Raw genomic sequence first — 66,571 nt, forward strand, 5'->3', positions numbered from 1 at the left:
ACAGTACACAACGTACAAAAACTTTAATATAATCAGAGAATATTAATGTTGGGCCCTAGAGAATTATATTCCGTTGCAGGGAATCGAAACCGGGTCTCTCGGATTAGTATTAGAGGCCTCTGTGCAATGCCCATTCGGGGCAAATGCTGCGATCATAGAAGGCCAGGAGACGAGATCCCTATCCTTGTTCTTGACGAAGATCTCTTTAGCACGATCAATAGGTCGTAGGCCCTTGTACATGTTAAGGAAAGGGTATTTTCCAGCACTATTCCATCTCAACCGCCGCCGCAGCAAGCACAATGACTGGCCCACGTGCCGCGAGCCGGGCCGTGGGATGCGGTGCATCCGACGGCTGTTGTTACTTGCTTTCCGCGCATTTCTCTTTCGCGCTTTCCTTGGTAGCTTCTCCCGACACGGGCGTTTATCGTCTTCCTGGGGCGCCTTCCCGGAAGAAAATGTGATCCGTTCGAGGCGCGCGAGCTATGCCGCTCCATCCCCGGTAAGGATCTTTGGCGGAGGCTAGGGTTTTGGATCGAGAGGGTTTGATCCGGCGAGAGAGAGAGAGATGAAGCTGCTCAACAAGATCTTCCACAAGAAAAACGATCGAAGCCCCGTGTCGTCGCCGGATGGAGGCGGCAGCGGCAGCAGTGGCAGCAGCAGTGGCCCGGCCATGGCGAAATATTTCTCCAGGAGCTCGGTCATGTCTCCAAGAACGAAATCGGTGGATGCCGCCAAGGTGCTGCGCGTGCTGGGCGCCGAGAACAGGGATCAGGAGGCGCAGATCATCAAGCAGATGGAAATGCGAGCCGAGGTGGATCCCGACTCCACGGATGTGTCGTTCGAGGAGGTGGAGGATCACAGGCACCCCGAGAGCTTTGCGAGGCCCACGACCCCGGGCTTCTTCTCCGAGCACAGGAGGTCTTTGGATTCCTTCGGCGACACCTCGTCGTTCGAGAGCCGATCCATGTCTCCGACACCATCTTCGCGGCTAAGTCCTGCCAACGATCCGTGGTGTCGATCTCCTCAAAGTCCTCTCAGTGGTAACGGGTATAGCTTAGCGCTAGCAGCGGCAGCAGCAGTCACTCCTGGGAACACCATGACAGATTCTTCTCGTGTTCCACACCCTCTTCCATCGCGATCGCCACCTCCCGCAGCAGCAGTGTGTCCTCGTGCTGGGAATAGTTTGCGAACCGCGGCGCCAGCTCCGTTGCCTCTCCCGAGGAAATCACTGGGATGCGCTCTGGATTTCTCGCATCGAAAGAGTTCCGAGAGGTCACCGCGCTTCTCACAGTCTCCACAGTCTCCCCGCTGGTCTCCTCTCCACTCGCCACAGAGATCTCCTTCCCGGCTGCTAAAGTGTCAAAAGCTCCAGGAACTGGGACGTGGATCTTTCGCGACGGTGTACGAGGGATTCATGTAAGGTTTTTCGTTCTTCTTTCTATCGTTGGTGGCTCGTTTTTAGCCTGATCTTTTCAGGGAGGATGGGAGCTTCTGTGCTATCAAAGTTGTGCACGACTCAATCATGACCGAAGAGACCACGAAGGTGAAAAGTCGTCTGCTCTTGTGCTAACATAAATGTTTTCGTTTCTTCAGGAGGTCCAACTTCTTAGTCAGCTGAATCACCCCAACATTGTGAGGTACCTAGGAGCTTGCATTGTGAGCATCTCGAGGTTCCATGGAATTCATTCTCTTAACACTTCGTTGTCTTTGGGAACAGGATGAAACTGGCTCCCTCTGCATCTTTCTGGAGCACATGAAATCCTCCCTGAAGACGATACTGAACAAACTTGGCGGTTTCGAGGAGAGCACGATACGTGCGTATACACGTCAGATACTTCACGGGCTGGTTTATCTTCACGAAAATCATACGATCCACAGGGACATCAAGTGTGCAAACATTCTAGTCGACTCTCTCGGCCAGGTCAAGCTTGCCGACTTTGGTGTTGCGAAACAGGTATTCCTGTGCTTGTTTTTTTCCTTAGTCGCATTAGTCGCTTTAATCTGAGCTTTGCCGCCGCTTGCAGACCCCACTGGCGTCGTCTTTGAAAGGTACACCGATTTTTATGGCACCGGAGGTACGTTTTGTGAGAGTCAAAATGCGTGACTTGAGGGGAGCTAAGAATTGGTTGTCGTTTCTAGGTGGTGACTCCAAATCCATCCAAAAGATCCTATGGAACTGCCGTGGACATATGGAGCCTTGGCTGTACAATTTTGGAGATGTCAATGGGGAAGCCTCCTTGGAGTGACTTGGGGGTGAGTGAAGAACAAAAAAAATCCTTTTTCTTGTTTTCAATTGACATTTCGTTGTGATGTGCCAACAGTTCGGGGTTTACTTCAAACTTTCGAAAGGAGAGGCCCCTCCAATCCCAGACAGCTTGAGTCCTATAGCGAAAGACTTCGTTCAACAATGCCTGCTCTTCAATCCGGAAGACAGACCAAAAGCCATAGAGCTTCTCCAACACCAATTTGTATTAAACGCGCCGTCATCCGTGCCGTCTTTCCCCACGTCGCCGTTGGCGTCCCCAAGAGCCTCGCCAATGTGAGTCCGACGAGTTCTCTAATTCTTTTTTTGTCCTAACTTGTGATTTGCCTGAAGCAGCCACAGGCAAAGTGGTGCGAGGAGTTCACTAGTGCAAGACACGACACACTTCCATCCAATCGAGGGGCTGAGACGAAACGGGAACCTGACCATGATAACACGAGAGGACTCCGGATTCTCAGCCGTGATCCACAGAACTCGTCTAGAACCTCAGCAGATGATTTATAGAACTCCTCTCAACTTGGGGAGAGAGCCAGAGCTTCAGGGGCTTGTGCTATAGCTTCCCGGCAGCTGGTTTTTTGTAGAAATGATATATAATCTGTAAGTATATCTTCCTGGTTTGCTTTTCGTTGCTCGGATCTAACTAGAGTTTCTTGCGATCAAAGGCTCCATTGTTTCCTAAACCGTGAAGATCTGCTGCCGCTGCTATGCTACGATCGACGAATACCAGAGAAAGCTATGATCGACGACAGAGAAGCAACGGAGACGGAAGAGGAAGAAGAACAAGGCTACATGACGATGCTTGGAGGAAGCCTCGAAGGCATGAAGACGAGACCCATCAAGAGCACGAAGATGATGAGAGGGACGAGCATGAGGAAGAGAGGCGGGGGTGGAAGTGGTGGTAGAACAATGGGAAGGACAACGACCAGGACGGCCACCACAGCCAGCAGCGTGAGCGAAGCACAGTCGAAGTAGTTTACCATGAACAGTGGATCCGAGACGCTGCGATCAGACGAACCATCCGAGGCGGATCTCCGTGGATCAACTTCTACACCATCAAGCTCGAGCTCAAACGTTTTCTTCGAAGAACACGCGCCGCAGAGACACGAGGAGGAGGAAGAGGAGGAGGAGCTCACGCTCATCTTAGAACAAGAGGTCTTGCTCGATCGCTCAGGCCGGAGGAGGAAGAAGAAAAGGAGGAAGAAAGGCCACTGTCTATCATTCTCAGGTTGTTGCAAAGAAGAGAGACAATTACGCTGGAGAGATGCAGTGAACTGGAGCAAAAGTCCTGGATCGATCACAGCAGCAGCAGCAGCAGCAGCAGCAGGAGGTAACAGCACCTACATTCATTGCATTGACATTAAAATCTCCCTTGCCAGGTTCTTTTCTTTCCAGTCCTCGAGGAAGAAGGAAGCTCTCGAAATATTCCCGTAAACTCTTTCGCTGTGCGGCGTCGCTGTTCTTGCGCAGCGCGAATCACCAAGTGTAAGTGTGTGTGAGAGAGAGGTAGAGCTTAAAGCCACGGAGAGAGAGAGAGAGAATGGAGAGAGGCCAAGTTCTTCCCCCCCTTGCTAATGCTCTACGTCTTTTTCTCTTCTCACACCCAACAAAAGAAACAAGAAAAGAAAGAGGGGTCGCGAGAGAATCGCCAGGAACCTTGTTCGATTCAGAGAAGCTTTGGTGTTTTTTTAATCTTTGCTTGAAACATGGAGAACAAGAATGGAGGTCGAATTTTGGGCTTGTACATGCATGATTCAGTGCTCTGCAAATGCGTCCTCTCGGTCCCCAAAAGGAGGAAACCTCCATTGTTGTCTCGCGATTATCTCTGTTTTTTTTTTTTCGCAGTGATTTGATTCCTTGATTCCACTGTCTCCTCCTTTGGTTTGGCGCTAAAATGGATCAAACACTTCGGTTTCGCGGTAAAATGGATCAAACACTTTGGTTTGAGAGACCCCAGAAGTAATATAACGGTCGTGGTGAGATCACGATTACGACACAGTTGCTGGGGTCCAATCCGACCACCGTTAGTTCTAAGCATCTGGGTCATCGCAAAACGGCATTTCCTCACGTGGGCAGTGATCACTCCCTCGAATTCCACGCTCGATCCAATCGATCTCGGCAATCTCTCTAGCTCCAGATTGATACCATGTTGGCGATGAGCAGCGCATACGCTGCAGCGTTCTCGCCATCCAGTTCCAAAACCTCGTGAGCTGCGCGAATTCCTAGCTCCCCGCCCTGGAGCTGGAGCTGGAACTTACACGCAGCGAGGACGCACATCCAGTCGAGAGAATCTGGCGCGAAGGGCATGTCCAGCACAAGTTCCATGGAGTCTCTCACGCATCCGGCCCGCCCAAGTGCGTCCACGACGCAGGTGAAGTGCTGCTTCTTGGGCTCCAGGAAGAAATCCTCGCGCATCGACGCAAAGCAGCGCCGGCACGCCTCCAGTTCCCCGCCGTGAGTGAATGCCAGCAGCGCCTGGACGAAGCACGACTCGTCCGCCTCCTCGAAGACCACCTTGAAAAGATTGAATTGGTCGACAAAATCTCCAGCGGTGGGAGTCCTGGCATCGTTCCTCGCGAAAGTGTTGTGCGAATGGGCGGCAAGCACGGCAGACCAAGACAGTACGGACTGTTCCGGGCTGGCGTTCAAGGTTTTCATGGCCTCACACGCAAGACCGCATTGTCCGTACGCGAGGATCATGGCCGTCCAGGTCACGTCGCTCTTGTCCGGCATTGCACGAAAGAGTTCCTCTGCTTCCAGCAGATGCCCTGTAGCGGCAAATGCTGCTAGCATGCAGTTTAACGTTGCAAGGTTCCACTCAGGCATTTTGTCAAAGAATTCTTTTGCTAGACCAATGTGTTGAGACACGCAGTAGCCAGTAAGCATAGAAGTTAAAGTTATAATGTTCTTTTGTGGCATTGATTTGAGCAAGTTGGCGCACTCTTCCGGATACGAGCCTTGGGCAAGCCCGTCCAAGAGCGTATTCCATGAAACTAGATCCCAGTAGGGCATTTCCTTCAAAAATAGCTTCTTGGCCTCGTCAACTCGACTGTTTTGAGCAAATGCCGAGAGCATCGTGTTCAAGGACACAATGTTCCAAACCGGCATCGTTTCATAAAAGAAAAGTCGGGCACATTCTACACGGCCAGCCTTGGAGAACGCTGCAAGCATGGAATTCATTGATACCAAGTTGTGCTCCTGCATAACGTCAAAGAAGATCCGTTTCGCATCTTCCACAAACCCACACTGGGCATACAAAGACAGAATCGTAGTCCAGGAAAACAGATCATGCTCTGGCATAGAAAGGAATGTCTCGTTACATTTCTCAAGCTTTTGTGCCTCGGCAAAAGCCAGCAAAAGGCTGTTCCAAGACACTAGATTCCTCTCGGGCATGGTATCAAAGATTCCTTTTGCACTTCCAAAATCTCTTTCTTGGGCGTATGCATCTAGCATTGCGTTCCAAGAGACAGTATCTCTTTCCGGCATAGACGAAAAGATATTCTTAACCAGGGAAATATTCCCAGTGATGCATAGGAGAGCCGTCCAGGCAAACAGATTCCTCTGTGGCATAGAATCAAAGGCTTCTACCGCAAGACCTATATGTCCGTTCTGGGCATATGCCGTCACTAGAGAAGTCCATGACAAGAGATCTTTCGAGGGTATTTGATCAAAAAGAGACTTCAACTCATCAATCTTTTTCGATCTCCCATAAGCTGCAAGAACTGTGTTATAAGAGACGGTGTCTCGTCGGGGCATGGAATAAAACATGAGTATCGCATCTGCTAGATGCCCTGTTCGGGAATATGCTGAGAGAAGTGTGTTCCACGCGATGATCGTCTTCTCCGGCAATGTGTCGAAGATTTGCTTTGCTCGATGGAGACTCCCGGATCGCGAATAGTCTCGGAGCAAAAGAAAGGAATCTTGGAGCATCAAAAGGTTAACAAAAAGAGCGGAATGTTTTCAACAAAACAGTATTGGAAATGGGAGGTATCGATCCTCCTACCCCCTACTTGCAACGTAGATACTCTACCAATTGAGCTACATTCCCTAATCGTTAACATTAATTTAATGGCCCAATATAATGATATAATGACGTATTTGTTTATCCAAATTTTTTAGGGTTTGGATTTGTGATTTTAGGGTTTGGAATTGAGATGGCGCAGCGTGCTCTTCCCGCCCAATCAGTACACGAGGAAATTCCTCGAGATCAACCAGCCCCTGGTCACATTCGTCCCTAAGGCACCATCCACGGACAAGGTGCGAAGCAGGAGAATGCCCAACGAGGTTTTGCAGCACGCGATGAAGAGAGCCCTTCTCCGCCACTTCATTACTTCCAGCCGGTAAGCACGCATTCCATGTTTCACTTATAGTCTCATTCTCTGCACAGAGTAGCCAAGTCTTGCACTAAGTTATTATTGATGGCCTTTTGGTATCTCACCAAGCCATCAGCATTATCGGAAAATTACAGACATGGCTTGGAAGTCAACGCTAGCTTTGTGGAAACTGAAGACAAAGGAAATGACCACTCAGCTCAAGAAGCTGAGGTCATCGAACTGAAAGCTGGTTACAAAGAGGAAGACATGAAAGTGGAAACTGCATCAGAGGTATGATCCATCTCAAGTCTTGCAATTTTCTCAGTTATGATTTCCTAGATCAAAGAAAGAGACGATGACGACGAAGCTGATACATCCGAAGCAGAGTCTCTCGATGGAACTGATCAGGGATCAAGAGAAAGGATCTCCTTGTCAAAGTATTTGATCCTCGGGTGTTCAAGCTTGGAGACTTCGACGACCCCTGGGTCACGGTTTTGGCAATTGGAGAAACGAAAACGCTGGAGAAGGATGCGATCTATCAAGCTCTGGCCTACGCTTGCAAGGAAGGACTTGTTAATCTCCACAAGGAACGCGTGGCTCCGATCTTTGTCATGCAATGGGCTTTCAATCGTTGAAGTTACGCCGTGCTTGACATATACGGATCGGTCAGTCTTCTGGGAGTTGCGATCACCGATGAGTCCTACGAAGGTACTCCACGTTTTAAGTTTTCATTCTCCGGTTTTCACCGTATTTCTGGCCTTGTGATGCAGATTTCAAGAAACAGCAGAAGAGCCGATAGATGCACCTGCACAGGAAAGGTGACGTCGAGCTACGGTTTTCCAAAGACGATCTTCAAAAGAAGCTAAGTTGCGGGTGGGATCTTATGCGCAAAAACTGCAGCTCATATCCGGAAATCGACTACCCGGATGGTCGGTATCTTGTTGCTGAGGTTTTTATCGAGAAACGAGTAAGATAGCTTTCGGGCTTCCAGTCGGTTGTCTGTCTTGACCATTTGTTTTTTCTTAGAACTTCTGTCTACCATCCCTGAACGTCGCCATACACACGAATGTTGGTGTTTTGAAGCTGTTTGAGGCACTCATGAAGATTGTGATCGGAGATGAGTGTTTGAAGTGGAGTGTTGAGGATGTTGAGCGAGATGTGGCGTGCAGGGAAGAGTACCATGGTCGGATTATGGGTGCTCTTGTGGATCCACCTCCAAAGCGTCAGAAACTCTAGCAGGATTAGTTATGACAACTGCAAGGATCGTACATACCAACCAAATCTTCCTCATAGGATCTGGCAAAGAAACACTATGGAAGCTGGACTTTTGTGGTAGTCGCTGTGGACGAAGCCCTCTTGGATAAAAAAACCCAGCCACTAGCATTCAACACTATATCATTGATTCAATTTATCCAAGTGTGTATGTATATGTATATATATATATATATATATATATATATATATATATATATATATATATATATATATATAGAACGGAATATTAAATGTGGGATCTAAAACATGTTTAAACATTATATCATTTATATATATGAAAACTCAAATATTAATTGGATAGAAATAAGTAACGAAATACATTTTATTTGCATATAAAACTAAAGCACTTGTTCATGGATCTCTTTGCATTCCAACAAGGAGCAAATGCACGAGTATATCACAAGGCTTTTTCTTACTAGGAGTGTGTGGCAAGCCAAGTGGTCACAAAAGAGCGCTATGGAGTCACAACCTTTGTTTCAGGACTCAAAGGCAACTTATAGCACAAGATGCAAAAGCAAGACTTTGGCACTTGCTTAACTTTTTTGCATGATTAGAGAAGGATATGCTCTTAAAGCTTGGGATTGCCAGAGTCAGATTCGACAAGATTTATGCTGTTCTTGTCATTGATCATGCTTGCACCATCAACATGGCTTGTCCAGCTCATGTTCCAAGGGAGAAATTGACAGGTATAGTGATTGGTGGAAATGCAATAGTATCATATTCTTCTCCTCCAATAACAGCAACAGATCTTAGAAGAACTGAGACACCTCAGGACACCTGATGTTGATCGTCCTCCATCCTTGGATGATGTTGGCAACATGTTGTTCATACTCAAACAGATTGCCACAAAAGACTATTTCTGATAGCATTCATCACACCGCCTTCCCCAACAAAAAAGGCTCCCTTCTGTCATCACTAGTGATCATCCCTCATAGCTGCCCACAACGCTCGAGCAACGGATTTCCAATGGTTTTTCTAGAGCTACTATATGATGCTTATGTCCCCAGGCTCCACATTCTCCATTGTGCTTCCATCCTACAATACACTCCTCATAACTCATTTGTCCAGCCCAACATTAAATACACCACAAATGCCCATTACCCCAGTGGCAACACAAACTGGTGACAAGGCCTCTAGCACCAGCTCCATCTGCGATGATGATCTTCTTTCTATTGCAGCTGCTTTGGAGGCTACTCAGCTTGGGCTTCCTACTCCAGCAATTCTGTCACCTTTCTTGGTGATACCTCTCATCACTCACTCCCAAGGCCATGAAGGAGATCTAGAGAGTGTTGTTAGTGCAACATCTCTTTTAGAGAACCCTCTAGAGCTCTTTACAGCATACTTTGACGGTGCATGATGCCCTCTCAATCATCAAGTAGGAATTAAAGTATGGATTTTAGACCATTAAGAGAAAAAGGTGGCTCAGCTCTCTAGAACACTTCTAGCAACTTCAGCCAATAAGATGGATTATTTGGCCATGATCTCTACCGTGGATCTTGCCTCACAACATGGAATCCACCTTGTCCACTATCTAACAACTTAGTGGCAAGTATCATGTCTGATATTTGGCAATGAGCAATTGATTTCACGTCTCTATTTTACACTATCAGCTCTGACACCAACGGTTGTTCACTCCCTATGCCAATAAAATCCTCCAAATAAACTCTCTCATGAGGCGATTGAGACGATGCATGAGTGAACTTTGACAGCTCCTATAATAATAACCTTCTATGACATAGAGCTGCCTCTAGACATGTTTGAGACTGCCAACACATCTCCAACCCAGATGATTGTTGCAAGCAAGGCTTCCTTTTGGACAACTTAGATATCAATCTTTAAGCACCAGCCTTTGGATTGAGTATGAAAACTAACTCTTGGAGATTTTTCATTCTTTCAAGGAAGTATTTGCTTGAGACTACTCCCACCTTAGAGGCATCCCTGTGGAAGTCATTTTCACAAGATCAAGCTCTTTAATTATGTTGTCCCAGTTTGCTAACACATATGACATTTTAGCATAGCATTGTTGCCATCAATTAAGGAGGAACTCATGAAACTTCTACAAGCAGGCTTCATCTCTTTTATCTAGTGTTTATACTAGGTTTTCAATTGTGTAAATCCAATGGCAAATTGTAGATTTGCATAGATTTTTGCAACTTCAATGACATCACCTTTCAAGACCACTTTCCAACACCTTTTTTCAATGAGCTTCTGGATGACTTGGTTAACCATGAATACTTCTCCTTCATGGACAGCTTCAGTACAGATCACCATTGAGCCATCAAATCACTCAAAGACATTGTCTTAGACACTATGGGACATTCTTTTTTATTCAGTCCTCCTTTACAGCGTATGCAATGCTGGCTCCACTTTCCAATGTTTCATGACATTTTCTTTTCACGACTTATTAGGAGATTCTCTGTGGGTCTACATGGATGATCTTTCCACAAGGTCACTTCTTTTGAGGAGCATTTGCAGCACTTTGAGCAGGTTTTCACTTATTGTTAAGAGGCAGCCCTTGGTGACAGTAAACTTGCACTTGTCTAGGTTGAGAGTGAAGTGATGATGTTAGGGTTTGACATCTCCAAACAAGGCAGAGTCCCTCATGTGGCAAAACACTAAAGCTTTCACCCCCAAGCAGCTGCACTATTTCATTGGGGTTGTTTAGGTGGTTTATCCAAGTTGGATTTAATTTAGAGAACAATTCTCAATAAAGATTTTATTCCTCTAGAAACCAAAATTTAATATTGTATTTCTTCCTACCTTGCTCTTTCTAGTGTAGAATAAACATTAAACTCAAAAACTGCTACTACAAAAAGGATATGCCCATGTTCTTAACTTTCTTATAAGTTACAAGAATTGTATTGTAAGAGCTGAGAGTAAAGATCTGCTAAATGCCCTGCTTGGAAATATGGAAGATCATTGTATCAAAGGTTTAGTCTCAAAAGTAAAAAATAATCAACACCATATTTCTCAAAAGCATTCAATATATCAATTTTACTGAAAAATAACAGTGGAGATGGGAGGTATCGATCCTCCTACCTTTTACTTGGCTATACCAATTGAGCTACATCCTCTGATTATTGAAATTAGAGGATTTTATTAGCATTTTTTTTCTTGGGCTTGGATTTTGGGCAAGATGGCTTGAAGGACGAGGTTCCTCTGCTGTGAGCGCATCTGAAGCTGTGGAAGATCGATCTGAGGTACTAGAAGATCGATCCAAGACACCGGAAGATTGAGGTGAGGCAATCGAGAGGAGATTAGCAGCCCCTGGTGACATTCATCTAGGATTCCAATCCGCTCTTCCCACCCACAGTATTGCTCAAGACCAACCTGGTGACATTCGTCCCTGAGGCGGACAAGGTGCAATGCAGGAGAAGGTTCTGCTGCACGCGATGGAGAGAGCGCTTCTCCGCTCTTGTATTTGATAAAAAACACTAATTTTTTTTTTATCTCCCATAAGCTGCAAGAACTGTGTTATAAGAGACAGTGTCTCGTTGAGGCATGGAATAAAATATGAGTAGCGCATTTGTTAGATGCCCTGTTTGGGAATATGCTGAGAGAAGTGTGATGATCGTCTTCTCCGGCAATGTGTCTCGATAGAGACTCCCGTCTCAGAGCAAAAGAAAGGAATCTTGGAGCATCAAATCAACAAAAAGAGCAGAATATTTTCAAGGCCCAAAACAGTATTTGGAGATGGGAGGTAATCATTAACATTAGTTTAATGGCCCAATATAATGATCCAAACCTTTTAGGGTTTGGATTTTGGAGGCAATTGAGGTGGTGCCCACCCAATCAGTGCGAGATCAATTAGCCCCTGGTCACATTTAAATTCATATTACATTTCTATATGCATCTTCTAAGATCTTTCTGGCATGGAAAAAAAACATTAAACTCAAAGGCTTATACTGCAAAAAAGATAAACTCTCTCATAAACTACAAGAATTGTATTGGAAGAGCTGAGAGTAAAGATATATTAAATGCCCTGTTTGGAAATATAAAAAGTTATTGTGTCAACATTTTGCTTCACTTTAGTAATTTCTCAAAAGCATCAATGTTTCTAAAAAATAATAATGGAGATGGGAGGTATCGATCCTCCTACCTTCTACGTGCTGTGTAAATGCTCTACCAATTGAGCTACATCCCCTGATTATTGGCATTAGAGGATTTCATTAGTAGTTTTTTACTTGGGCTTGGATTTTGGGTTGCGAGCGCATCTAAAGACTGTGGAACATCGACTGGAAGATCGATCCAAGACACTGGAAGATTGAGGTGAGGCAATCGAGAGGAGCATTCATCTATGAGGCACCAAGTTAGTTTGGGGATTCCAATGCGCTCTTCCCGCCAATCAGTAGACGAGGAGATTGCTCGAGATCAACACGCTGCTGGTGACATTCGTCTCTGAGGCGCCATCCACGGACAAGGTGCAATGCAGGAGAGCACGCGATGGAGAGAGCGCTTCTCTGCTCTTCCTTGTGCGCATTCTATGTGGTCTTGCCCAGTTTCACTCTACGATTCTTACAGAGTAGCCAAATCTCGCGCCCACGAAAGTTCATACGAGCCGCTACACCATGCCATCATCGATGGCCTTTGGTATCTCACCAAGCCATCGGATATAGACTGAAACTCGAGGCTGGCTGAGGACGAAAGAGATGACCATTCGGATGAAAGTGGAAACTGCGTCAGAGGTATGATCCATCGCTCAAGTTTTTGCAAAGTTCTCATTGATAAGACAATGGCGACGAAGTTGATATGGAGTCTCTCGTTACTGTTAAAGTATATGATCCACGGGTGTTTGAGCTTCCCAGAGTCAACGATACCTGGGTCACGGTTTTGGTGATTGGAGAAACGAAAACGCTGTGAGCAATAAGATGAACCGCCAGAAAAACCAGGCAAACCATGGTCACCGGCTATCTTGGATTCGAGATTTACAACATCGAGCCTCCAGATACCATCAAATGTTCTCTATGTCCAAAATACTCTCTTGTGATTCCTGTTCCTTGCACTTAAAATCAGGTACTGCGATTCTTCCTACCAGGTGAAAGATCTTAAATCTTTTTTGGTTGGAACTCTATCGACGAAAAACTTCTTTTCAAACTCATTTGCAGCTTGATCCTGGTAGGCTTCGAGGCCTCTTCCTGCTATCTGCGGCTTCCACCCCGAGGTAGATCGGCGATTACGATCTCGTCGAAGATGGTAAAAACGACCTCTATAAGTTTGAGGAAGAGATTTTGGAGCCCTTGACGTCGTGGCAGCTTGAATGGATCCACATTCTTCGACTTCACATAGAGTCCATAGAGTTTGGAGTCAGCTCCCAACCCCTGGAACGCAATCACACAACTTGGATGAACAAATTGCTTAGATATGATCTCCCACCTCGAATGCCTGCTTGACAAGAGAAACTCCGGCGTTATAGCCATCACTGTCGCCGGTGCTAGAAAACCGAAGCCCTCACCTGTGGATCAATTGTAAACTTCCACGAATTTAAAGTACTTGTAGAAATGAGATAAGTTTACCAGGTATGTTGCCTTTCACAAGAGCTGAATTCATGGCTGTAACTGCTCTTCGGACGTTTGTCAATCTTCTCATAAACTGGGGCATGGGACACACCACTAACCTGCATGTATAAAGTTCATGAACTGATCCGACAAACACCAAAAAACAAGAGGATCACCACCAATTCCACAACATTGCAAAGAGCAGCATTGGGATGGTAGACAATCAAGTTCGCACCTGAGGAAAATACCTGAAAGAAAGAAAATAAAAATAAAAAGAACAAGCAGACAGTTCAATGCCATACAAACACAAAACGAATGTAATACCTTCTCAGCCATCCCCATGGCACCATAGAGAGCTTCATTCCAGTGTCCTACCACCTTGGGAAAAGGACAAGAAAAATAATGACACTTTTGTAAGTTTTTCACTGTACCTCAATCGACAAGTAGCTCGCTAGAACAGTAAGCTGTTGTCGTCAACCAAGGCAACTTCGGCCCTAGGAAGTTCCACATGTTAGCATTGGAAAGCATACACATTTAATTACCTCAAGGCTTCAGCAGGTCAAGAGATGTTTGAGAGCCTTTAGTTCTTGCAAAAAGTACAACCGGCCAACATACTCCTGGAAGCATAATAAATAATAGTCATTAGTAATCGCTTCGATGAGCAGTGTGTATTCTTCAACTCCATGCAAAGTAGCTCAAGCCAGAAAGATCGATGAAAATCAGTGTCATAACAAAACAGTTTGAAGCCCGCAAGACCTACAAAACGAAGTCACACATCAAATCTGGAAATGAGAAGACGCCTACATACATGATTTGGAGAATGACCGGAGGCCGTCATTGAAAGAGTTCACAGAATCCGACGATGCACTATCATTCTGGAAACAAGAATATAAAGAATAGATGAAACATACCAAGCAAAACTTTAACTATAAAGTGAGAGGGGAGATCATCGCTTCTCATCCTCAAAATCTCTGCCAGTTCAAGGAAATCCCCTCCGCCGTATGTAGAGCCAACCTGCTTGTTCAAACAGTATGTATATAAGTAACAGTGAAGAAAAATCCCTGGGCCATAACCTGCAAGAGATCCGCTATTCCGAGCCAGAAACTGCTTCGCGTTTGTAATGGAATTGAAGGTTCCTCTCCACGACTCAGCACAAAAATTGAAGGTCCCAATCCCATCACACGCCGCAAAGATAATCTCGTTTGCATAGGTGCCTACACAGACTTCAGGCTGAAGAGAAGAAGAGAAGAAGAGCGGAAGCTACAATGGACAAAGATGACTCCAAAGGATAGTCGTATATAATATCAAGGATATATATACATGATGAAGAGACACGCCTCTAGCTTACACTTGGATCAATGAAGTGGCACTCCTGCCACCTAAGAGAGTGTATACCTCAACATAGGCACCTGTCGATTTCATGTTCATGCTGACGTCCACAGAGCATCCAGAGCTTCTGCAATCTCCATTCTTCACTACAAATGATCTTATCACCACACATGATACAGAATAGGCCTTTGCAGAGCTTTAGAGTACTAGTGTAAGCAACCAAAGAGAACGACTTGAGAGACGATCCATGGGGTTCAAATATAGAGGGAAAGGGCCCATGAACAAGAGTGCACCCCCTTTTCCAATCGGTTAAGGGTCTTGGGATAGTTGGGGTTAAGCGTCATTGGGTTTGAATAGTACTGGGCTGGGTGACCTCCCGGGAAGTTCAAATTCAAAAGCTTACATTTGGTATCAGAGCGGTCTCGGGTCCGACTCTGTTGGTTGGCTAAGGGAATCGCACCACATGTTGATTGACATCTGGCTGGTCCAGTTTGCTCCCGCTGGGCTCGACCCGAGGGGTAGGGTGTCAAGAGAGCGGGGCTCTCGGGAGAGCTGTGGCTCTCAGCTTCCGTTCACGAGGGCGTGAACTTGCAGGGAAGCGTGGTGGATTATAAGCAACCAAAGGGAACGACTTGAGAGACGATCCATAAAGGTTCAAATATAGAGGGAAAGGGCCCATGAACAAGAGTGCACCCCCTTTTCCAATCGGTTAAGGGTCTTGGGATAGTTGGGGTTAAACGTCCTTGGGTTTGAATAGTACTGGGCTGGGTGACCTCCCGGGAAGTTCAAATTCAAGAGCTTACAACTAGGTTCCATTGGGTTTGAATAGTACTGGGCTGGGTGACCTCCCGGGAAGTTCAAATTCAAGAGCTTACAACTAGGTTCCAGGTCGCTTACAAGGCCCTAGCCATTCCATCAGCTGATCTTCCAGAGGTAAGAAACAACGTGGGTTCCCGGCCTCCGGTTCCAAGTCGCTTACAAGGCCCTAGCCATTCCATCGGCTGATCTTCCAGAGGTAAGAAACAACGTGGGTTCCCGGCCTCCGTCAACTTTCTCAAAATGTAACCTTGCCGCTGACACGTTCTCCTGTTGCTGAAAGAACGAAACTTCACTTGCGGGGCCGTCTGGCAACGAAGCTTCACCTTCGAGAGGGTTAAGGACAAGCTTGTCACCCTCCACCTTCACGAGTCCAATCGGGTCCAGCATGCAGGAGTCGATGCCTATCAAGTAGACAGGCCTGGGAGGGAAGCCATTGCTCAAGTTCTCGATTGCTAGCTAGTTCCCGTAGGAGCAAAGCTGAGGCAGGGTCTTGGAATGCCACTCGGCCACAGAATTTGTGTTGAGATCCAAAATCGTATTCTATCCGCTCCAATCAACATGAAAACTTTGTTTGCAAGTTGTTTTTCATCTGCACCCCGGCAAGTCCTCCCTGAACTGCACCAAGTGCTTTCGAGAGATGGTTTGCACAGCGTAGTCTCGCTCCACGGAATCAAGGCGATATACCGCAGAAGAATCCGCAGGGGCCCTCTCATCGTTTGGGATAAACCTTACCACCCATTGACCTCAAGCGCGATATTCCACCGATGGAACGTAGCGAATTAGTTCCAAGGATATTCCCTCCTTGATTTAACATTTCAAACACTAAGAGTTCTCGTCCATCGATCACAATGGCTCGCTTTTAAGGATTTCTTCCTAGAACACAATTCGAGTGAAATTCCATAGCAAGAGAGCGTCGGCGAATGGAGTTCAACTCTCTTTAGATCAAACGCTATTGTCTACCTTCATTATCATCGTCATCTTTTTTTCTCTCTTGCTCGCCTTCTTCCAACGGCAATAGAAGCTTGTTCTCTAACACATCACCGATGTTCTTCCAGCCTCGATCTCTCATCTTCCTCATCAACTTGGCCACCTCGTGCTGCTGTCCAGTCTTCACGTAGAGATTATACAGCAAAACATACGGCGTGGAGCTCGCGGGATCCAACTCCACGAGCTTCTCGCCGACTTTAGCAGCAAACTCGACGTTCTTGTGAAGAATGCAAGCGCTCAAGAGCGCTGTCCACACCACTTGATCCGGCTCAAAAGGCATCGTCTCCACGAGCTCCTCGGCCTCTCGCAATCGCCCAGCCCGCCCAAGAACGTCGATCATGGAGCAAAAGTGGTGGATCCGCGGCTCTATCCCGTGATCGTCACGCATCGATGCGAAGAACTTCTTGGCTTCCTCGACTCTTCCAAAGTGGCTGCATGCTCCAAACAACCGGAGAAAGGTCTGCTCGTTTGGATCAACGCCCTCGAGATCCATGATCTGGAGAGCATCGTTCCGGAGGCCGACCACGACCGAGCACGACACCGAGTCCTTCTCGGGCATGGAATCGAAGAGCTCGGTGGCCTTGTCTTCACAACCCGCTCGGACGTAAGCAGCGGTCATGGCTGTCCACGACACAACGTTGGCTTTGCTCGAGAGGGAGAGATCGTCAAAGACTGTCTTGGCGGATTCGAGGCGCCCGGCGGTGGCGTAAGCTCCGATCATCGCATTGGCAGTGGCGGTGTGCTGCTCGGGCACGATCTGGAACACCGCCCTCGCCTCTTCCAATCGCCCATTGTTCGCAAATGCCGACACGAGGATGCTCCATGCAAGAGTCTCTCGCTGTGGCATCGCGCGGAAGATTTTCATAGCCTCGTCAAGATGGCCGTTCTGGGTATGAGCCGCGATGAGAGTCGTCCACGCCCGAGCGTCACGCTTTGGCATTTGATCGAATGTGGCCTTGGATTTCTCCAGGAGATTGCTCTGCGCGTAGGCGAGGACGATCGCAGTCCAGGAAACGATGTCCCTGCCCGGCATTTTCTCGAAGATCTGGAGCGTTTCCTCCAAACATCCTTCCTGGGCATACGCCGACAGCAAGATCGTCCACGAAAACACATCCCTGACCGCGATCTGGCCAAAAACCTCGCTTGATTTCTCCAGAAAACCATTCTGGGCATAGCCCTGGAGCATCGAGTTCCAGGAGATCACGTCCCGCCACGGCATCCGCGCGAAGAAGAACTCCGCCTCGTTTAAATCCCCGCGCGCGGCAAAGGCGGCAAGCACATTGGTCCACGTGGCGACATCCGGCTGCGCCATGGTGGCAAACAGCGTTTTGGCTTTCTCCGGGAAGCCATTGACGCCATACCCCTGGATCATCGAGTTCCAGGCGTGGGAATCCCACTGCGGCATCGAATTGAAGAGCTTCTCGGCCTCTCCCAGCTGTCCAGCGATCGCGTACGCCGGGAGGAGCGCATTCCAGGAAACGAGATTCCTCGACGGCATCCGATCGAACAAGCTGCGCGATTCGTCGATCCGGCCCTCTTGCGCGAGGCCCTGCAGCGCCGCGGTCCAGGTGACCACATCGCGCTGTGGGATTCGATCGAAGAGCGCGATCGCGTCGGCGGCATGGCCATGGAGGGCCAGCGCCGCCACGATCGCGTTGTGGGCAACGAGGTCGCGGGTGGGCATTCGATCGAAGATGGCGATCGACTCCCGCAGCGATCCGGCCTGCGAGAAGCCGGCGATGAGCGCCGTCCAGGAGACGATGCTCCTCTCAGGCATCGAATCAAAGAGCTTTTTCAAGCTTTCCAAATGCCGCTCGCGGGCAAATGCTGAGGCTATGGCGTTCCAGGCCACAACATTCCTCGCGGGCATGGAATCGAATAAGCAGTACGCCTGCTGTGTCGATCCCACCTGTGCGTATGACGAGACGATCGCCGTCCAAGAGACGAGATCTCTCCTGGGCATAGAATCGAAGAGACTCTTGGCGTACTCCAGATGCCCATGAAGGGCATATGCCTGGAGCAAGATGTTCCAGGAGAAGCAATTGGGCGATTGAATCGCATCGAAAGCCGATCGGGCCTCGAGGAGCTTGCCGCATTTCGCGTACATGTCGATGAGGAGATTGGAGAGGATTGTGGGAGGCGGGCGGCGGTGATTGGCGATGCTGTGGTGGACGCGGCGGCCAGCGGAGATGTCCCTGGCGGCGGTGCACGACCGGAGGAGCCGTCCCAAGCGCTTGACGCGCTCCTCGTCCTCCTCCTCGCCTTGCTCGTCATGGTGCTGGTCATCGATTGCGATTGACGATGTAGTAAACGATCGAGCGATCCAGAGAAGAGGGCGATGAACGAACGATCTCGCAATCCAGAGGAAAGGCCGATGATCAAACGATCTGGCGATCCAGAGAAGAGGGCGATGACCATTCCATTTCTTTGACAAAAGTGACATCCCCACATTGTTCTTAAACCATTTAAAACGAAGTTAAGTTTAGGGTTTATGGTCTATGAGATTATTCCATAGTACATTCTCTCAAGTTGAGAATATTCTACAGTATATGCTTTAAGTTATTCCATGATCTCTTTGCTTGTAAATGTTCTCCATGAGTACGTAGGCATAGCTCGATCCATCTCTCGTCTCTTCCACTCCCAGCAGCGCCTCGAATGCCACTCGCCCAATCTCCAAGTTCTTCCACTTCTCACACCCCGCGAGAAGGATCGTCCATCCCACCGCAGTCGGCTTGAAAGGCATCGATCTGAGGAGCTCCACCGCGGCCTGGAGCTCATTCGCGCGGCACAGCAGATCCACCACGCAAATGTAGTGCTCCACGCACGGCTGGATCCCAAACTTTTGCTCCATCGTGTCGAAGAGCTTCCTCCCGGCTTGGATCCGGCCAGAGTGGCTGCAAGAGCTCAGCACACACTGCAAGGTGGTGGCGTCTGGATCCACGCCTTCGCCCAGCATCCTCTCGAAGAGCTCCAAGGCTCGATCGCTCTCGCCACTGCGGCTCAATCCAGCGAGCAGCGCGGTCCAAGTTGCTTTCCCGCTCCGGGACGATGGGAGCGAGTCGAAAACTTGCTGGGCTTTCGCCACCTCGCCGTATCTTCCATAGACATCGATGATCGAGGTGGCGAGCGGAGAATCGAAGTGGACGAGCGCTCCATACCTGTTGATCTCGGCGTGAACTGCTAGAGTTGCGTCCAGGCTCTGGCAAGCTTTGAGAGCGGCGACGAAAGTCGGGCTCTCGGGAACCAGGCCTTCGTCTCTCATGAGCTCCAAGCAGTGGAGTGCCGAGGCCTCTTCCCCGCTTGAGGCGTAGCCGAGCACCAAAACTGTCCACGAGAAGACGTTCCGGTTGAGCAAGCCATCGAAGACTCTGCGAGCGTCCACCATGCTTCCACAGCTCGCGTACATGCTCACGAGCGTACTGGCAACGAAGCTGTCCAATTGAAATCCCCGCCTCGACACCTCCGAGTGGAGAGCCATGCCTCTCTCCAGCGAGGAAAGCTTGACAACTCCTCCTGTTTCTAGCGTCTGGCCTTCCTCTTCACTCGCCAAGCTCGAGCAGGCCTTGAGAACCGTGGAGTAAGTCCGAGTGTTTGGAGCAGCGGAGCTTTTGAGCCGTCGCATGGAATCGAAGACTCGGACGGCCATCTCGGGCTCTCCATTCTCCACGTACGCATGGAGCATTGCGTTCCAGAGCACGACGTCGTCGAGAAAGAGCACGAAACTCTTGTCGAAAACCATCCGAGCGTCGAGCAAACTTCCACAGTTGGAGTACATATCCACCAGCGAGCTCGCTACAAACTTGTTGGCCTCGTTGCATCCGAGCTCCACAGCCTGCGAGTGAATCGCCATCCCTCTCTCCAAACACCTCAGCTTCACGGCCTTTCCGCCAATCTCCTCGAAAGCCTCCTCCTTGGAAGCAATGCCCGAGCACGCCTTGAGAGCCGCCACGAAAACTCTAGCGTCGGGCGAGCACGAGCTTTCCATCTTCATGCGATCGAAGCACAGCAAAGCCAGCCCCGCCTCGTCGTTCTCGACGTGTCCCAGCATCAGCACTGTCCAGGAGACGCAGCTATGGATCGCCATCCTATCGAAAACTCTGCGAGCTTCCACCGTGGAGCCGAGCTTGGCAAGCATCTCCATCACCGCATTCGCGACTTTGATGTCCGAGTCGATGAATCCCTTTGCCGCTGCTCCGGAGTAGACCCTCATCCCAGTTTCCATCCACCAGCCTGCATCTTGCTTGGGGGAGCTTTCGGCGAGACGCGAGCAAGCCTTGGCAGCAGCAAGATAGATTCCTTCCATGCCTGTGAGAGGTTCTAGACCCGGACTAACATATCCCAGCATCCACGGATCCACACCACGCAGCAATGCTCCGGGCATGGAATGCAAAGCGCTGTGAGCTTCTACCATGTTGCCACATCGAGCACAAATGCGGATTAAGGCGCTGGGCACGGCAATGCTGGAAATCCCCGTGGTAGCGTGGATCCTCCTCCCGGTTTCTACATCCCTGGTGCTGCGACACACCTGGAGCGTTGCGGCATGGAAGGATTGCTGGAGGAGCCGCCATGGATTTGGAAATGTACCTGGATGCAAGAGCCTCGCAGCCACGACCTTAAACCCTAAACGCTTTAATTCCAAATAAAAGTTTATACTCGTCCATGAAATATTTCCCTGGTTCGTGTCACTTTCCCTTCCTGCATGACCTAGCCACGTACAGTAGCTTAAATAATTTTCACATCAAGGGAGTTCAAGGTAATATGGCTATGGAGAAGAAATGTGTAAACGACAACACCAATGTCACAACAAACAACACTTATATTAATAAGGTGACTTCTTATAATCTGTTAATAATTGTTTTCTTTAGCATGAGCTAGTTAAAGGGTTGTGCAACACTTCTTACAGAACTTGACACCATTCTCAAGTTTGCTTATAAAAGATATTCACTTATGAATTATATATTTCCTAATAGTCATTACATATGGGTGGTATTATATGTCATAATTTCGAGAATTTTCCCTATGTTTGGAGGATGTTGCATTGCTTTGGTTGTGAATTTTGTGACACTATTAAATGCTATTATTCAATTAGTGTTTGATGGTCTTCATACACTATTAAATACCACTATTTGATGGACTTAGTGAGGCTTATGCGAGATATTCTAATAAAGTTGTTGACAAAGTGTTGAAGCTATACAACTTTTTGGGGGAGTTCATTATACATTTTGGTATTTATATCAAGAACTTGCTAATGCATGTGGATTCTAAAATATCTAAACCACTCAAGTTGGGATTGTTTTATATGTGTATGGTCTTATTAAAACTTTTATTTGTGCACATCAACCTTCTACAGTTGATGATTGAATTGTTGTTATACACAGTTTAAAGAGAAGTTTTAGTAATCTTTTACACATATGTTAAAAAAACTAAACTAAGAAAACTAAGAGGAAATTTGCAAAGAAGCATTTTGTTATTTTAAGTTGTAATGATATATCCTCTTTAGCTGTGAATAATAATTATATTATTTTCCCCTTAGTTGTGGATAATAAGAGGTGTTCTATAATTTCTTCTCCACTCTCTTTTACAACTTGTAGTATGGAGTTAATGGCAGATGAAATATTTATATTTATTTTCTTGAGAATATTGTTTGCATTTTTATTCTACATAATATTATAATAGATATAATCACATTTTAATTACTATATATAGTAATAAATTGTGAGGCATGTTATGAATGCAAACAATTTATGATAATAATTTATGTTATCTACTCTTTTTTAAGTGTTTTAAATTGAATCCACAATTGATTAAGAAGTTAATCCATTTGTCGTTTGAGAAAACGTTAATGGGATATAAATAATGTTGCTATTATTGATGACTAAAATACAAAAAGTAATTGCTTGATCCTCCAACCACAAAGCCCAATCCTCTTTATTATTGTGGTGGTGGCAAGGAGAAGCAATCTTGAGTTGAGACTATCTTTTTGGTTGGTAAAGTAATTATAACTTGGGGTGCAAATTTGTATCTATCATTAAATATTGCTCAACTGCTCATGGATGTGGCTATAATGATTGATCATATAAAAAAAAAATATAATAGTTAACCTATAAATACTAAAAATTCAAAAATAAAGCTCAATTGAGATCAATAAAATCTCACATGGCAGCAAAGTTTCTTGCATGCACAAGTAAAAGATTACTCAAGCTATTTAGTTCTTGCTGACATAGTAGTCTAAAGTTGTAAATTGTTAGTTCATTACTTTGGAACAATTGATTAATAATTTATAACATTCTAAAAATAATGATTTAGAGAGAAAAGAAAAAGGAGAGATGGTGTGCCTAATATAGTTGATCAAAATATATGAAAAGGAACACAAAAGAAAGAGTTGGCATTGCTTTCGCGGTGACAATCAATAATATTTTAACTCACTAACTAACTAAATAAATTCTTATACTTTGTGGGGCATAAAAATGGAATTGCAAAAAATTACAATTTAAATTTTTAATACATCCACACTTCCACAAAAATGTTAATATTTTTTTATAGATAGTGACATTGATAAATGTGAAACCTAGGGTTTATGTTATAAGCTTCACACTACATAAATAACTTAAGAAGAGTGTAATGCATAAAATTTGGCAAGCTAAATGAAATTTATGGTGTGAATTATTAAAATTCCAATATTAAATAAAAAATAAATTACTTAAACTTCAATATTAAAGAAGATTTTTTTTGCATTATTGTTTCTTGGTCTTTTCTTTTGGCTGATAATTTACATGCAGTTCCTAGTGAGTGCATTACTGAATTTATCTACTGCAAATATAATATAGAAAAAAAAATTCATATGTGGTATCAATATGTAATTTTTTTTCATACATAGCAAATATTATTTTGGTGTTATATATGAAATGTTTTAACACTTTAAAACACATACTTATTTTTCCACTACCTATATATGGTAATGAATATACTATTATATATTTACACGTGTATAAATATATATATATATATATATATATATATATATATATATATATATATATATATATATATTATTGTTTTAAATTGCTTATAATATTATAATTCATACAATCAAGTTTTAATTGTAATTGAAATATGATTGTATGCATTATAATATTTGTATTAGGAATGTCATATATGAATCAAACCCATGCAACTAAAATTGCTAATAACATGCAAATATATCTAAGATTGCCAAATGTTATATTGTAATTGATTGGCAAAAAAATATAAAAATTGTCTCGAATATGTTAGCTAGCAATAAAATTGTGCATTCTAGCTCATCCAACACACTATATAACATCATAATTTCTATTAATCTATTGATAATTTCATTTATTGCCCATCTTCCCTAGATTAAACTTTTGATTTACTTTTGTAAGAAACCACAAAAAATGACTTAAGAGACAATTCATAAGGGTTTAAATATAAAAAGAAAAAGCCCATAAACAAAAATTCACCCTATTTTCCAATCGGTAAAGGGTGTTGGGATAGTCCTTGAGTTTAAATAATATTGAGTTAGGTGACTTCTTGAGAAATCTAAACTCAAGAGCATATATTTAGTGTCAAAAAAGATTTTAGGTCCAACTCTATTGGTTGACTTAGGGAATCATACTACATATTGAGATTAACATCTAATGAGTTTAATTTGCCTTTGGCTTAGTAGATCAATGTTAAAGTGCATGTAACCATTAAAAATATGAACACATGCTTAAATCTTGAATTTTAGCATAATTGGTAGTGGCAATAGTTAAAGCATTGAGGCTCATAGTTAACACTCTTTTTGGCATGATGTCTGGTTTATTTGATTAAGTTGATAAATAAATCATCTCTAAGAGGAAATAATTGACATGGCTATAAATATATGCTTTGAAAAAAAAATGGTGCTTAAAAGATTATTTTGTGAGTTACATATATGTTTAAACAATTTAAACACATGTTTTAAATTCATACCATTTAAAATTTGCAAAAAACTTCCAACTTGACTAAGCTGCCCAATGGAGGGACTTGCCCAAGTCCCCCCCTTGGGTGTCATAACCTGTGTACCTCTCATGAAATGCACATTATTGTCAATGAAAATCATTTGTTTTTCCTATATAGGTGTGATATATAGTGCGTATTTTATTGGCTATGTGGCAACATCCTCCACGTATCTTCTTCTTTATTTTAATCTTTATTTCTGTTGTCACAGTCAAAAGCAAAGGTTAGTAAAAAAGAACCCACCCAACAACAAGAATCGGTCAGCATCACTCCCAGTTATTCTTTCGTCTGGCCGGGTCCAGGGAAAGGGAGGCGTTGTTGGGTCGGTCCCTTCATTCGTTTTCTTGCAAGCCACTGATTTCTCGCGCACAGATCTTCCTTGCTTCCAAGTTTTTCTGGATCGATCGATAGATTCAAGCAAGCTTCTCTTTTCTTCTCCCGGTGGTCATCAATCAAGCTCTGTGGGGTGCTCTGGATTCCTTTTTAAAGAGGTATGTGCGATGCCCTCCCAATTGGGTTGAGCAGTGAGCATAGATTTCTCTCTCTCTCTCTCTCTCTCTCTCTCTCACACTGTTGATTGTTTAGTATTTCTTTTTGATGATTTCGTGGTATCAAACTTTGTGGCAGATTGTACTCCCATGGATCGAGGATCGGCTCTCGTCACATTCCTCCCACTTCTCCTCTCATTTGCCCTCTTTGGAGGGATTCAAGCATGCGACAACGGCCAATGTAAGGCAAGTTTTCCTCGATTTTCTCGCTACTTCCTGATCGATCGATATTGGGTGATGGTTTTTCTTTTCTTTGTCTCCACGAGCAGATTGCCGAGTCGTGCTCGCAAACTTCCGATTGTATGCCGGGACTTGCCTGCTCCAACCTGTGTACAAATGCGACTAGATGTTTAAGGACCCAGTCTTTCAATGTTCTTGGGCTGGTAAGCTTTTTCTTCTTTGTCTTTTCACGTGTTCTTCTTTGTTGATCAGTTCCATTCTCCTTTCTACAGAATAACTCAATGCCTTTCAACAAGTACTCGTGGCTGACTACACACAATTCCTTCTCGATAAAAGGATCGCCATCGCTCACGGGAACTCCCATTCTCACGTTTGACAATCAAGAAGATAGTGTCACGCAGCAGCTCCAGGTTGGTTTTTAGAGATCAAGCGCTAGTTTTGTATACCATCTTGTCTTGCTTTTGGTTTCTCTATCTCACGGATTTGATCTCTCGCCAGAACGGAGTACGGGGATTGATGCTCGACATGTACGACTTTATGAACGATATTTGGTTGTGCCATTCTTTTCAAGGCCAGTGCCAGAACTTCACTGCCTTTGTAAAGTCTCTCGCAAGCTTTTGTAGTCTTTGTTAGTCCTGGCTCTGATCGCTGTGCGTTTTTCTATGTAGCAACCAGCGATCAACACGCTCAGGGAAATCGAGACGTTCATGTCGCAAAACCCGTCGGAAGTTATTACCATCTTCATCGAGGACTACGTGAGGAGATCAAACGCTGTCTCCACGCTGTTCGCAAACGCCGGCTTGAGGAAGTACTGGTTTCCAGTGTCTCGGATGCCCAAGGATGGCTCCGACTGGCCTAGCGTCGCCGACATGGTGTCCAACAATCAGCGCTTGGTGGTTTTCACGTCCATCTCATCCAAGGAATCCAGCGAAGGCATTGCTTACCAGTGGCGATATGTGGTCGAGAACCAGTGTAAGCTCTCGTCTCCTTGCATGACCATCTTTCCTCGTTGCATTCTTCCTCTTTTTCTCTTCGATGTTCTTGAAAGATCCATTCCTTTTACTGTCAGATGCTTAAGTTCGAGCTTTAGTTCTTTAGAATCCTTCTTCTACTAAGTTTGAGCTGTAGGTCTTTAAATTCTGGCTCTAGTTCTTTAGAACAGTGAGCTCACTTCCTTACCTGTAGTATCTTCGTGTTCACTGTCTCATGGAAGCTGTAAAGTTTTCTAACGAGTTTCTTTCTCCTTTTCCTTGCATCACCATCTTCGGTCGTTGCATTCTTCCTCTTTTGCTCTTGTCTCGGCTCTAAGTTCTTCGTTAAAAGATCCATTCCTTCTGCTGTCCGCTTCAGTTTCAGCTCTACTTCTTTAGAATCCTTCTACTGTCTGCTTAAGTCTGAGCTCTACCACTTTAGAACTGTGAGCTCACTTCCTTCACTGTTTTTAAGTTTTCTAACGAGTTTACCTCGGTGGTGACCACCAAACAGACGGAGATGGTGGCTTACAGCCAGGACAATGCAGCAAGCGAGCAGAATCCACAGCTTTAGACAACAAGGGAGTCTCACTCTTCCTCGAGAATTACTTCCCCACAAATCCAGCGGACACTCAAGCCTGCCGTGACAACTCCCGGCCTCTATCTCAAGTTATAAGTGCCTGCCACAACGCTGCTGGAAATCGATGGGCGAATTTCCTGGCTGTGGATTTCTACAAGGTATGACCGTCTATCATTGCAATGCGCTTTCTTTCTCTCTTTCACCTTTATGTTTGTGACTCTAAAGTTGCTAGAGTTTTTTAGCTGTTTCCTTCTTTTTTTCTAATCGCTGCTGTGGATTTCCTCAGAGAAGTACTGGCGGAGGATCATTCCAAGCAGTAGACGTATTAAATGGGAACATTTTGTGTGGATGTGGTGATGTTCACGAGTGCCAGGTCAGTGTTTCATATCCATTTTCTTATTTCTTGCCTTTTGGTGTGCTTTCGTTGTTGCCTCACTGTTGTTACTTTGTTGTTGGCGTTCCCTCCTAGTTTTTTAGTTCTTTCTTTTCTTGTCTCTGCGTTTTCCATCATCTTCCAGGGTCCCGACGTATTACTTATAGTTTCCATCCAGATAGCTATGCTCTTTCTTTATCGTTGCTTTCCTTTTTTCATGATTAATCTTTGCGAGCTTTTTGCAGGCTGATCTCGCTCGAGGCGTTTGCAACACCACAAACACTCCGCAGGTGGCCCAAAACTCGGACGATGGAAGTCCAGACTCTCAGCAGCAGCAGCCATCGCAGCCCCGCTCGTTTCCTTCCACTTCTCCGCCACGAATCGCTCCTCCCATGATTGGTCTCCTCGTCCTTTTGCTGTGCAGCTGGAGTTTTCTCCACGACCAGCACTAGCTCCACCAAAAGTCTTTCTTGATTCATTCATTACGCAACAACGAACGTTTTGCGCCTTCGATTTCCATTGCTTCTTTCGCATTTTAACCTCTCGTTGTCAATATTTCTAATCCTCTCCACTACGGACGTGGTTTTCTTCGTTTTTGTTTTGTTCTTCCTCCATTTGGTTCTTATTTATGTACAAACAGAGACTTTGGATGTACAACATAGTCAAGAACATGCCATGCATGGCCTGGGCTTCTAAGTTTCGGTTGAGATCAAGCAACAAAATCCGAAACACACCAACACAAGATCAAGAAGAGCCGTAAGCAGTGCATCTTTTTTCTTCTTCCTTTGTCCTCACTTCCGCTGCTTCCACTTCCACATCCTTACAGCTCCAGCACAACATCTGTTACAAGCATAAACAGAAAAAGCAAAAATAAAAGAGAGAGAGAACCAAAAAAATATCAGCGAGAGGCCGGACGAACGAGAAGAAAAAAAAAAAGAGAGAGATGCGAGAAACTTACAATCGGAATCGGTCCGGATCCAATACTCTGGCTTGGCACATGTTTGCTGGTGGACTGGGTTTGGGTCCCCTGGAACAGAACACGCAGCACATCCGGTGCTCGGAGATGGTGACAGAGCAACCGAAGGTTTTACTCCTCCAGCTCCAACTCCTGCAAGCTCTTGCTTCTCGGCCTCCATGACCTCCACCTCGGCATCTCGCTCCTCCTCCTCCTCCTCGGTGTCTCCTTCTTCCACTTGCAAGCTCACGCAGGAGAAGAGAGACGGCGGCTTGGGTCTTCTCCTCGAGTTGCCGCTACTGCTGTGATTGCTACTGTGATGGCTATGGTGATTGTTATGGATGGCACGGGTTTCCAGGCTACTGTTCTTCTTGCTACTGTTCCGAGTGTCGCCAGTGATTTGCTGCTCGGGAAGTTTTTCTTCAGTCACAGGAGAAAGAAAAAAAAGCTTTTTTTTTCGTACCTTGTTCACGGGGCTGGAGTTTCCAAGGACGAGCTTCTTGAAGAGAGATAAGCTCTTGCTTTTCTTGCCGGGCTCGGGATGATCGTCTTGCGCAGGAGTGGTTTTGAAGCTGGGAGTGAGATGGGTGAGAGGATGGAGGAGTCGATCCAGCAGCTTAGATCTCTTGAGCAGCTTTGTTCCTCCAATGAGTGTGCTTGGATCTAGAGGAACGACTTTCTTGCTTCCATTGGCGCTTTGCTTGCGGAGAACTAGAGCTCCATTTTCTTCTTTCTCTTGGAGTTTTTCTTGCTCAACTTTGAGGCCATCTGGTTGGAATGACAGATTCGGCGTCACCTCGAAGAGCTCGATCTCTGGCTCCACGCCCGACACATCGTACAGTCCCAGCGTTCCAATCGCCAGCAATCCATACTCTTCGTGGTTGACAAAGATCTTGACGATCTCTCGCCGTTTTGACGATGGCTCGCTTGGATCCTGATCGAAGAACTGGTTGAGCTTGAGCAGCTTGGATTGCACGGCATGGACGGATTTCTTCAAGACTTGCTGCTGGTGCTGCCGCTGATTTTGCGGATTTTGGAGGCGAGGAAGAAGATCTACAAGAATTCAAACGAGAACTTTTTAGTTTTAAGTTGCCAAGGAACACAAAAAAAACTCTTCTTCTTCGATCTATCCTATGTCGGTGTCGGGGATTTCGAGCGAAACTCACCAGCTGCATTGGAGGCTGCCTGATCCTTGTTGGGCTTCCGGCTGATCCAATCAAACAACTAGAAATCCATCACTCCAAGCTCAGATCAGATCATCCAAGAAAGAAAAAACAACAAAAAGAATACCTTCATTTCCAAGGATAACAATTCCACAAGTGCTCGATTGATTGAAGTGACTGAAGAGCTTCCTTTCAGACCAAAGATCAAAGCTTTATATCACTTTGGAGCTCTCTTTCTCTTTCTCTCCCGGAAGGACCACTTTGTTCTTCGCGTGATAGATAGTGGCCAGATTGGGCGAGAGCGAGATATTAGTTCGCGAGTCCGGCTGGACGAGCAGCAAAGGAGAGAAAGAGATGTCTGTGAGTGGAAGGAAGATGGGAGTGGGAGAGAGATGCGAGAAAGATGGAGAAGGTATGGAAAAGATGGGACTTTAGAGATGAGCGAGCGAGCAGAGCAGTGTGTGGCGGACCAGCTCAAGACAGAGACCGGTTTTCGATGCTGGGACTTTTATAAATCCATGCTAGAAGTTACTACGCGGGTAGAAAGGAAATTCTTGGAAAAATCAAAGCTCACCATGGCTCGAGATTAACAAGATCACGCTTTCTTTTCTTCCATCTAGATCATTGCTTCCGTGGTTCTTTCGGTCGCCCAGGAAAGTTACTCGATACTTAAGGAGGGAATTGTTAGATCCGGTCCGCCAAAAGGGAGGATTGAAAGCACGACTGAAAGATGACGAGTGACCAACTTCACGACTGACACACGGGCTAGAACTTGTTCTTCGTCACATCTCTTTGGGCCCTTCCATTTCTCTTTCCTATTAGCTTAACTTCGAGATTTCTTGTCTTTCCTTTTTCTCAGTTTTCTCTCTACTTTCTACGATTTCGATCGATCGATCCCTCCTCGAAAAGACGAGGATTTTGTTCCAGCCTTAGTAAATGAAGACGAATCGCAAACAACGATGAACTTGACAGTTGTTTTGAAGATCCAGCTTTGATCGATAGATCTTTTTCCTCTCTTACCTTTTTTGACGTGATTTATTCGTGAGTCCTTCTCCACTAAAAAAAACCATTCTGGTTGGTTGGTGTCTCCATTTGACGTACTGCCACAAGGAATTTGATTCATCCTGCTCCCATTTTTCGAAAGAATTCGTCGGTGCTGAATCCAAAGCGAGGATGGCAAAGAAGAATTGACAAAAAAAAAAAAAATCTCAGGAAGATTGATCCGGTTTGAGGAGCTTTCCTTCCACGAGCATAAACTTGGGAGAATTTTGGATCTTCCACGCTTTCGTACGTACTTGGACGATCACTCTGGAACAATCGAGAGAAGCAATTAGTTTATCATGGATTCTCTTTGCCTTCAGAATTAAAAAGAGGCACCAACATGACCAGCCTTTCCACAAACTCCTTGTTTAATCTGCTCCCTCCGAACAGGTCTAAATTTTCTGGGAGATTGCTCGATCTATAAACAAAGCCGGCGATTCTAATCTTTTCGTTTCGAAATGGAATGAAAATCCTCGTACGCCTATGTAGCCCTGTTGTTGGTTTCCTGGATTGCCTTGCTGCCGATTTCTATCTCTTTCTCAAACTGTGTCGCGCTCTCGCCAGAAAACTCTTTCTGGGATTTGCGAGGTACTGCGACCGAGTGGATGCCAACCCGGTTTCACGTGGAGGAAACACTCGTTTTTGAGTTTTCATCTCCGGCCGAGGCCAACTTGCCCGATCGAGGAGTATAACTATACCGGGAGATACCGTACCCCAACTCCATGTGCTGGATATCTCTACGGTGGTGATCCGGTTACGTCACCCTTCCTTACGTAAGTTTGCGTTGTTTCCGAGATCCAGGCTCTTCATCTAAAGCTTTCAAGCCCAGACCTTCCATCCAAGAAACTATAGTTTACTCCGAGAATGGGCTAAAGTGGTGAAAATTCGGCCAGATTCTGTAGTTTTGGTGGATGACAAACCTACCAAGTCACAATCTCGATCCGGGCCGCAACGTGTCACCGTTCTTAATCTTTGTTCTTGCTGGACTCCTTAGCTTTTCAAACATACATTTCAAGATCCAGGAAACACTATGACTGATCCGCCAGTGTGGATGTAGATCTTCCTGGGAGAAGTAAGCTTTGCAGAGAGAAATCAACGAGCCATCGTCTCAAGGCGATTCCGGATCGCCAAAGTATTGGCCAGCAAACGATACAAAGTTCCATCCAACAAGGTGGGAGAGTTCAAGAGGTTCTTGACAGCTCTAGCGCCATACTCGGACTTGCTGTGGCTCCTGCACGCTGCGAGGAAGCACGTCCACTCCAACACATCGGGAACAAACGCCATGGTCTTGATAAGTTCCAGAGCTTCGTCGAGATACCCGGCCCGCCCAAGAAGATCGACCATGCAACAGTAGTGCTGCTTGGTGGGCTTAAGGTGGTAGTCCATTTGCATCGACACGAAGCTCCTCCAGCCAACGTAGAGCTTGCCTCCATGGCTGCAAGCGATGAGAAGCTCCAGGAAGCAAACCTCGTCCGCCATGTCCAGCAGTTTCATCGTTTCCGCCATGATCAAGGCTTTCTGGGTGTGCCCGTTTCGCGAATACGCAGCTAGCATTGGTGTCCATGAGACGAGGCTCTTGTCCGGGATTTGATCAAAGAGTTCCTTCGCTTTCCAGATATGCCCGTTCCGTGTGTACAGTGCGAGCATAATGTTCCAGGTTCCAGTGTCTTGCGCGGGCATCGAATAAAAAATACACTGTGATTGCTCAAAGTGATTGTGCATTGCGTTCACTGTGAGAATCGCATTCCAGGAAACAAGATCTCGCTCGGGCATATGATCAAAGACTTGAGTCGCTTCTTCTAGATACCCGTTGTGGGCATATACAGTGAGCATAGACGTCCATGTCACCAGGTTCTTTTCCGGCATTTTCAGAAACGTTTGCCGGGCGTCCTCTAGCAGGCCATTGTCCGCGTAAGCTGCCAGCATTGCTGTCCACGTTACTAGGCTATGCTGACTCATCGCGCCAAACATTGTCTTTGCCGACTGGATATGCCCGTTTCGGGCATATGCCAGGACCATTGTAGTCCAGGTCACCAGCGTCCGCTCCGGCATTTGAGAGAATATTCTCTCGCCATCTTTGAGAAACCCGTTGTCGGCGCATGCCAACAACATTGCATTCCACGAGATCTGGTTTCTCTGAGGCATGTTTTCAAATATCAGCTTCGCAGATTCAAAATAACCAGGATTCTGGGCATAAGTTGAGAGCAATGCGTTCCACGACACGAGGTTTTGCTCCGGCATGGCGTCAAATGTTTCTTTCGATTGATTTACATCACTGTAAACAGAATAGGCAGTGATCATGCTTGTCCACGAAACTAAGTTACGTTCCGGTAGATAATCGAACATCTCTTTCGCTTGCTGCAAATGCCCAGACGAGGCATACACAGAAATCATGGCATTGTATGAGACGAGGTTTCTCTCGGGCATTTCATCAAACATCGACTTGGTTTCATCAACAAAATCGTTCTCCGAGTAGACAGATAGCATCAAAGTCCACGTAAAAACATTCCTTTCGGGCATCTCGTCAAAAAGATGCTTGGCCTGGATAACATACCCGTTCCTGGCATATGCTGCTACCATGGCCGTCCAGCACACCAAATCCCTTTGAGGAATCTCATCAAACAGCATCTGTGCAAGATCAAGCTTTTTATTCTCGGAATATGCGACCAACACCGCCGTCCAGCAAGGAAGATTAGCTTGGGGCATCTCATGGAGCAAAGCCTCGGCCTGAAGAATATACCCGTGTTGGGCATATCCAGTCAGCATGGCCGTCCAGGTCACCATGTCCCTCGCGGGCATCGTCTCAAACACATCCCTGGCATCTTCCAAGCGCCCGTTCCTGGAATATGCCGTGAGCATGAGATTCCATGAGAAGGCATTCTTGGCGTCGATGGCATCGAATATTCGCCGGGCGGCATCCACGGCGCCACACCGACCGTACATCTCGATGAGCTTGTTCTGCATGAAGAGGTCGTGAGGGAAGTGGATCCGTACGGTAGTGGCCATCTCTTGGGACTGTGGGAGCGTATGGCACGCATTGAGACGCTCCAAGCAGGCATGCCTGTCCATACACTGGCATTGTATTTTAGGTTTAGGGCTTTTGAGTTCTTCGTGTCATGGCGGATTTCCTCACCTCAACGCATCGCGATCGGTGGATCTTCACAGTGCAGGACCTGGTAAGCGAGTGTTCCCGTGGATCTTCGAGCGAAATCTCTCTTGTTTAGGTGGAGAAAGCGTCCGCGGCCAATGCAAGAGCTGTCCAAGCGCTCCAGCAAGTAAGATTCTTTCAGTAACTCCTGCTTATGAGTGAGATTTCGTTCCAGCACGGTGCTACTCGCGTTGAAATCCAACCGGATGGATCATTGGCGTATCCTGGATCAGAGAATGGCGAGTTTATCTTCACTCCTCTTAGATTTTAGAAACGCTTGCTTCTTTTCAGGCGCTCCAAGTAAACTTCCCGAGCCTTTGAAGATTGAGGAAGAGCTGTTCATTCGAAGGTACTACGAGCACAAAATACAGCAAGTTTGCGGAGCTTTCTCCTTTCCAAATAAAATCCAGGTTCGTCTAGCAGTACTTCTGGTTTGATACAAAACCTACGTGTTTGTGTCCAGGCCACTGCTGTGCTCTATTTCAAGCGCTTTTACCTCTCTTGGTCTGTGATGGAGCACGATCCAAAGCATATAATGTAAGACCACCTTGCTGGTGTGAAAATGCTGCTTATACTTCGTTTATTTTCCAGGCTCACATGCATTTACATATCGTGTAAAGTGGAAGAGTTTCACGTCTCAGCCGAGGAGCTTGGTAAGGGAATCCAACAAGATCACCAAGTCATCCTAAAAAACGAATTAACGCTGTTACAGGTTCTTCAGACCGCATCATTCACGGCAGCTAATTCCTTGTTTTAACTTCAGGGTCTCAATTTCGACTTGATTGTATATGCTCCCTATCGATCCTTGGACGGCTTTGTTTTGGACATTCAGGCAAGCACGAAGATCCAATTATTGTTCGTTCCGTTCTTAAAGGCTAAGCTCGCAGAAATGGGCGGACGCTGCGAAGGATGAGAATGTCTCTCAGAAAATACTGGTACCTGCTGGATTATTTTCCCTTGTCATTTCTGACTTCGACTTATTATGTAGGACCTCCAAAGTGAAGCGATTCGAAAGGTGGACACAATGCTTCTGACGGACTGCCCGCTCCTCTTTCCTCCTGGACAGGTACTTGCGAAGCATCTTTAATGAAGTGCCATCTCATTTGTTGTTTTCTCTGTGAAGCTAGCTTTGGCAGCTCTGCGAAGCGCAAATGTTCAGGAAAGAGCAATAGACATGGAAAAGTAAGACTTTTAGTTTAAGGTGTTTTTATGCTTGAGGCCTTTGTCTCAGGTACCTGCGAGGGGTATGCGAACGGCAACAGCAGAAACACTCGTACTCGGAGCTCGTCGGAATGCTTAACCAAATAGCTGCACTGGTACGCCTTTCTCAAATTCTTTTGGGAGATTTCATTATAAGCATGTAGGTTGATGCTTCAAGGACACCTATCGAAGAGGAAGTAAGACGCATCGACAGGAAGCTAAAGTTTTGTAGAAATCCAGGACTACAAGACGAGTAAGTCTTTCTCCCCTCGTCTTTTATGCATTCTCTCTAATTTCTCCACCTGGCTCAGGAGTAAGAAACGGGACCGCAAGGGTAAGCACAAATCCAAGCGAACTCCTCAGCAAGAGACAATCTCGCCAATGTAAGCCAAGCTTTCGTTCATGTAGTCACCAAGTTACAAAACAACAGGGTCATGGGTGATACTGCCAGGGCTTGAGCTCAATCAACTTAGACAATTTTCTAGCGTCAGGTAAACAAAACCAGCCCTTTGGCAAAGTTCTCGATCGATGGTTTTTTGTCAAGTTACAGGAGTAGCACCGATGAATCTCAATCAATACATGTACAATCCAAACACCGCGGCGATCCCAAACATGTTATCGTTTTGGAAGGTATCCCTCGTGTAGTCATCCGTATCTTTGTCCCAGAAACATCTGGCCGCCATTTGCAGTCCCTGGCCTCGCGTCTCGCCAATGACTGCTTGTACCACGATCTTATATCTCTCGAAGTGAAACTCTGGAAGAACACCACATTCTGGTGGATCAAAGGCGCAAGTATGATCTTGGACCTTACCTTTGCAGCGATTCTTGACTTCGTCGGCAATCTCGCGAACCAAGTATGGAGCTTGCTCTCCATCGTACTGGACTCCTGTGAGCTTCTCCCGCAACACTTCGGTGATCACCTCTTTCACTTTGCCAGGAAGAAAGGATTTCTTTGGTATGTAAGGCAGCTTGCTTTGCACTACCACCTAAAAGAAGAAGAAATGTGGAGTTTGTGGAGGGCAAGGAATTTGAGCTTCCATACCCGAGTGTGTTTATCCTCTCCTTCGTGGAGCACCGCAAGCTTCTCAAGCACTTTCTCCATTCATTCCACTGTTAGGGTTAGGGCTGTTACAAGTAATCACGCCAGGTCACGCGCCACGTCAAGCACGCGTGGCATTTTATTTGCCAGCAAGTTTACAACAATTCGTGACGGCGTGGGACTTTTCTTTGTAGCCATCCAACGGTCGAGAGGAGAAACGAGGGTTTTAGTTTTAGGGCTCGTGGCGCTGGCAGGAATCCATCGCGCGACGATGGAAGCGCTGGCCTAGTCTGTAGCTCGCGCTCCTGCCGGCGATCGATTCAGGGCATTCGGGGCATTCTTTTCGATTCTAGATAGCATTGAGCGAGATATGGATCAGGGAGTGACGAGCACGCCACCGTCTCCATCGACCGCTGCGGCGGCGCCTCCGCTGGGCCAGAATGTCATTCCACTCGTGAACAAGCTCCAGGATATTTTCTCGCAATTAGGTAGCGCATCGACAATCGATCTTCCTCAGGTAGCCGTGGTTGGGAGCCAGAGCAGCGGCAAATCCAGCGTTCTCGAGGCTCTTGTCGGTCGGGATTTCTTGCCCCGGGGCTGTGATATTTGCACTCGCCGCCCGCTGGTGTTGCAGCTCGTCCAGACCACCAGGCGTGGCGATGAGGTTGTGGAATGGGGAGAATTTCTTCATCTGCCAAACAGGCGCTTCACGGATTTTACCGCAATCCGGAAGGAAATCCAGGTATTTTTTCTTTCTAGATGAATCGGAGAATCTAAACGTTTGTCTTGTGTAGGCTGAGACTGATCGGGAGCTGGGATCCAACAAGGGAATCTCAGATAAGCAGATAAGGCTGAAAATTTTCTCGCCAAAGGTTCTCAATATCACTTTGGTCGATCTGCCCGGCATCACCAAGGTCCCTGTCGGAGATCAACCCACGGACATTGAAGCTCGAATAAGAACCATGATCCTGTCTTACATCAAGCATGAGACGTGCATAATTCTAGCGGTTTCTCCTGCCAATGCCGACCTGGCCAATTCAGATGCGCTCCAAATGGCACGCATTGCGGATCCCGATGGTAAGCACATTCCATTCTAATTAAGCAGTCGATCCTAAGCTTTCTTCTTTTTGCGACACGATAGGCTCTCGGACCATTGGAGTCATCACTAAGGTGAAATTCTTTTAAAGTCAAAACAAGTTATTGGAGTTTAACAGTAGTTCTTGCTGTCAGCTTGATATCATGGACAGAGGCACTGATGCTCGCAACTTCCTTCTTGGGAGTGTTATTCCCTTACGCCTTGGTTACATTGGTGTCGTTAATCGTAGTCAAGAGGTAGGGCATACTTTCTGAGTTTGTCAAGGAGCGTCATTGGTCTTCTTCAATTTTGCAGGATATCACGTCCAATAGAAGCATACAGGACGCGCTTATGTACGAAGAGCAGTTCTTTCGCAGTCGACCGGTATGAATATCTGGTTCATCTGTTTCGCAAGCTAAGCGTTATGTTTAGGTATATCATAGCCTCTCGGATCGTTGCGGGATTCCACAACTAGCAAAGAAACTTAATCAGGTATCCTGAAATGCCTTACAGATTAGGACTGACGGGAATGATTGACAGATCCTAGTTCAACACATCCGAACCATTCTACCCGACCTCAAGGCTCGAATAAACACACAGATGGTTACACTTCAAAAAGAACTTGCAACGTACGGGGAGCTAACCGAATCGAAGGTTTGATGGTTGCGTGTATAGTCATTGGTATTAATTATCATGCAGAATGGCCAGGGGGTGCTGTTGTTGGGTATCATCACGAAGTACTCTCAAAGTACGTTAGACTGAAAGATTAATCTGCATTTTAATTCTTTTTCCTGCATTTCAGGTTTTTCATCAGTTGTGGATGGCAAAAACGAAGAGATGTCAACTGTTGAACTATCTGGGGGAGCTCGTATTCACTACATATTCCAATCAATTTTCGTCAAAAGCTTAGACGTGCGTTTTTTAGTTTTGTTATACGTCCTTCTAACATTTTTCTACAGGAGGTTGATCCATGTGACGATCTGACTGATGAAGATATCCGAACAGCCATTCAAAATGCCACTGGTCCAAAAAATGTTCTGTTTGTGCCCGAGGTACGCTATTCAGTATCTTGTTTTTCGTTGTCATTCGGAGTTTTTCCAGGTTCCTTTTGAGGTACTCGTTCGTCGGCAGATAGCTCGCTTGCTAGAACCAAGTTTGCAGTGTGCCAGATTTATCTACGACGAGCTTGTTAAGGTATGGCTGGATCAGATTTATCTGTTTTACATGATGCTGTTGGAATATAGATATCTCATCGCTGTGAAAGTTCGGAGCTGCAACGCTTTCCCGTTCTAAGACGCAATATCGAAGAGGTTATTGCAAGCTTTTTGCGGGAGGGACTTTCTCCTGCCGAGACTATGATCGGTCATCTAATTGAAATGGAGGTACAATTCTGTCTCTTTTTGTTTTTTTATTTCTGAATTCAACCGCATGTTTAAAACAGATGGATTACATCAATACTTCGCACCCGGGATTCATTGGAGGAAGCAAGGCCGTAGAACTCGCGTTGCAGCAACAACGTGGATCTGTGTTAACGGCTTCCAATATCAAATCCAAGGTACTTTTAATAATCTGTGTCCAGAAGAGATGTCTGATCCTTCTGTAGGACGTCGTGGTTGAGCTGGCGGAGAAGGGGGACAAAGGCGGCAAGGCTCGAGCAATCCTGGCAAGAAACAATCAATCTTCTCTTTTGGATCATGTATGCTCTAACAGCATTTTCGTTTGAGGCCTAACATGTGCATATGCGCAGGTTTCTAAACCAGCTAATCAACACGAGAAGCCACATCATACGGGTGAGTCAAGTTTTATCTATCAGAAACAAAAACTGAATTGTCTCTGTTAGAAGAAACAGGTATTCCGAGTGGTACAAGCTGGGGTATATCCTCAATTTTTGGCGATTCGCGTCCTAATGGCAAAGACGCGAATGTCACCCGAGTGTTCAATGAACCGATCCAAAGCCCGGAGCCTACTTACACCAGCATTCGGCTGAGAGAGGTGAGTCATTGCTATCTCTGAGCTCTGGCCATCTGATCGTGTGTCTTCACAGCCACCGCTGGTGTTGAGAGCTAGTGATGCGCAAACAGAGCAGGAATCAACTGAAATAGTTGTGACGCGTTTACTACTCAAGTCCTACTACGACATTGTGAGAAAGAACATACAAGATTCCGTGCCAAAGGCGATCATGCACTTCTTGGTGCGTATGCTGTCACCTTACCATTGCAAGTGGTACCTAAGGTTTTCTGTTACAGGTTAACCACGCCAAACGTGAGCTCCACAATGTCTTCATAAGAAAGCTGTACAGGTATAAGAAACGAACTGTTGGTCAAGTTTATTCACATTTCTAGCAGGGAGGCGATGTTTGAAGAGCTTCTACAAGAAAGGGAGGAGATAGCGATAAAGCGAAAGCGCTGCAAGGAGGTCCTGAAAGTTCTCCAGCAAGCTGCATGGGTAAAGAACAAAAAATGTCTTAACGCTCTTCACTGATCAATACTTGTGTTTCAGACGATCGAGGAACTTCCTCTAGAGTATGAGTTTCCCAGTCGGGCAACTTTATCTGCCAGTGACGCCACCGGTTTGCCTTCGAGACTAGGAGGAGTGCCCGCGGTAAGCAATGAGTTTTACAGCATGGGATCACCCAAGGCTAGCAAACCAAGGAAGTCATCTTCTTTGGATTCCAGTGGATTGCCAAATAGCAACCTGGGAAATGGTTCCATTTATCCCACAATCAAGGGATAGGAGCCGAGCCAGGAGGTGCGTATTCTTCTATCAAAGAGGTGTACAGGAGGATAACTGTTTTGAGCTTAGCAATAACAATCAGACTTGACGAAGAATATGCGGTGGTGTGCGGATAAGAAAGGCATGGCAACAATGTGTGCTTGTTTTGCAGGAACTAGACGAGTAGCAGACACTGGATTCACGTTCTCGTTTCCAGTAGCTCCTTCCAAGCAGGTATTCTGGATCTGGAATACTTGCTTGGTGTTTTGTTTTACTCGTTCTCTTTTCCTTGCAGAGAGTTCGCTTGGTTGTGGCAGCAGCAACCGATGATGGTGGTGCGAAGTCGACAAAGAGCGATGAGAACTCATCGCCACCAGCTGCTGCTGCCCCGCCGAAGCCTTCCAGTTAAGTCCTTGTCTAGAATTCTTCTCGAATCCGCTCATGGTTTCCTTGGATTGTTACTAGTGAAAAAAGGCCAAATCGTGAGAGTCGACAAGGAGAAGTATCTCAACAGCATAAATGTATGTATCCATTAGCTATTATTTTCTTGGTTTTGAGCTATCTTTGTGTTATAGTATCTATCAGTCGGGCACCCCACGTACTACAAAGGCCTGGATTACATCTACGAGGATAGGGGAGAGGTGAGCGCTCGGGGATTTGAAACTACTTGAAAATACTTCAAGCTCTCTTTGCTTTCAGATTTTGGACATAAGACAGTTTGAAACTGGTGAATATGCACTGGTAAGTATGGTTTTTTTCCAACGAATTAATACTGATGCCAGTGATGTTTTTTTTTGGCATTCAGATTGCTTGGGCTGGAATACCAACTTCTCCTGCTTGGCTTCCAACTGATATGCTGATAAAAGTAAAACTTTTTTTTTTCTCTCTCTTTAGTTTTCTCAATTGCTCATTGGTGATTATTGAATTATCAGTCTGAAAAGCTGTCCTACAGAAGAACTTAGAAGAACTTGAATGCTAATATTTGAAAATGGTGCTCTTCTTCAATTTGGTTGGATCTTTCAAGGCCTTCAATTTAATGCATGTGTTATACTGTTAACTAAACACAAGATTCCTTTTCAATGTTGATATGACACACAGAAGCAGTCTTCTCTCATGGAGCGTCATGCTTGGAACATACTGCCGCAATAATCAAACTGATCGAGCAATCTCTCTTTTCAATCTCATGCCCAGGCATGACACAGCCTTGTGTAATTTGCTTCTTTCCGCAATTGCCCAGACGGGGGATTTGGTCAAAAGCAAAGAGTTCTTTGAGAGCATGGCATCGCGTGATATCATCTCTTGGACAGCAATGGCACAAGCTCTTTCAAACATGAACGAGATCTTTCTGGCAACTCTTGTGTTCGAAAGAATGCCCGAATGGAACATTGTCGCCTGGAACTTGATCACGGCAGCTCTTGTTCAAAACGGGGAATTCGAAAAGTCGAAACAAATGTTTGATAGGATGCCCAGGAGGAATGTTGTAAGCTGGACAGCAATGGCGTCGGCCTCAGGAATCGATTATCACTGCGAGTTTTGCCAGAAAATGCCCATGCACGACACCATTGCGTACAACTCAATGATTGCAGCAATGGGTTCGGGTGGCCAACTGTGCGAAGCTGAGAAAATCTTTGAGAAAATGCCAGAGAGAAATATCATCAGCTGGAACTCAATGCTTTCTTGTTATACCCAAGCTCGGTATCTGTGTAGAGCTAAATGCCTCTTTGACAAGATGCCAAGAACAAACGAGATCTCCTGGACTTCAATTCTCCAGGCATTTGAAAAGAGCGGAGATATTGAGCAGGTAAAAGCTCTATTTGATGAAGCGCCCATGAGAGATCTTCGTTTCTTCACCACGGTCATTGCAGCATATGCCTTCAAAGGGTACCTTTTATATGCAAAGAAGACTTTTGACTTGATGCCATCTCACGACGGATTTGCACTCACTGCTCTCATCGTCGCTATCGCGCAGTCGGGTCAACCGGTTGACACAAAGTCAATGTTTGACCGCTTGGTTTGCAGGAGCTGCGTAGCCTGGACGGCCTTGATTCATGGTTATGCCCGTTTGGGGCATCTTCGTGACGCTGAAGACACGTTCCAACGAATGCCATTGCGGGATCTACACTCGTGGAGCCTGATGATCGTGTCATACGAGCGGAACGAGAAGCTGGAGGAGGCACGGAGAGCTTTTGGCGAGATGCCCGAGCACGATGAAGTGTCTTGGAACACCATGCTGGCAGCGAGTTTTAGGATTGGCGATACCGTCGATTGTTTGGAAAAGCTTGTTGCGAGCATGCCAAAGTCTCTGTCAGGGTGCTGGGTTCTCATAGCTGCCTGGTCCAAGCACGGCCAGACGGAGAATGCAAAGAAGATCTTTGATGAGAGCCTCGCAAGAGGTGAGATCGATGGCTACTGTTGGAATGCGATGCTTGGAGCTTATGTCCAGAATGGACAGGGTTTGGAAGCCATAGAGATATTCCGAGAGATGATTTGCCATGGTGCGAAACCAGACGAGGCATCGTTTCTGAATCTCTTCACGGCGTGTAGTCAAGCTGGGTTGCTAGAGGAGAGTCGGGACAATTTCGTGTCGATGCTGCAGGACCATATGATGAAACCAACGAGGGAGCATTTCGGAGTGATGATGGATTCATTGGCGAGGAATGGCAGGCTCGAGGAAGCCAAAGAAGTGGCCGAGGACATGCCTTTCAAGCCCGACAGCGTGACTTGCAGAATTCTGCTGGGTGGCTGCAAGCTACACAGAGATGAGGGGCTCGCAAAGGCAGCTGGAGAGAGCGCCATTAGATCCGCAGCTCAAGAAAAGTCGTCAGCAAATTACGTGATCCTTTCCAGCGTGTATCAATTTGCCAATTCTAGTTTGTAGGAGTTTTTCTGAAGGTTTTGCCGAGATTTGAATTCGGGTTTACTAACGAAACCATTTCATATCTCCGGTTCTAATTATGCATACAGACCTTATACTTAGGATATGCTAATATAGTCATTGATTGTGAAGATCTTCTCCCCTTGTATGCCTGCCTGATAAAAGGGGATATATTATGCTCTGTCTCTTAAAATGAACAAGTGCCGAGAGTGGCACCAGTGCCTAGATAGATCATGTGTGTGTGTGTCTGTTCTTGGATCCCTTTCTCTCCGTTACTCTCTGTTACACGCTCTCAGTTACCTAAAGCTATGTTGGACATCTCTGGTGTACCTGGAAGCACAAGCAATCGATCCCTAGAGCAAGCGATTGAATTTCTTCTTCATTACCGTAGCTTGGATGCCCGCCCGGGAGCGCTGCCGCGACCGCGCCTGGAATATTTCGATCTCTGCATGGAAATTTGCAAGATGGCGCAATCGATCTAATGCATTCAAGCTAGTTACCGCTTGGATGCACGCACAGCGGAAGATCACCACGCACTGCTGCAACAGTGCCTGGAATATTTCGAATTTCCAACGCAACGATTAGCATTCTACCACATACTATCGCATCCAAGCTAGCTACCGCTTGGTCGCACTAGATACCCCTTGGACGCATGACACCGCCGCCGAGATTTCCCCCCAACTAGTACAGAGGTAATGCATTAGACGGCCTCATTCTACCACAGCTGGTAAGTTTTTCCATTTCTGTGTGAAACTGTAAATATTAGTTGTGACAGGCAACTTCGTTGGGTAGCGTTTAGTTTTTCTTGGACCAAACATGGGGGACTACAAGCCCCCACGTCCGGAAACTCCCTCCATGTACCATGCTCTAAACATGCTGGTAATGACTTGCATTGAAGCTGCCTTTGTTTGTTCTCATAGACTAGTTTGCAGATACCCCCTGGTTGCCCCACGGCTTCAGATGCCATGATGCTGGGAACAGAGATGGTGACACAACCCGATCTTCTAAAGCTCATTGGTGCCGTCTAGGCGCCCCTTCGCATCATTGGCCAACATCTGTGTTTTCACTGGTGTAACATTCCAACACCAGAGGAGTTCTATGCTATGCTAGCTTCTGGATATGCGTATGGCTCGTCAAATATTCCCAGGGAAACAGTTGCTGCCGATCTCAAATGAGTGCTAGAGCACATTGAAGAGTTCGTGCCTTGTCTTTTAAATATTATATATTTTAGATGTTTAAATAATAGATAAAAAATTAAAAATAAATTATTTTATTGAATTTAAATTAGTGTTATTAACTTGAAATATGCTTGAATATACTTGGGAGTTTTTTTTACATATAAAATACGATGTTAAAAAACAAAAAAAAATTCATTAGGAAAGCAAAAACATAGTGCCTAATTTAGTGGTACACATAATTTTTAGCTTTAATTTTTTATTTCCTGACTTTAACCACTAAGAACATTATAAGAAGAGTTTATAATGGCTCTCAAAATTTTCATTACTATATGTGATAATGCATACTAACATAATCTCTTAAATCACACTTTGTTGATAGTAAGTTTTAATTCTCTTATTATTTTGTTCACTTTTAAATTTTTATCTTTGACTAAGCTAATGGATCATTCTTAAGGTTTGTGGGAAGATTTTCCTTTGTTTCTAAAATAATCAGATCATTTGGAATATACAAGAATGGTATTGACTAACTTATAAATTTTTTTTTTTAAAAACCCATATGCATTTATATAAATAATCTTTTACTGACATAATATTATATATTTTAGATGTTTAAATAATAGATAAAAATATTTTTTAAAAATATTTTATTGAATTTAAATTAGTGTTATTAACTTGAAATATGCTTGAATATTTTTTTATATATGGAATATGATGTTAAAAAACAAAAAATAAATCATTAATGTTGACACTTTCACACAAAAATGGAAAAGCTTACCAATAGGAACATCCCCATCCTTTAGAAGGTGCACTGGCCATAAGCAATATGATGGCTAGTCCAGAGTGCTAGACTGCTAGCCTCGAGAGGCCTCTGGTCACTGCGTGTACATAGTGCACGAGCTGGCTGGAAGAAAATTTTGACAAGTAAAGCAATGGAAGTGACTTCCACTTCATTACCGTTCTACTTGGATGTACTGCTGTGATAGCTTCAGTAAGCCTGGAAGCAAACTTCCAGTGAGCGATTGATGCCTACTTCATTACCGGACTGTGCCTGAAATATTTAGATCGCTTTAATTTTCCAACACAAGATTCATTCTTGTTGGAAGAACGGCTGCTGAGACCACGCCTGGAATGTTTCAAGCGCTACAAATTTCCAGCGCGAGATGCTAGATTTCCAATAACCCTGTTAACATATTCAGTATAACAGAGAATAGCAAAGAGGTAACAGACACAATGGAACATGAGCCAAGAACACACACACACGAGTCGCGACCATCTAGCTCGTGCTTGTTGTGCTTTAAAGCAAGGAATATCCAAAGCATCTCATTTTTTAGAGAGAGAAAGAGAGAGTACCAAAATATATTTATTCCTAATAAAAAGACTATAAACCTTCGTTCGTGTTTACAGAAATCTACACAAAAAAACCACCACAAACCTTGTACCACCTTTTCCCACTTCGGTGATAGAGCGAGAGAAGCACAAGGAGAAAGAGAGCGAGAAAAAAGAGAGTAGCTCCCACCTAGCAGTTGATACCGCATTGCTGAAGGTTTGGCCCCTTGGTCTTTGGAAGGAATGGATCGATCCTGACCCACAGCAGCGAGAAGATGGAGGCGAGGAGAACCGACCACACGACGACAATGGTGGGCGTCCTGTTTTGCCGTCCCATGAGCCCCTTGAGGAAGGGATACAAGTGGACGATCACCCAGAAGGCGAAGAAGATCTTCCCAAACAGCGGCCCCCACGACTGGTATCCGTTGTTGATGGCGTCGGAGATCCCCGCCACCACTCCGATCATGTTGATGACGAGCAGAGTGGTGGGAGGGATGAGCAGCGTCGTCCACTTGAACGCGTAGAGCTCGCCGAATTCTTCGTCGTCCGAGGTCTTGGATGTGACCGTGAAGTTCGTGTCGATACCGGCCAGCACCTTGAGGAGACCCTGGAAGACTGCGAACAAGTGCGCAGAGACGCCACCAATGACCCAGAACTGCTCGTTCCTCCACCACTCATCGATCCCGACGCCGCTCCACCGCATCTCCAGGATACCCGTCGCGAAGATGGAGATGAAGAGCGAGATGAAGAAGAGACTCGCGAAGTTACTGATCTGGAGCCAGCAACAAGGACAACCAAGTTAGAAACAAGAGTTTTGTGATTGACAATGCTTCTTCTTCTTACCTCTGGGATGATGAACTTGTTGGTCAGCAAGCACACGGCGGGGAGAGTACAGTACGCGAGCAGCGGAATGGAGGTGAGGGGATAGACGATGGTGTTGATGTACGCTACTCGTTCCAGAAACTTGAGGCCGCCGCCATAGCCATACCATATCGGGCAATGCCTGCTAAGCATAATCTCCACGGATCCCAGAGCCCACCGCAGCACCTGGTTGAGACGATCTGACAGGTTGATTGGAGCTGATCCCTTGAATGCTGCTCGAGGAGGCATGCAGTAGATTGACCGCCACCCGCGGGCATGCATCTTAAACCCTGTCAAGATATCTTCCGTGACTGAACCATAGATCCATCCAATCTGAGAGAGAAACAAGACGAAACGACCAAGATAAGTTCTCGGTTGAATTCAAGTATTACCACTATACCTCTTTTCCCCAATCGGTCTTGTCCTCGTAGCCGCAACTAATGACATGGATTGCTTCTTTCAGCAGTGCTGCTGGAGAAGCAGCCTCTGGAACGCCACCATTTTCAGCCAGTGTTGAAGCAATGAACACGGACGACTGGCCAAATCTCTTCTCGAAGCTCTTCTGGGACATGATGGCCGACTTCTCGTTTTCATATCCTGCGTAAGAAGATGGTAAGTAAGTCGAGTGCTCTCGACAGCCGTTATTACCTTCCAAGCCTTCTTCAATGCCTTCCAAACTGAAGGCTGAGACGTTGGACTCGGTCCTGTTGAGCTTCTTTTTGTCCGAGTCCATTCTCTTGGTCTTGGAGGCCTTGGACTTCTTACGAGGTCCACAGCAACACGAGCTCTTCTTGGACGAGTTGTTCTTCACCGGTGGTTCATATCCATATAAGGCCTGCCTGCGGAACACACATCCTGTACCGACGTACACGGGGCCTTGAACACCATCCAAGCCTCTCAAGTTGATCTGGAAGCCAAAAAACGAACTTGTTCAATCAAAAGAAAGACTGTGAAAAAGTAAGAAGTTGCTTACATCAAAGAAGACAGTGTTTCTGTTGGCATATCGATCATGAATATCAATGCCATCGAACCTCTGAGGGAATTGGACGTAGCACACACGCTTCCCAACCAGAGGATCCATCATGAAGCACATTGCTTCCCGCAAGGCCTTGCTGTTATTGATGTAGTGATCACAATCCAGATTCAACAAGAATGGAGCATTTGTAAGAACAGCCGAGACTCGGACCTGGGATCAAGCCAATGGTAATGTAAAAAGAAGATTCTACAGCAACTTACCAATGAGTTCATTGCACCGGCCTTCTTGTGGTGATTGAAGCCAGGTCGTTTCTCTCTTGAGACGTATACTAAACGAGGCAGCTCGTTACCATCTGTGTCATGTCCTCCACTGTGGCCGAGGAAGACCTGCATGTTCCAAATTACAATAAACTGGACTTTCAGAAAATCGAAACAAACCTGGATCATTCCTGGATGATCTCTCGTGTTGTTCCCTGGCCAGGGTGTTCCATCCTGCATTGTCCAACCTTCTTCAGGCATCTTATGTGCCTTGGCGACAAGAGCATTGATCCGCACTTTGAATTCTTCGTATTCTCTCTGCAAAGTTTTCATGACGTCAATGAAGAGTTGAAAAGGAACTTCATTCGCACCTTCATCGCACGACGATCTTTCACAAATGTCGGCTGGACTTTGTCTTTAAGGTAGTCGATCTTCTGAGCAAAGTACATCTCTGGAGCTCGAGGCTCGATGCTGAACTTCTTGCAAAACGGCACCCATTTACGTGCAAACTCGGATGTTTCTGCCAGTGCCTCGAATGTCAACATGGCTGCACCATCGTCAGACACGTAGCATGACACTTTGTCTACGGGATAGTCGACTGCGAGAATGGAGAGCACTGTGTTGGCTGTAACCAGCGGCGGCTCCTTCAGAGGATCCACGGTACTCACGTAGATATCCACTGAAGATAGCTGGGACTCGCCATCTCTCTCGTATCTGACAGTATGTCATGAGAAAAAGAGGGCAAGACAGAAGGAATATATGTACCTCAGAGAGAGTCGATCCAAATAAGTTTCACGATTGATCGGAAACCACTTTGGGAACTGATCCAGGATCCAAGAGAAGGCAAACCAAATTTCGCAAATAACCGAGGTGAGCCAAAGTCCGTAGGCGTTCTTAACGGGGTTGAGGATTCGATAGCGCAAGAAAATTCCCAGAACAGCCAGTCGGATGATGATAATCATTCGGTAAGGATTGATCTTGCTGGAAGCAATTGGAATCTTCCTCGACAATGGCTGACGCGATTCATCCGTCCTGAGAGTTTAAGATCAGTCAGTCGGTAAAGTGTTCAGAAGAAAGAATTTAAAAGCTTACAGTGGCGCATCTGGACCGTCAGCCCCGTAGTCACCGCCACCTTTACCGTCTGAGAAATGCTGAGCACCTTCAGTCATCATGATGGACATTTTCTCCTGCTTGTGTCTCCAGCTTTCGAGTCGCTCCTTCCAAGCCACACTTCCATAGCCGTAGGCAGACGGATCCTTCGTCGGATCCATAGACCTCACTAGAAAAGGAAATAGACAATGCTTAGAATGATATCACTGGACAGGGAATTATCACCTGAGAAGTCATCCGACATAGGATGAACACGTTTATGGCTTGGAATGACCAGTGCATGGTGTTCTGGGGGTATCTCATTGGGATCCACGCCCTGAGGATACAATCAAGCAATCATTGATCAATACATTTGTTATGGTTGATATGTCCCTACAAGTACCTCTTGACCATTGGTGAGAAGAGGAAGTCCCGGTGTAACAACGTGAACATTCTCCTCGTCGCCACGTCCATAGCTCATGTGCCCCTGGAGCATTTCCTCGGTCGTTTGCTGCTGAGGAAGCGCCTTAAATTCATTGTCCAAGTCGTCGACGTCGTCTTCTTCCTCGTCACCCTCCACTCTCGGACTCCCTGTGTGTGAATCATCCACACGAGTTATGGAAGGTTCGATACAAAACGAAGTCAAAGAAAGAAAAACTAGAAAGAAGTTGTCCGAAGAGTTGTGATCAATATTAAAGACTGACCAAGAACGAGAATTCACGAGCTAGTGGCATTGCTCCTAAGAAACAAGCAGAGAAAGAAGATCAAAGTACCTTTCTGGCGCTTGTAGCGTGATTTGCACTGGGGGCACGACTGGTTGCCATCTTTGCGCTCGTACTCGTAGCAAGGACGGCAGACCGGGAAGCCACATTCGTTGCAGGCGACGAACAAATCGCCATTCGCGCTCACGCCCACCTCGTCGCCACAAATCTGGCACATCTCGCTGTTGACGCTGTTGAGCGGCTTCACCTGCGAGCACCAAATTCCCCCTCCCTCACGTAAGAAATCGCCAAAATCCCCAAAACCTCAGCCGAAATATTTCAAAACAAGGAAGCCAAGAACGATCCAATCGCAGCCAATGCACGACCAATTCGAGCAATCGAAGGGATCGCGGGAGATCCAGCATCGCGATGCAGGCAAAACACCGCGGTAGCAAGCTAGCAGCCAAAGAATCCGAGCGAAATATCGCGATTCCAGACGCGCAAGAAAGGGATTGGAAGGATTACCCCGTCGCCCGGGATGACCACCAGCTGATTCATCTGGTGAGATCCAGCAATGAGACCTGCATTTGCCTCCATCGCCGCCGCCGCCGCCGCCGCTCGATCCAAGAATCAGGAAGCCCTGCCGCTCTACCAAGCCGGCGCCATGATCATCCAAGAGGAGGAGGAGGCAGAGGAGGCGCAATTCCGCGAGAGAGAAGAGGAGGAGGAGGGGTTTGAAAAAGAAGAGGAGGAGGAGACGATGTGCGGGCACCAACCGGGGGGCCCGGCCGGCCTCACGACCCATCACCGACGATACCCTACGATTACAAACGATTACAACACTCCACTAACCATACCCTCCATCCTCAAGGTAATAAAACCATAGCTCTTGTCACACATTCTTTTCACTCTCTCAAGGTAATAAAACCATAGCTCTTGTCACACATTCTTTTCACTCTCTCAAGGTAATAAAACCATAGCTCTTGTCACACATTCTTTTCACTCTCTCAAGGTAATAAAACCATAGCTTTTGTCACACCTTTTCGCTTTCACTAATAAACCACCGCTTTGTCTTTGTTTGTGCCTCTCACTCTCTCGTCCAAGCTATCGCCACCTCTTTTTTTTTTTCTTCGCTAGTCACTCTCACAGACACTATTTTGTGTCTAACCTCCATTACTTTGGTCGATTAAGTAGCCTGTCAAGACGAACGAGTGTTTAGCTTTTCTAGTTTTTCTAGAACGTAGCTTTACGCGACTAGTTCTTCGTCTTCCATTGCTGGATTGGATCTAAAGGCGCCCAGTCCTGGCGGGCATGGCGTCGCTTTCCAACGTCCAACAAACAACTCGAGAGCCATCGCTGTTGGATCTGTCCATTGCTTTCTAGCACAAGCGTATTCTTGCTTCCGTTGCTCGCTCGCAATCACCCAGCGACCGCTCACAACAAAACAAAATGTGTGCGTTTAAAACTCCGAAAAGAAAAGCGAGAAAATAAATTCAAGGGAAATATTTCAGAAAACCAGCACTGATCTGAGCTACCAAGAACTTGAAAATGAAGAAAAAAGAAAGAAAGGAAAACACCCGCCAAGCACGTCTCAGCATGAAGTCACCCAAAGGGGTCCTTCTCACTTTAGAAAAGTTTTATAGTGTTGAAATCGATGCCCTGCAGTTGCCGCACATACGTCGGGCATCTTCACAAGACGCGATGCTGGATTCTCACTGTACTCCAGCACCACAGGGAGAAACAATAAAAAAAATCCCATGCACGACGATCGATCGATTTCTAGAGTCTCTAGATCATTCAAGTGAAAAAGTATCGTCGGCTATGTACACAACACGGAGAAGCTTGCCAAGGACGAGGTACTAGTATACACTTCTTTCAATTTTCATAAGACGTATGCGCTCTTTCTTTTGGAATTGAATCTACGAACTAGTGTTTTCTTGCCACCCTGTTTCTAAAAGCTGTTCCTTGGCTGCATTGCCGAAGTTCTTCTCAAGGAAGAGTTCTAGAAATGTTGTAAATGTTTCTAGTTCGCGACATTCAACAATGAATCTCCTTTCATCGATTGCTCTCATTTCCGGCCTTTCCAGAAACAAAAATACCTTGCATACCGAATACCTTGCATTGGCAATGCTTTGTGAAGACAGCATCTGCTAGCTTGCTTGGCGAGGCAATCCGTGAGCGATAACAAAATTTGTGTCCAACGACCTCTTTTATGTGTTGAGAGCAAATTCCGAGCTGCTGAATTGATGGATAGTGCCAGCGCAGAAGTGAGTAAAAGCTTGCAATCAAATATGTGCATATACGTGTGCATTGTTCTAAATCTGAGGTGCCTAATGACAAACATAAGATCCCAACATGATATCTAATACCAAACTATTTATTTATATATTCTTTGACAAGGATGTAGCACCTTGTGTTTGTCAAGAATGAAACCATACCCATTGTGAAATCCTACCTTCACAAACGGGTGTTGAGGAAATTTCAATGTCTTTTTAAGCTCAAGAAATTGAAACTCCTTCAACTAGTTTCTCCCAGGTTCTATGTCTATAGTGGTCAAAGTCCTATGCTTCTTAGTTGGACTATGCAGTAAAGTAGTATCTATAATGTGGCTTTAGTTGACGGAGATTTCAGAATATACTTTGGAGAAAGTTTATAAATTATTAGAATTTACTAGAATATTCAATAGCATATTTTAGGTATTTAAAATAGTATATTTTATTAATAGTTAAATCTAATATTTATTATAATTAATATGGATAATTAGCTTCAATAAACATAGATATCAACCTCTCTTAGGATTCTGAAGCATTTATATGTATAGATTATTATACTTTAAAATTCAAACAAGTTCATTCCACAAAAGCTTAAGCTTACATTTTATTTAGAACAGTAAAATAAAAAAATCTTAAATGCTCAGCTTAATCCCTTGCTTCTTATTGCTCACAGCTAAACATGTGAAAGGCTATGATTCAAGTGGTTTAAAAAGCTAGTGTCTCTTCCATTGCTTGCAAGTACTTGCCTGCACTAGAATCAAAGTTTTTTCTAAAGGATCTTAATGATCAATTGAGGTTACAGGGTCTAGAATGTCTCAAAGATAAAGAGTTTATTGATTTAAACTGATGCAGAAAAGAAAAAATAAAAAAATTAGCTCATGATCAATTAATCATAACCATTTTTTTTAAAAAAAAAGGGATAATAATGTAAAGGAAATAGTTATGGGATGAGATTTATCATTATAAATCTTTAAAACCTTAAGAGATAAATAAGGATAGAATAGCCACTATAAACTCTATCATTAAATAATTACCTCTTTTCCAAAATATTCCCTAACAAACACCAATGTCATGCAATTAGTTGTATTTCAAAGAAAAGAAAAGAAAAGAAAAGAGAAATAACCCTCTACCTTTAAATCATAATGAACATAACCACTAAATGCATGAGGCTTAATCCTGATGAACTTGTTTAAACAAGAATATCTACAAACCAAACTATACAACCTTTAGATGAGTAAGAAGTACCACTACAAAAAATGCAATAATACATTTGTGAAGGGATGTGAGTAGGATCTAGCTTGTGGTATAGCAAGCCAACACAGTAAGCTGATCTCCTCCTCCGAGTAGCAATTGGTGATTCCAGCACTCTTGCATCAATTCTCTGGAGCTGTAGCAATCTAGAGCAGCACAAGAGTATTCATGCATGGATGATCAACAATGGAGGGAACCTTCTTTGGCAATCCCTTGGTCCAGAATTTTTGGGAGCAGTGGCAGCATTGACAACACATAAGCCAAATCCATGACCGAAATTTCTTCTCATGGAAAATCTTGCTCACAACATATGCCTAGAATGGGTGAATGATGCTCATGATGCACTGCTTGGATTGATGCCTGCCCACAACACTATTGTATGGATGACTATTATGGAAAGGGCGGCCCTTGTAAAATGTGGAATGGCATCCTAGAACATGATGATATACGGTGAATGGCCATCACAGCAAGAGAGCTCAACTCGTGCTCCTGGATGGAATCTACCCAAACAAATCCACTCTCATGAATCGAGGGAGCTTTGCTAGTGTTTGATCAAAGAGACCAAGCTCCAGTGTGATGAGCTTCGCTAACTCAAGGGTGATCTATAGAGGCAAGATCTTTAAGAGGATCCGGGCTGACAAGACTCTCATAGCTGGAAACACCATGCTCTGGGCTTACACATGAAATGATTGCTCGGTGGAAGCCCACAAGTTCTTCAAGGGAATGGCTCGTTGGGATGTTGTCTTCTTCTCTCGAGCTTTGAGGCTGCTTGTAGCGCATGTGGTTTTTACCCTTTATCCTATGGTGATTTACTATAGGATAACACTGGAACCTAAACCCTCCATGTGCCACATGTCATATGCCACATAACACATGCCACGTGTCCAAAGGACAATGAGTTTCAGGGCCTTGGGCCACTGAACGAAAGAATGGTGCCAAACTCCCAAGCATGAGGCTAAGGAATAAAGGAACCGGACCATGGAGCAACTTCTGAGCGTACAACCTAATGAGCGAAGGGATAGGAGCATAAAGCGACTTGGAACAGTCCTAAAGCATTTAACATCCCAATGCCAAGATCAGCATGCAAAACGGAGCCAAACAGAGTTTGGCCCTATTTCAACATACCGGTGGCCTAACGTGAGAACATGGGTACTCCACTAGTTAGCATGGTGTGGACAGACACAAAACAAGGATAGGCACGCAAGGGGGAGTTAAACTATGCCTCAGGTTAGTTGACCATGCTCGACCTACCCACTATCCTACTATACATTTGGAACCCCCTACAGCTCCCCCCCCCCCCCCTCCCCCCCGCGCATTGAGGAACACATGCTTTGGGCTTTCACCCCAAGCCTCTCTTAGTATTAGGAGTTAGTCTTTGGGACAAGCTTAAAACTTACTAAATATAGAATAGTGCTAGAATGTGAATTTGGACACGGGACGAACACTATTGTGTTTAAGCCAATCTCTACATTCCGTAGATATGCCAAATGAGCAAATCTAGACACTTTCCATAAATAACATTTGGGACCGAAATGAGACTAACACAAAAGGCATGATAGCAAGGGTGTTTGGTAGACATGATATGCTATCATCTAGCGATATTGAGGGACTAATCTCAATATGCGAGGGTTCTTATCAAGTTAGTGCAAGACAGAGCAAAAAAGAACTAAGAGCTAAGCTGAGTATGCTCAGCTAGAAACACATAAAAGTTCCTACCTTATGTCCATCTGGCTAAGTACAGGTGCTAAGCCCAGTAAACTAACAATTGAACAAGAGGGGTTAACAAAGGGAAGCAGTAATACTGACCTCTTGCTGTCGTGTCAGTAAGGAAATAGTATTTGTAAGGACTGACTGACAAATAACTTTCAATACCCAAAGTCACATTCGTGACACTCTCCCCCCTTAGGGAAGATCAATGTCCTTGTCGATGTATACTCAAGTCTAAACCACCGCCAAGGAAACAACTCCAGAAAAAGTTTATGGTGATTACACTATATGAGAAAAGTACCAACTTAAATGAGTTAGGAGGCAACCTCTATGTCTAACATAGATGCGCTACCAACTTAGACACCTTTCAGCCGTCGCCGACAAGGAAATGACCAACAGAGTCAGCCACCCTTGTTGCTCTAGGTGTCACCCAACTTACAAAAGTGTGATATGCCCTTGCTCGTAGGGACATAGAGAGAGAAGTTAAAGGCCCCAACCTTCTTGAGCAAGAAACAAAACCCGTCGGTAAGGTTTAGATAGACTACTGTAAACAGGCAGTTAGAGTTGTTTACATGGTCACGCCCTTTTAACAGAATAAGGAACATCAATAGAGAGGCGGGTTATGTGACCAATCGATAGTAGCTACCCCATGATTAAAGATTTCACCATACACATGAAATGCCGAAGCTAGTCTGCCTATACTGGCCCAAACTCAAAGATCAATGGATAGACAATATCAAAGTCATAAACAATAATATCTTAGAGACTGAATTATCAATGAATATATCTTAGATTAGAACACAAGAGTAATCCAAGTAAGTTATCATCCGATAAACTAGTAGTTGAGTATAGGAACCACCAAGATTATCATTTGCAGAAATATAGGATTCACTATCTAACAAAATTCAATAGCTAGTGTATCATCAAAGACACTCAATGACAATATATAACTATCAAAAATTGCAAACAAAATGCCAAATAACTTACAAAAAATAACACAAAAAACATAAGTGTCATCAATTGGCAAGCAAGATGCTCGCAAATGTATCACCCGAAGGAAATAACATCCAAATCTATCAAAACTAACTCGAGCAACAACCAACAGAACAGAATGAATATGGTAAGACCAACAAACACTCATACATGCCAACTATTGCACTAGTCAATCTAATTAAATCCCAATCAACAATACGAAGGAACCTAAGTTGCTTTAGCAAATATCAGTAACATTCTATGATGTCTCAAACCCAAGAGACCAATCCAGAGCAAACCACAAAGAACATATGGTATTGCCAAATGCCAAAAGCCATCAAAGAGAACAATTAACTATCAGAAAAGATTATTAATCATCCCATCATTAGAGATATGTATAATTATCGTTGAAGAAATAATCAACCATCCTAAAGAATGGCAAATCATTCTATATTAACAATAATCAAGCAAAACCCTTGACAAGGATAATTAACTATCTGAAGATGATAGTTAATTATCACCAATGATTGTTAAATACAAAAGCCAAAGCTAATGAACTAAAATGCCTTCCCCAACAACTTCTAACAAATGGACCACAAGTATGAAAACTTAAGGAACCAAAACCTCGAAGAAGTCTATAGCCAAGTCTTTACCTAATAATGATCACAAGTCTTGCATAAACTAGTTTCAATGCTAAAGAAGAAATCATGGTACAACCCACAATATTCTCCTCAACACATCCATAAGCTAAACTTCATAGTGCCAAAGCTAATGAAGAGCATATTTGCATCAATCCAAAAGCCAAGCATAATGAAGCTATGCTCAATAAGTGGTCATTTAATCAATCCTCCATGAATCCATCTATAGCAAAACGTAATTTGCTTCATAACAAGCACAAGAAAAATCATTAATGATCAATATATCCCATTTTAAATCTAACAAGGATTCAACATTCCAATATCAATCACTAACTCTTCTTCTCATAAAGTTAGTATAATTCATGACTAAATCACTTTTCAAGGAAAAACTAAAGCTCAACCCCTACTAAACAATCTCATCTAGAACACAACTAACTCAACTTGCCACTCAACTCATTTGAACGCCAATACAATTGCTAAGTAACAAATGCAACAAATGCCAATAACACAAAGCTACAGCCCAAATATCAACACTTTGCATTTAGATTAATAAAATTCAATATCAATCCTAAGGAAAGACATCTTCTTTCACTTGTATCTCAACATCCACAATGTCAATGATAAAACATCACTTGAATGCTAGCAACACCAGAACAAAGCTAGAAGAAAGCGAGAGTGAATCACCACTCAATGCTCTTTAGCAACTAAGCTAGCTAAGGTCGAAGATATCTTAATCAGTACCTGAGACCAATCCTCCAATAATACTCAATTATAGATAACACATTATTAAGGAGTGAATCACCACATCCAAAACTCAATAAAATCCAACACTATGGATTAAACATAACCAAATGATATCGACAAATGTAGAATCGATATGCTAACATGGGAAAACCATATAAGCCTAACGACACAATCCTCTGCAACACCATTTGGTAAAATAAGGCCATCACTACTAAATCATCATTGAGCGAAGCAAGTATCAAGCAATTTTTGCTGAAGTTTATAAGCAATCACTAGTCGCAAAGCAACCAATAATCACTTTTCAACTTGCCTTTACAAGACCCAAACACTAAACTCACATCATCGAGTCATATACTTGTCCAACATGAACGTAATGCCCTAGGTACGAGATAAAAGTTCATGGACAAGCATGAACTAAATGACCACTCGAATCCAACTCAATTGCAATAATTTCACTAATGTGTTTAACTAACAGCTCTGAGCATGCCTTGAAGAGGTTAGTTATACATGATCAACACTTAGTTGAAACTAAAATGAAAACCATGAGATGGACTCATATTAGTACACAACCTCCTCATAGATAAAGTTATAGTACGGGTACCAACATCTCAACTTTAAACAACTAAGTTGGACATTACCATCCTCAGCTAAGGCGTAGGGCGACCAAGACTAAATCAAGATCAATGAAAGCTCACTACTCTCATAGAGTCTTAACAAACTGTAAGGTGCAATTGGCCACTAAGCATAATGTTACAAAAGAAATGCACAAAGGTCACCCTTCTTAGAAAAGCGTAATGACCACTTTTTTACACCAACTTTAGACTCTATTTAACTTAATTGCCTTAGCCCCAAAAGTCAGCATCCCTTTTGGGCCGCATCATATAAACTACTTACTAAAGTTTAAGCCAACCAAAGTCAACTCTAACCCTTTCACTAGTTTGTATTAGCTTATAAAAATGGATTGGTTTTCGAGCAAAGTGATCAATAGATTAGTTATTGGAAGAGTCTAAGAAAATTTGTGGAAAAATTTTTCCATCCTAGAGAAAGAATGATTCTCAGTCCAGAAATACAAACTTTCAAGACTCAATCAACTTCCTTCTACATACAACTTCACATAAGTTCACCTCAACACAAATTCTTATAAGCTAATAGTATGTCTAAGTATTGAACATCTTTGCCCATTTTTTCGACATCCAACACCAACATTCGTAAAGTGCAAAATGAACATCCAAGGCTTAATCACGAAAATCATATTTTTGGACATCCACATTGCATTAACACTCTTCTTCAACCACCTTCAAGATTTAATGTGAAGCCAAAACACTAACAAAAAAAATGACATTGAGAATCAAGTTCCTCATCACCCGAACAACAATGCCACTTCCACTAATATAAGTGTTAGTGATGTTAATACTTTAATTCACATCTTCTCCATCTAACAATCTACTCCAAGTGCTAACAAATAAACTAACAAGCCATTGCAATTGAATGTTATAACCCTTTTATAACACTTTATGGGCAAACTCTCAAGGAAACAAAGTATCAACTTAAACTTAGCATAATTGGACCACTATTGAGAATCTAGTTAAAGCTACTTCAATATTACTACTTGCAAGTAGACTAACTTCACTATCAACCACTTTGGGGTTGATTATCTTTTATCCAAGCAACTTTGTAAACACATTACTTATTATTACATGGATATGATATAAAATCACAATGACTTGATCATCAATTGAGCAACATTATGAATAACACCCATGTCACTACTACAAAGATTTACGTAAGTATCAAGTGTCAACTAAATTTAACAAAATGCAACATAAATGCCACACTCCATCGATAGAGATTTACAACACTCAACACCACTAATTTTTGTTCACAACATGGACAAACTCATACCGCCCTTTATCTGACTAAACTTATAACTAATCCAACACCAAGCTACTCAAGGAGCAATAACAAGGTTCCCCGGAAAAGAATTAAGCATTGCAACCCAAATTTTCAATAACAAGCCTAAACAAAATGGTTTAGCGTTTCACTGCTATTCATCCCATAATTCACCATTTCAAAGACCATCATAACCAATATGCACCAAAGTAGGGACTTTTGATTGCATAATATGAACATAGGCAATGAGTCACACCTTGTTGCAAATCATTTCTCCAATAAGAGAAAATGATTTATGTATTTGATCCTTTATCTCTAATAACTCTCTTTTCAGTCTCATCTTTGACCAAACCTCAAACTTGCTGTCACACTGCTTTTAGTTCAATCCAAGAAAAGTTTATGAGAGAGCACGGCAATGATTACTTGAACCAATAGACTAATCCCTATAATCTTGATTGATCCACTTATAATCATGCCTAGGAAGGATCCATTAGTGCCATGCTAAATAACTATAGACCAGCTTATTTGCCACTCATAGCAAACCTAGAAAAGGTTTACTTTCACCCACAGTATATAAAATAATTCATGAAACCACTGATAGGCTAACATTAATCCTGCCAACTTAGAGTGTAACCTTGAGTTGCTAATGTGCCTCATTCACGAGCCTCCCTTAGTATCAGGAGTTGGTCTCTAGGACAAGCTCAAAACTTACTAAATATGGAATGGTGCTAGAATGCAATTTTTTTAGACGAACACCATTGTGTTCAGGCCAATCTTTACATTTTGTAGATATGCCAAATGAACAAATCTAGACACTTTCCATAAATAGTATTTGGGACCGAAATGAGACTAACACAAAGTGCATGATAGCGAGGGTGTTTGGCAAACACAGTAAGCTATTATCTAGCGATATTGAGGGACTATACACGAGAGTTTTTATTAAGCTAGTGCAAGACAGAGCAAAAGAGAACTAAGAGCCAGACCGAGTATGCTCAGCTAGAAACACATAGGAGTTCCTACCTTATGTCCATCTGGCTAAATTCAGGTGCTAAGCCCAGTAAACTAACACTTGAACAAGAGGGGTTGACAAAGGAAATTAGCAATACCAACCTCTTGCCATTGTGGCAATAAGGAAAGAGTGTTTGTAAGGACTGGCCGACAAATAACTTTTGATACCTGAAATCACATTTGTGACACTACTCAAGTAGATGGACTTGGAAGGCAAGCCTCCAAACTGAGTTATGTCACAATGATCTCATGCAACCATGGAGCTGAAGTGCTCACTTGATCTAATGCAAACAACTCAAACTAAAGAGTGATCAAGAACTTCCACAGGATTGCACTGGAAGGTGTCCACTTCAGCAAGGTGGTAGTGTTGAGTGTTCTGGAAACTTGCTTTGGAGCCAAAGAATTGGACAAATGCAAGCTCCTTCATTGCTATGTGGTTGAGAGAGGCTGGTAAATGGGCATCTTGGTTAGGACTATAGCATGCAACATGTATGTCAAGTATGGGAGATTTGCCTTGCCTATAGCCCATTCTTAGCTATTAGTCTTTCCTTTCGGTTCCATAGCAAAACCTTTACTTTGCCAAGTCCAAAGGATGTTCACCCCTAGTAAATCTTTTTTACATTTTCTATTCTGGGGTTATCCATGACTCAATTTTGTGACCCTTTAGAAACTACTTTCTTGAACTCACCATACTATCGTATTGATATAATTCATTTCCCTTAGGTGTTCTTCCCACTTGGTTAAGTCACACCATTACTAATAATTTAAATTAACACTTTGAACTAAGACTTTTATTCCTTAACAAAATAAAGACTTTATCCTTTTTTAGCCACAAGACCACTTAATGATCTCTTAGTCCTTTAGACCTTTAATTTGTTGAATATGACTTCGAAGGCATCCCCCACACTTAGTAGTATGCCTATGCTAGCCCTTTTAGCCAATGGTCTATAACAACCAAAATTGAATGTCCTTATCTCATTCACCATATCCTTAGTGTTAGTTGCACCAAAGTGTTCAAATTAGATATACCGAGCTTTCACACTAAACAATCTAATCGTGCATCATGACTTTGGGGCTTTCCCCCATTTGGCAATGTGCCCATGCCAATCTCCTTACTGAGAGTCCATGAGCACCAAAAAATAAGTATCCTCATATTCCAAATTATCATCATGCCCTAGTGAATTGGGACTTGATGCCAAAACAATGGAAAAATCTCTAGGATATGGGTTGGGATTTGAATGCATATATAAACGGTATCACTCAAAATGTTTAGCATGACTCCCCATGCTAGTGCACCAATTTATACCCAAAGTGCGTTACAGATCATAGCTTAGGAACCTAGTTCTTCCAAATTGCCAAATCCTTTCACTTGACAAGTCTATAATTATGCATAAATTCCTTCATGTTTGGCCCTATGGGCCACCTTTTTTGAAGTTAATACTTTCAACTATGATCTTTGTTCCCCCAACTTTCCAATTTCACTTAGCAAGTAATATAACTAGTATAACATGGTTTTATGCGTAAACATGAAAGTCCTTAACCATTAACTTTCATTCAAAGTCATATCTTTGAACACTCGGGAACTAATTCCTTAACCTTAATAACCTTGCCTCATATCAAGCTTGAAGACCACACTTCTACTACACTACTCTAATTTCATGTGTTTCTATGAACCATTTATATTTGTCTTTTCAGATACTAACTTACCTAAAATTGTCTTTGGGAACCTTGAAAGTACTCTATCTCTTAGCTTTCTAAGGCTTCTCCTTTCACAAGCTTTCTAATTGCTATATGGTCTAATATGGATAATTCCATACTTTAAACTCTCCATGGCATTACGATTGCTAATAACAACACCTTTGAGCACCCACTTGATTCTTCACTCTTAATTTAGATAACCATCTTTGATTATACTTTTTGATTTCTATAGTTTTGTTTTATCCTTTTATTACTTGCTTTTTGGCCTATATTCCTTTTGGTTATCATTATTTGGGTCCATACACTTGAATTGCATACCTTCTAGCTTAGGCTATAGTAATTTTATTTCCATTGGAATTCCTTTGGTAAGGGGTTCTCGTGAACTAACTAACTTAACTTCAATGCCTCATCCTTTGAAACATTTAATGTCTTTACACTATCAGCCCTATGAACCTACCCTCACGACACTTCCCATTTATATCTAGATTTTGCCAAGACCATAATAGTCATTTTTTTCATGTTAACTATTAGTTAGCATCACAACATAGTATTCATATGCAACCCTTCACCAAAGTTACTTTCTTTTGTGAACACCTTTTCCCACAATTTTAGTATGACCCATTTGCTATTAATGAGAAACCCATTGTTCTCATACTTGGATCTCATGATCCGGCTAGTCCTTCATAGAGTACAACCCATTTTAGTCCAAAAGCTTTTACTAATCTTTTAAGACCATTCCTTGATTCCATTGAGTCATTCAGCTTTTGGACTTTGTTAATTTGATGATCTATAAGGCCCTAGCCTCATGGCTACTTTTGAGATATTAACTTGCTAAAATACAATTTCGTGTATTTATGTCCTACTCACAAGGACCATATTTGTAAGTGTTACTTTGACACTTGATTATTCTTTATTTTATGTGGGCTATCTTTGACTATTTGTCGATATGATGAGAATAATAACTCATCCTCTAAGTACACTTCTAACTCATTGGGTTATTCTAGCATTTATTAAAAGTAGCCCCAGCTACCATTTCAAGGTCCTGTGTCATCATCTGTATTTGATATTTTATGGTCACTAACTCTAATCTCAAATTCTTAAGCACCATCTTCAACTATATGAGGATAATCTTATGACTCCTTTATCGTCCAAAAGTTTCCATCATTCCTATGATCTCAACTATAGTTATTTATTGCAACCATATTATCCGATCTACTAAGTCAAACACTTTTATAAATCACACCCTCAACTCTATAAGATAAACTTTATATTGTTTCCAAAGATCCCAGAGTCGTTCCATTATTAGCCCTTTTTTATCCACTACATTGTCAACATGTTCACGTATGAACTAAAGTGGAGAGTCATACCTATAAGTGATTAATTTTTCCATTCTACTTTAGTCACTTAACCACACTTCTAACCACTTGGAGGAGTCTCATTCACAACCTCCATAAGTCCAATTCATGACTTAGGACTTGCTAGCCCTGAGAATGGCATCCATGCCACTCAACTTTTGCACTTGGTCCAAGTGCTCCACATGTCCGGTGCCATGACTGACATCCCAAGGTACCACTGATATACCAACCCGTTACGCTAAGGCCATGCCCATTCACCTTAGTCACACTGGTGGTTGAACACCACTTGCATCATAGTCTTGTCTCTCGAAGACTGGGCCATCCATCCATGAGTGACCATCCAAGATCCACTCTTTAGCATCCTTAAGATGCTCATAGACATGGGAAAAACTTTCCCCAATATCCCTTTTATAATCTCCATTAAGTCCTTTTTTTGTCCATGGCTATGTTTGCCAACACTACCACTGGGACAAGGCCCACAAGCCCGACCACTAAGTCCCATTGTCCTTTGGGACTTCCTCACTATATGACTATATCCTTGGTCACTACAACAAAGAAGCACTTCTCTTCCTTTCCATAGTTTGGGATTCTAAGACAACATTTTGGAACACCGTGGCTCTATGCGAGCCTCATGGGTACTCTCCTCACATTCCGCCTTTGGGTGCTCTACAAGGTTCCATTGAGCCACACCAAGTATCCAAGTAGGTAGTGCCACCCACGCTTGGACTGGGAGCATCGACCATTTGATCTCCCAGGGGAACTAGAGCTGGCTCTTGAACACTTCACTAAGCTACCTTGCTTGTCGGTCTATATTCACTTTAGCCTTGGACTTCCCAATAGTTATCCCATCACCCAACACCTAAGTACAACCTTCTTGGGCCAAACTGGCCTTTCCTGGCCAAACTGGCTCCACTGGAGTCCTTCCCCTACTATACTTTTGGAGCTCATCAAACCCCTCAGGATTTGGGAGATGAACGCTTTGGGCTTTCACCCTCAGACTCAGACTCAGACTCAAACTCAGACTCGGGCTCGAACTCTGTCTTTATCTCAGTCTCAGTCTCGGCCTCGGCCTTGGTCTCGGTCTTGGTCCCGGTCTTGGTCTTGGTCTCGGTCTCGATCCTGGTCTCGGTCTCAACCTTGGAATCCATCTCAGGTCCTTCTCGGAATCCATCTCAGGTCCTTCTCAGACTCCTTCTTAGATTCCATCTCGGACTCCATCTCGGGTTCATCTTGGACTCCATCTCAGACTCCATCTTAGTCCATCTCGGACTCCATCTCGGGTCCATCTCAGACTCCATCTTAGTCCATCTTGGACTCCATCTCGGACTCCATCTTGGGTCCATCTCAGACTCCATCTCGGTCTCTTCCACATGTCATGTGTTGGTCCTTTTATATCCCCCCTTTTTTTTAGAGACTCACTTATTACTTGCTTCATGCTCGTTTCTTGAACACTTCATTAGGAGTTCCACTCCCACTCTTGACTTTTCGTGTTGGAGCTATTAGTCCAAACGTGTTACGCTCGATTTGGCTTTTGCTTCGGCCACTACCACGTGGTACCCTTTTGGCTCCATTTTGGGGTTTAGGGATTTGTGTCTCACAATACACTCTTGACATGTTACTCCTTGAGGAAGACCCACTCCTAGGACCTTTTGATGCCAATATCAAATAATGATATAGTTGACCACTAATAAGAGATGAACTAAGGAACAACTTTGATACCAAGTTATAAGTAACTAGATTTTTCCATTCTACTTTAGCCACTTAACCACACCTTTGACCACTTAAAGGAGTCTCACTCATGAACTCCATAAGTGTCATTCCTAACTTGGGGACATGCTAGCCCCATGAATAACATTTATACCATACAGCCTTTGCACTTGGTCCAAGTGCTTCACATGTCTAATCCCATGATTGACACCCAAAGGTACCATTGACATATCAGTTTGTTATGCTCAGGCCATACCTATTCACTCTTATCACATTGGTAGTCCAAGACCACCTACATCATAGTCCCATCTCTCAAAGACTAAGCCATCCATTCATGACTGGTTATCCCTTGACCACACCCTTAGGATGCCTGGAGACATGGGGAACACCCTTCCCAAATATCCCTTCTTTAGTCCCTATCAAATCCCTCTTCATCCACGGCTATACTTGCCAACACTGCCACTAGGTCAAGGCCTAAAGGCCTAACCATTAAGTCCCATTGACTTCTAAGATTTCTTCACCATGTGACCATATCATTGGCCACTACACCAGAGGACTACTCCTCTTCCTTTTTATCATCTAGAACTTTGGGATGACATTTAAAAACACTATGGCCCTATGCAAGCCTTATAGGTACTCTCCCCACCTTACGCTTTTAGCTTCTCTAACCATGTGGCTAGAGTGAGGTTTTAATGGGCTACACCATATATCCAAGTAGGTAGTGCCACTCATACTTGGATTGGGAGCATCAACTATTCAATCTCCCAAGGGAGTTAGAGTTAACTCTTAAACACTTCACCAAGCTACTCTACTTGTGTATGCATATTCACTTTAGCCTTGGACTCCTCAGTAGTTATATCATCATCTAACATGTAGATATAACCTTCCTTAGTCACATTGACCTTTCCTGGCCAAACTAGAGTCCTCCTCTTACTATACTTTTGGAGCTCATCAAAACCCCTAGAGTCTAAGAGACAAGTACTTTGGGCTTTCACCCTTGGACTTGGACTTAAACTGGGACTCGAACTCAAACTCGATCTCGGTCTTAGTCTCAGTCTAGGCCTTGGTCTCAGTCTTAGTCTTAATTTCTTTCTCAGCCTCAACCTTGGACTCCATCTCAAGTCCATCTCAGACTTGACCTTGGACTCCATGTCAGATCCATCTCGGACTCCATCTCAAGCTCTATCTCAGACCCCATCTCGGGTCCTGAAGTACAACAAATTAACCATGCATTTGAGCATTATTCTGATAATCAGGATTACAACATTGACACTCAAGGTTACAATCTTGATAGTTAGGACTCAAGAAGAAGTGGCAGTTGCCACCATGTAGGAGTAGTTAAGAAGGAGAGTTAGCACTTGACCCCCATCTTTATCTTTATTGTATTTATCCTATCATAGATGCACATCCATTTGCTCAAGACTTAGAGTATTCTAGTGATGCCAAGGTTATCTTTACTCATGACCACTCGAATGAGCCTTCTTGGGGATTGAAGGTCTAAAGTTAGTTTCTAATTTACTCATGTGTTTAGTAGCTTGTTCTAGGGTGAGAAATATAGTATCAACACAAGAACAATGACATCAAAAGCCCTTTGATTTACTACAACCATAGCAACGAACTGTCATAGCAAGTTCTCCACTAAATTCTCTCTTGCGCTGTAAGACATAAAATCCCTAGACCCCAAAGAGGAGCTGAAAGGGTGCCACGTGGTAGTGGCTGAGGTGGAAGCCAAACAAGTGTAACACATATGGACTAAAAGCTCCGACTTGAAAAGTCAAGAGCAAGAATAGAACTCCTAATGAAGTGCTCGAGGAATAAGCATAAAGCAAGCAATAAGCGTCTCTAAAAAAGCAACACAAAAGGACCAACACATGACACATGGAAAGACTTGAGATGGAGTCCGAGATGAAGTCCAAGATAGACCTAAGATGGAGTCTAAGATGGAGTTTAAGATAGACCCCGAAATAGAGTCCGAAATAGAACCAAGATCAAGACTGAATCTCAGTTGGGGGGGGGGGGGGTTGCAGGGGATTCCAAAAGTATAGTAGGGAGAGTGTGGGGGTTGGACCCTAGTGGAGCCAATTTGGCCTAGAAAGGCTGTATCCAGGTGTTCGGGGATGAGGTATCCACTAGGAAGTTCAAGGGTAGAGTTAATATGGACTGACAAGCAGGGTAACTTGGAAAGTGTTAGTTTGGCCTAGGAAGTGCTATACCAAGTGTTCGGTGATGAAATAACCACTGGGAAGTCTAAGGTTAGAGTTAATACGAACTAACAAGTAGGGTAGCTTGGTGAAGTGTTAAAGAGCCAGCTCTAATTTGTAAACTCTTAAATTTGGACTTTCCAGGAAGTCACCCAACCCAGTACTATTCAAACCCAAGGACGCTTAACCCCAAATATCCCAAAACCCTTAACCAATTAGAAAAGGGGGTGCACTCTTGTTCATAGGCCCTTTCCTTCTATATTTGAACCCTAACAGATCGTCTTTTGAATCATTCCCTTTGGTTGCTTACTTAATTCCCCTAGAAGATTGAATGGTCGATACTCCCAGTTTAAGCGTGGGTGGCACTATGGCTCAATGGAACCTCACTCTAGCCCCATGGCTA

The 66,571-nt window shown here is 44.2% G+C and overlaps 12 protein-coding genes across 17 annotated transcripts; 6 read left to right on the plus strand and 6 right to left on the minus strand.

Moving 5' to 3' along the window:
* The first annotated feature begins 381 nt into the window (after positions 1–381).
* LOC9656487 (mitogen-activated protein kinase kinase kinase 3) lies at positions 382–4,100 on the plus strand. Of its 3 annotated transcripts, XR_002992413.1 has the most exons (10): positions 382–1,416; positions 1,477–1,543; positions 1,594–1,656; positions 1,718–1,954; positions 2,025–2,075; positions 2,140–2,253; positions 2,322–2,539; positions 2,597–2,860; positions 2,926–3,590; positions 3,640–4,100. XR_002992413.1 is itself a non-coding variant. In XM_024675312.1 (8 exons), the coding sequence occupies exons 1-8, from the start codon at positions 566–568 to the stop codon at positions 2,817–2,819; spliced, it is 1,824 nt and encodes a 607-aa protein (XP_024531080.1). In that variant the 5' UTR covers positions 382–565; the 3' UTR covers positions 2,820–2,888. The 3 variants fall into 3 exon arrangements, 2 of the variants coding, with proteins under 2 accessions (XP_024531080.1, XP_024531087.1); XM_024675312.1 differs by lacking the exons at positions 2,926–3,590; positions 3,640–4,100 and having other exon boundaries at positions 2,597–2,888; XM_024675319.1 differs by lacking the exons at positions 2,926–3,590; positions 3,640–4,100 and having other exon boundaries at positions 2,600–2,888.
* Positions 4,101–15,647: 11,547 nt separating this feature from the next.
* Positions 15,648–18,921, minus strand: LOC9656489 (pentatricopeptide repeat-containing protein At1g09410, mitochondrial). The gene is made up of 4 exons (XM_002960712.2): positions 17,758–18,921; positions 16,452–17,655; positions 16,087–16,234; positions 15,648–15,909 (listed from the first exon to the last, which is right to left on the minus strand). Exons 1-4 carry the CDS (start codon positions 18,919–18,921, stop codon positions 15,648–15,650), a joined length of 2,778 nt encoding a protein of 925 aa, XP_002960758.2.
* Positions 18,922–19,032: 111 nt separating this feature from the next.
* LOC112346618 (putative pentatricopeptide repeat-containing protein At3g13770, mitochondrial) lies at positions 19,033–20,889 on the minus strand. The gene has a single exon (XM_024675988.1). It carries the CDS (start codon positions 20,887–20,889, stop codon positions 19,033–19,035), a length of 1,857 nt encoding a protein of 618 aa, XP_024531756.1.
* Positions 20,890–24,757: 3,868 nt separating this feature from the next.
* LOC9633282 (PI-PLC X domain-containing protein At5g67130) lies at positions 24,758–27,647 on the plus strand. The gene is made up of 9 exons (XM_002960054.2): positions 24,758–24,967; positions 25,104–25,210; positions 25,294–25,407; positions 25,477–25,614; positions 25,703–25,801; positions 25,873–26,176; positions 26,690–26,913; positions 27,042–27,128; positions 27,374–27,647. Exons 2-9 carry the CDS (start codon positions 25,115–25,117, stop codon positions 27,578–27,580), a joined length of 1,269 nt encoding a protein of 422 aa, XP_002960100.2. The 5' UTR covers positions 24,758–24,967; positions 25,104–25,114; the 3' UTR covers positions 27,581–27,647.
* Positions 27,648–27,716: 69 nt separating this feature from the next.
* On the minus strand, positions 27,717–29,790 carry LOC9633283. The gene is made up of 5 exons (XM_002960713.2): positions 29,374–29,790; positions 29,250–29,307; positions 28,547–29,136; positions 28,087–28,486; positions 27,717–27,968 (listed from the first exon to the last, which is right to left on the minus strand). The coding sequence occupies exons 1-5, from the start codon at positions 29,377–29,379 to the stop codon at positions 27,949–27,951; spliced, it is 1,074 nt and encodes a 357-aa protein (XP_002960759.1). The 5' UTR covers positions 29,380–29,790; the 3' UTR covers positions 27,717–27,948.
* Positions 29,791–31,379: 1,589 nt separating this feature from the next.
* LOC112346620 (pentatricopeptide repeat-containing protein At4g02750-like) lies at positions 31,380–33,356 on the minus strand. The gene has a single exon (XM_024676005.1). The coding sequence runs from the start codon at positions 33,354–33,356 to the stop codon at positions 31,380–31,382; it is 1,977 nt and encodes a 658-aa protein (XP_024531773.1).
* Positions 33,352–35,420, plus strand: LOC9656490 (cyclin-H1-1). Its single transcript, XM_024673930.1, has 15 exons — positions 33,352–33,463; positions 33,512–33,562; positions 33,611–33,674; positions 33,727–33,845; positions 33,899–33,972; positions 34,027–34,147; positions 34,199–34,267; positions 34,323–34,370; positions 34,424–34,501; positions 34,559–34,617; positions 34,667–34,751; positions 34,800–34,888; positions 34,947–35,018; positions 35,066–35,126; positions 35,186–35,420. Exons 1-14 carry the CDS (start codon positions 33,404–33,406, stop codon positions 35,091–35,093), a joined length of 1,017 nt encoding a protein of 338 aa, XP_024529698.1. The 5' UTR covers positions 33,352–33,403; the 3' UTR covers positions 35,094–35,126; positions 35,186–35,420.
* Positions 35,188–35,737, minus strand: LOC9633284 (tctex1 domain-containing protein 2). Its single transcript, XM_002960714.2, has 3 exons — positions 35,678–35,737; positions 35,447–35,621; positions 35,188–35,389 (listed from the first exon to the last, which is right to left on the minus strand). Exons 1-3 carry the CDS (start codon positions 35,735–35,737, stop codon positions 35,208–35,210), a joined length of 417 nt encoding a protein of 138 aa, XP_002960760.2. The 3' UTR covers positions 35,188–35,207.
* A 134-nt stretch (positions 35,738–35,871) lies between these two features.
* Positions 35,872–39,574, plus strand: LOC9656491 (dynamin-related protein 3A). Of its 2 annotated transcripts, none has more exons than XM_024673916.1 (20): positions 35,872–36,416; positions 36,469–36,751; positions 36,816–36,844; positions 36,905–37,006; positions 37,065–37,133; positions 37,182–37,241; positions 37,290–37,403; positions 37,449–37,497; positions 37,552–37,661; positions 37,709–37,801; positions 37,851–37,943; positions 37,994–38,131; positions 38,191–38,304; positions 38,353–38,445; positions 38,497–38,539; positions 38,590–38,741; positions 38,794–38,940; positions 38,996–39,048; positions 39,095–39,194; positions 39,249–39,574. In XM_024673916.1, the coding sequence occupies exons 1-20, from the start codon at positions 36,045–36,047 to the stop codon at positions 39,480–39,482; spliced, it is 2,448 nt and encodes an 815-aa protein (XP_024529684.1). In that variant the 5' UTR covers positions 35,872–36,044; the 3' UTR covers positions 39,483–39,574. The 2 variants fall into 2 exon arrangements, with proteins under 2 accessions (XP_024529684.1, XP_024529688.1); XM_024673920.1 differs by having other exon boundaries at positions 37,458–37,497.
* LOC112346015 (NAD(P)H-quinone oxidoreductase subunit O, chloroplastic-like) lies at positions 39,561–40,485 on the plus strand. Its single transcript, XM_024673936.1, has 7 exons — positions 39,561–39,695; positions 39,757–39,865; positions 39,927–39,982; positions 40,037–40,102; positions 40,161–40,202; positions 40,267–40,326; positions 40,394–40,485. The coding sequence occupies exons 1-7, from the start codon at positions 39,579–39,581 to the stop codon at positions 40,421–40,423; spliced, it is 480 nt and encodes a 159-aa protein (XP_024529704.1). The 5' UTR covers positions 39,561–39,578; the 3' UTR covers positions 40,424–40,485.
* A 99-nt stretch (positions 40,486–40,584) lies between these two features.
* On the plus strand, positions 40,585–42,339 carry LOC9633285 (pentatricopeptide repeat-containing protein At4g02750). Its single transcript, XM_024676016.1, has one exon. The coding sequence runs from the start codon at positions 40,585–40,587 to the stop codon at positions 42,337–42,339; it is 1,755 nt and encodes a 584-aa protein (XP_024531784.1).
* A 2,515-nt stretch (positions 42,340–44,854) lies between these two features.
* Positions 44,855–49,452, minus strand: LOC9656492 (probable cellulose synthase A catalytic subunit 5 [UDP-forming]). Of its 3 annotated transcripts, XM_024673908.1 has the most exons (14): positions 49,250–49,451; positions 48,797–48,992; positions 48,427–48,614; positions 48,270–48,360; positions 48,027–48,213; positions 47,700–47,966; positions 47,306–47,648; positions 47,115–47,252; positions 46,938–47,063; positions 46,675–46,887; positions 46,350–46,608; positions 46,102–46,298; positions 45,684–46,034; positions 44,855–45,612 (listed from the first exon to the last, which is right to left on the minus strand). In XM_024673908.1, the coding sequence occupies exons 1-14, from the start codon at positions 49,319–49,321 to the stop codon at positions 45,031–45,033; spliced, it is 3,210 nt and encodes a 1,069-aa protein (XP_024529676.1). In that variant the 5' UTR covers positions 49,322–49,451; the 3' UTR covers positions 44,855–45,030. The 3 variants fall into 3 exon arrangements, with proteins under 3 accessions (XP_024529676.1, XP_024529671.1, XP_024529666.1); XM_024673903.1 differs by having other exon boundaries at positions 46,102–46,608; positions 49,250–49,452; XM_024673898.1 differs by having other exon boundaries at positions 46,938–47,252; positions 49,250–49,452.
* Positions 49,453–66,571: the final 17,119 nt, after the last annotated feature.

This window comes from Selaginella moellendorffii, unplaced genomic scaffold (genome assembly GCF_000143415.4).
Source record: "Selaginella moellendorffii unplaced genomic scaffold, v1.0 SELMOscaffold_0, whole genome shotgun sequence".
Classification (NCBI taxonomy): domain Eukaryota; kingdom Viridiplantae; phylum Streptophyta; class Lycopodiopsida; order Selaginellales; family Selaginellaceae; genus Selaginella; species Selaginella moellendorffii.

Coding starts and splice junctions, on each gene's coding strand:
- LOC9656487 (XM_024675312.1), top strand. CDS start 566: ATGAAGCTGCTCAACAAGATCTTCCACAAGAAAAACGATCGAAGCCCC. Junction 1,417..1,476: donor ACGGTGTACGAGGGATTCAT/GTAAGGTTTTTC, acceptor TGATCTTTTCAG/GGAGGATGGGAGCTTCTGTG. Junction 2,254..2,321: donor CTCCTTGGAGTGACTTGGGG/GTGAGTGAAGAA, acceptor ATGTGCCAACAG/TTCGGGGTTTACTTCAAACT.
- LOC9656489 (XM_002960712.2), bottom strand. CDS start 18,921: ATGTCACTTTTGTCAAAGAAATGGAATGGTCATCGCCCTCTTCTCTGG. Junction 17,656..17,757: donor ATGTCGCCACGTGGACCAAT/GTGCTTGCCGCC, acceptor TCGATGCTCCAG/GGCTATGCCCAGAATGGTTT. Junction 15,910..16,086: donor TTCAGGGAGGACTTGCCGGG/GTGCAGATGAAA, acceptor CTTCCCTCCCAG/GCCTGTCTACTTGATAGGCA.
- LOC112346618 (XM_024675988.1), bottom strand. CDS start 20,889: ATGGTAGAAGCTCACAGCGCTTTGCATTCCATGCCCGGAGCATTGCTG.
- LOC9633282 (XM_002960054.2), top strand. CDS start 25,115: ATGGATCGAGGATCGGCTCTCGTCACATTCCTCCCACTTCTCCTCTCA. Junction 25,211..25,293: donor GCGACAACGGCCAATGTAAG/GCAAGTTTTCCT, acceptor CTCCACGAGCAG/ATTGCCGAGTCGTGCTCGCA. Junction 26,177..26,689: donor ATATGTGGTCGAGAACCAGT/GTAAGCTCTCGT, acceptor ACCACCAAACAG/ACGGAGATGGTGGCTTACAG.
- LOC9633283 (XM_002960713.2), bottom strand. Junction 29,137..29,249: donor GGCAGCCTCCAATGCAGCTG/GTGAGTTTCGCT, acceptor GAATTCTTGTAG/ATCTTCTTCCTCGCCTCCAA. Junction 28,487..28,546: donor ACTCCAGCCCCGTGAACAAG/GTACGAAAAAAA, acceptor CTTCCCGAGCAG/CAAATCACTGGCGACACTCG.
- LOC112346620 (XM_024676005.1), bottom strand. CDS start 33,356: ATGGACAGGCATGCCTGCTTGGAGCGTCTCAATGCGTGCCATACGCTC.
- LOC9656490 (XM_024673930.1), top strand. CDS start 33,404: ATGGCGGATTTCCTCACCTCAACGCATCGCGATCGGTGGATCTTCACA. Junction 34,502..34,558: donor TCCTCTTTCCTCCTGGACAG/GTACTTGCGAAG, acceptor TTCTCTGTGAAG/CTAGCTTTGGCAGCTCTGCG. Junction 35,019..35,065: donor CAAGAGACAATCTCGCCAAT/GTAAGCCAAGCT, acceptor ACAAAACAACAG/GGTCATGGGTGATACTGCCA.
- LOC9633284 (XM_002960714.2), bottom strand. CDS start 35,737: ATGGAGAAAGTGCTTGAGAAGCTTGCGGTGCTCCACGAAGGAGAGGAT. Junction 35,622..35,677: donor GAGAGGATAAACACACTCGG/GTATGGAAGCTC, acceptor TTCTTCTTTTAG/GTGGTAGTGCAAAGCAAGCT. Junction 35,390..35,446: donor AGTCAAGAATCGCTGCAAAG/GTAAGGTCCAAG, acceptor GTGTTCTTCCAG/AGTTTCACTTCGAGAGATAT.
- LOC9656491 (XM_024673916.1), top strand. CDS start 36,045: ATGGATCAGGGAGTGACGAGCACGCCACCGTCTCCATCGACCGCTGCG. Junction 37,134..37,181: donor AGTTCTTTCGCAGTCGACCG/GTATGAATATCT, acceptor CGTTATGTTTAG/GTATATCATAGCCTCTCGGA. Junction 37,242..37,289: donor TAGCAAAGAAACTTAATCAG/GTATCCTGAAAT, acceptor AATGATTGACAG/ATCCTAGTTCAACACATCCG.
- LOC112346015 (XM_024673936.1), top strand. CDS start 39,579: ATGCGGTGGTGTGCGGATAAGAAAGGCATGGCAACAATGTGTGCTTGT. Junction 39,983..40,036: donor AGTATCTCAACAGCATAAAT/GTATGTATCCAT, acceptor TTTGTGTTATAG/TATCTATCAGTCGGGCACCC. Junction 40,327..40,393: donor CAACTGATATGCTGATAAAA/GTAAAACTTTTT, acceptor TTGAATTATCAG/TCTGAAAAGCTGTCCTACAG.
- LOC9633285 (XM_024676016.1), top strand. CDS start 40,585: ATGCTTGGAACATACTGCCGCAATAATCAAACTGATCGAGCAATCTCT.
- LOC9656492 (XM_024673903.1), bottom strand. CDS start 49,321: ATGGAGGCAAATGCAGGTCTCATTGCTGGATCTCACCAGATGAATCAG. Junction 47,253..47,305: donor AAGATCGTCGTGCGATGAAG/GTGCGAATGAAG, acceptor AAAACTTTGCAG/AGAGAATACGAAGAATTCAA. Junction 46,035..46,101: donor AGACCGATTGGGGAAAAGAG/GTATAGTGGTAA, acceptor TTTCTCTCTCAG/ATTGGATGGATCTATGGTTC.